Genomic DNA, 72,089 nt, shown 5'->3' on the forward strand with positions numbered 1-72,089 from the left:
GCAACAGAAATACATCATGTGTGAAAATTTCAACTGTCTAGCTATCACGGTTCATGAGATACAGCCTGGTGACAGGCAGCCAGCCGGACAGACGGACAGTGGAGTCTTAGTAATAGGGTCCCGTTTTTACCCTTTGGGGAACAATATAATTTACACACACGTGGGTATTGCAAAATTGACAAGTACTCGTAAGTAGAAACTGAGTGATAATTTTATGACAGTGCGTATACATAAGCACTATTACATCCTGATGCGAAGTCAACTTATGTAATAATACCATACCAAACGTTCAATGAGATGATAAATTATTTGCAATACAAATTCTTAATTGTTTATTGGGCTTTGATGGTTGGGACGGATCTGGGCCAAGTTACATTGTGATGTATTATGAGTTTCACGATTATTAATCCCTATGCAGCTATGAGTCTTAATAACTATTAATTTTGGAAAAGAGCTAGGGGTCGATTTTTGAATCTCGAGTTCTCGATTTCGTGTGGCACCCTTCAATACTATCTCCACACCCCTCTTTTTGCGCCGGGGCTTAAAAAGGCCATACACAGAAAATATGTCGCGGTAAATCGCTGCGACTCCGTCACAGAATAACTAATAGTTGACTCCTCCGTAATCCGTATAGGATGACTGACTCTGACCCTAGACCACCGGGCCAGGGCCGGGCCGGAGCTTCCGGCGCTTCGTTTTCTATTGGAAAGCACCACGTGATCACCGATCAGCCGTCATTTTATTTTATTTTATTTATTTGGGGCATCAACAGCAATACAAAAATTAATACAAATCATAGTGAACAGAAAACATAGCCAATAACAGATGTCCACAAAAGTCATAAAAAACGGCATGTCGGATGCCACGGCCCGGGCCGGGCCCGGTCTATCTTTGGTCTACCTTCTATTTATAGGATTAAACCACATTCAAATTAGAAATTCATTATTAAGTAGTTATTTCACGTTTTGACCTGTATTCCGAAAGTTAAGAACGGGACGGAAGTTACATTAAAAAAAATTATAATTAGATTGAATATGCCATATACGAAAACACGAATGAAATGAAAAATTGCATTTATTATTTGCTTTTAATAAATAAATAAAAAAAACTAATGACCGATACTTTTCAACAGATGAATTTTGTAGTTTCGGTATTTTGCGGTTATGACTTCCAATTGCAATCCAATACGCGGTTAGTCTTAAATTTCAACTCTATAGTCGATGCAATAAAGTCGGTATTAAGATATCACTAGCATAGTTTTTGCATCAGATCTAAAGGGGCCACTGATTACCAGTCCGCCGGCCGATATCAGCCTGTCAGTTAGAACAAATAGTTTACAATTCCGAAAGGCTGATATCGTCCGGCGAACTGGTAATCAGTAAAAAGAAAATCTGTGGGCCCCTTAAGGCGGTTCCCTGAGCCAGAAGGCGAAAAATCTCCTTATATGATCCTGTTTTTCTAAGAGGCGTTGATATTCGTAGACGTGGAAAAAATATATGTAGTTCTTGACTACATTATCTTTAATATCATAGCTTCCGATACACGAATTATGACACTTCGCTCGATACAATTAATTCCCAAAGTAACCTCTAACTCCGACTTTTAATCCAACTTTACTCGGTTATTTATTATGTGATACTATAAATAAAAAAAGAAGAAAAAACAATCTTAACTTAAATAATAATTTCATAGCTTTCGAATTTCGATATTGTAGGGTAACATTTTTAAAAATAAATAAAAATCGACAAAATTCGATCATAATTGACACTTGGCGCGCATGATCTTTCCCGTTCTTTCTTGCGAAATGTGACAGAGACAGCGGCAAACCGACGGAACGGCCTTAACATAACAAATCATGTTTACATCGAATAACAAAAGCTTCTAAGTAACCTACGAGTATTATAGGATCAAAATGTTACCTCAAACAATATAGTTATGACATTTAATTGTTTCCGAATTTCTATTGCTGCTCTCATGATGGCTATCTAGTGAGAGGCAGAGAGTTATTATTCAAGAAAGTATGGTCCATTATACATTGTTGTAATTGGAACAATAATATAGACTAGATTCTGCATTTTATTAACCTTCTAATGCACTAAAAAACTTATCTTAAAAACAAACATTATAGGTATCATTTTCGATTATATATCGATTTTGAGTTGCTACTATTTTGATCTTTCGACATATTGTTTTGAAAGGATTCTGTGGGCGGGCGTATACCGATTGTTGCCTTCAACAGGTGTATTAGCATTATCTATTATGTTTACAACTCGACTGAAATCGATTTAGAGACAGCGATTAGATAATTCGATTACAAATTGGACAAGCAATTTTTAATCGCACAGACATAGAACCAATCTGATTCTTTTGTTTCCTATACACTTTGTATTTTGTAGTAATTCGTTGTCATTGTTCTTAAGTGCAATTCAAAAATTGGCACTTAAGAACCGACATATTAGATATAGGTTAAACGGTTAATACTGCGTCGAAAGCGTTGTGCCTATATTAAAAATACCTACTGTGTGGATTCGTTTACTGTTTAACAAGCTAAAGCAAGAAAACACTTGCAAATATTGACGTAGTTTATTTGGGAAAAAGATTAGGCTAAACAATAGCCCATTTACGAGAAAGTCACTGAGGTCCATTTCGAAATCACTGCTTCCTAGACAAAAGCTTCTAAGCTAGCTAATAGCTTCTAAGCTTCAAATGTATCTTGTTTTGTCTGCCTATATTATATCGTTAAGTCAGATCTAGCCATAGTAGGCCTAAAATAGAAATAGCTTGGTGTCAATAGATTCGGCCACAATTGGAGTAAGTATTCGTTAATAATGCCTGAAATATTTACTTGTCACCCGTCAAAAGCAAAACAATTGGTAGGGTTATGATTGGGCACAGAACGTAATGCATCTGACGATTTGTTAGAAGTTAATCCTATAAACACTGTTCGGCGTTAATTTCTTGTAAATCATCAAAACAAAAAGCCTCAGCTCACGGTGTGCTTTTGTTTTATGCAGTTTACAACGATTATTGAGCAATATGATGTCAACAGGACGGTATTGAAGCTTCGAGAGCCAGGGTCGGCCCGCTGGCCTTTAGAGCGTCGCGCGCGCAAGTGTTACTTCTAAGAATTTGTTTTTTTAGACACAATAGACGAATTCTTAATTCAGTTAAGTTACCTATAAGGAATTTGATACGGTTAAATACCTACTTCGGTCTTTCAAAGCCAAAGCTTTCGAGTCTTCTCGATATGTAATTTCTTTCAATGAAGACCGTGAGATTAATAATTGGTCAATTTGAAAAAAAAAATGTACTAAGTTAAGTGGTGTAGAAGTATATTCGAATAGGTAAGTACAAAATAAAAATTAAGAAAATGGTAGTAATGAGTTTTTCGGAGCTTATGTACGAAATATCAATTGATCGCCAGTCGCTTTTCGGTGAAGGAAAACATCGTGAGGAAACCGGACTAATCCTAACAAGACCTAGTTGCCCCTCTGGGTTGGAAGGTCAGATGACAGTCGCTTGCGTAAAAACTAGTGCCTACGTCAATTCTTAGGATTAGTTGTCAAGCGGACCCCAGGCTCCCACGAGCCGTGGCAAAATGCCGGGGCAACATGCCGGGGCAACGCGAGGAAGATGATGAAGAAAATGGTAATGGTAAAAACCACATTTTAACTGAACAAAAGCATATAAAATTACCCCTACCGCGAAGTTAATTTTAACCTATCTTTGAGCCATTTCAAATAATAATATATATCAAATTCTTGGCCAAAAACACTGTTAACAGCCACTGTGGGTAGAAAGCGGCGCACACCTCTAGACATCCCTGAGTAGCTCACACCGGTGTTGCCCTTGAGCCATCCTAGATGTCGCATCTTTATTTTATTTTATTTATTTATTTATTTATTTAAATCTTGTGAGGGCAAGTCACCGTCTGCCGGATATAAAATTGCATACCGTTTTATTAGGCAGGCGTCCGGTTTTTTTATCCCATAGCTCAGTTCTTAGTCCATCGCTTTCACCCAATAACCTAGTTCATTTTAGATTCCATCAACTCCCAATAGTCCTTTACACCCTAGCGGGTGCTGCCTCTGCGACACGGACAAGGGCAGCATCCGCTCGGTGTACCCCTTACATTTAATTAAAGTGTCAAAAGGGTCTCTACGTGTTGGTTTCGGCTCCGCGTACGCCTCCCAAACGTCCGGATCACCATTGCTTCGCGATGGGAACGACATAAGAATAACCATATTTATTTTAAAGAAAAAATCGTAATTGAGTCATAATTGATATTTATTGATACATATGTATTTAATTATTTATCCATCGTCTACCTACACATCGACCATGACCAGTATTTTTTGAGAAAAGAGTACCCGATAAGTTGTCAACCGCAGAAAACATATGTTCTCGTGAATAGATAATTGACGCTAATGGTATGAGATGTTTATGTTTATTAGATGTTTAACCCTCGACCCGACGAGCTTTTGATGACTACTACAACATGAGTATTTCCATTCGCGCTACCATTGATGAATGGATCATGTAAGAAAGAGTCGGACTTCGGACCAAGCTAACTTTACAAGGCATTTGGAATGACAGTGTGAAAATGCCATCACATCAAATAATATGATCTTTATAATGTCATTTTCTCACTTTGTTCTATTCAAATCGGTGCAAAATTTAGACAGATTTTAAGAACTATATCAAAGTAAGGTAAACGTTCTAGTAATCGACATGCCAATGCCCAATAGATGACACCCTTATGTCACCTCTGTTTACGATGACAGGTTTAAAGATGACATGTACTGGGCCAGTAGGAGCACTCGACGGGCGTCTATCTTACCATAACATAATACCTGCAGTACCTATAGTTTAAATTTAGCCTTTTTGATCGTAGCGCTTCCACTAAAATAATATTATAATATATTATATTATAATCATTGGCAGTTAGTGTCAAACCAGAACGCAATCTAATCTAGCCGCTATAAACAAGTTTAGTGCAAACAGGATATATAACTCCTCAGTGAAAAAACCTCACGGTTTAGGTGAAGGTAAACCTTGTGTCAGCGGTGTAAGGATGTTGAAAACAGCAAAGCTTTGTTGCTGTATACTTAAATATACATATCTTAACCTATGTAGCCTCATTGAGTATTCAATAAAATATTGAATCGCGGAAATGAACCACAAAATGTATTTTTAATGATTTTTATAATGTAATTTCATTTACACCTAATATTACGAGTATGTCTAGTCTGTTTTCCGGGCCTTTAGGAAAATCAACGGTCTCCTTTCAGTGTTCGAGTTACCTATGGAGATTTTGGGCTTTGAACTAGGATGATATATCGAAACGGAGACGCCACGTGAGTAATTTTCTGTACAAAAGTCTGCCGATTTTTATGGGGGAGAGGAACGTCAAATGTATACGAAACGTACAGCCATGTCAGATAAACGTCAGTCCATACATTGTGTATATGACCATTGACTGACTATTTTCGACAGAGGAGAACGCCTGTTAATGGCTACTCCGTTTAGTTATATCCTCCTAGGCTTTGAAGGGTTGGTAATAGCATTTTTTTCGTGGTAACGAGGATTTCGTTTTATATTGTCATATTCGTATCTCTATAAGTACGATGGTATGAAAAGAACCTCGGTTCGAGTGTTAGAATAGAATAGAATAGAATAAAATAGTTTTTATTCGTAAACACACAGATAATAGACATACATTAAAAGAACATACTGAAAATAAAGTGTCACGAAATGGCCCCATCTCAGCATGCTGGCTGGATGTTAGAGAGGATCTACCGTACCTATATAATAACCTTCGGAAGGTTTGAAGGATATTACTGTTTTATTACTCAAATAATATTTATTTACCAATTTACATATTGTTAACACTAACAGTGGCGTGCATCAAGCATATTTAATCTAAATAACTGCTTGACCACCCGCACGTTTATTTTATGATATGATGTGTATAGTTGTCGCGAAATTCGCGAAAAGTAAATCCTTGGTAGTTTCAGGGGTTGAATAACATCAGATAGTCAAGGATCGAGATGAACTTCTTATGGGTATAAGGATATCTGGTTCCTTATCGGGAACAGTTACCGACTAAGTACAGTTAGCATCCAAAGTAGCGGATCAGAGGGTGCGTAGGCAACATGTCAATCTTTTATGCTCCGTAGTGAACGAAACGCAACTAAATATTGCTGTCGCACTAATATAGAAGAGTGATAAAGCGTTTCGTTGACGTAGCGCAAGCGATTGTCAGCTTGGCTAGGCACCCAGACTAATCTTGACAAAAAGAGATAGGTATACTCAAATCAATATAATTGTTCTACATACTATTATATTTTATATGTAAATGTATTGTGTATGTAGAACAATTATACTGTAACAGACCAGTTTATTATTAATATAGAGACGACATACCAAACAATGAAATTGTCGCAATCACAACCTGTACCACTCGACCAAAACGACGTAAGCGTCGTATAGTTCATGACGTTTAGGTCGCGTTCTATGGTTTGATGCCAAACGGCAGCAACTCATGGCGCAAAATACTGGTTCTCTGTGCCGGTTCTATACGCTAGTAATAATAGTTCAATGTAACAGACACTTGAACGCGAACTTTAGATTTATCTCTATTTAGAAAAATATTCCCGGGTGGCAAATATTTTAGGTAGTGGTGCGTTGTTTTCATTCGCTGCTAATGCTGATGATGCTGACTAAACATTACTAATGTCAAACCAGTATAAGTTAGCCTCTGCTCACGCATAGTTATTAAGCATCTGAAGGTTCCATTAAAATAAGATCAGTCGGAAACGAATGCATATATGTATATTGTGAATAATTTTACAGATCTTACGATTTACCAAACCAAGCGATGACTTAAACCAAACATACTAGAGAAAGTTATCGTTATTCGCAGTTGTAACAGTAGTGGCACAGCACGAAATCAGTAATTGGCCACCTTAAACTTACGTTACGTAAGTATTTAACGTCAACACGTACTCGTACGTGGGAGATGCTGCGACCCAAAGGGCATTCGATGCGATCCGAACTTCCGTGCCGTGCAGTCCGTGCACTTGCCATTCTTGTGTAGGTAGGTTGTTAAGGCCGTTCCATCGGTTTGCCGCTGTCACTGTCACATTTCACAAGAAAGAACGGGAAAGATAATGCATGCCAAGTGTGTTACCTTACAATATCGAAATTCGAAAGCTATGAAATTACTATTTAAGTTAAGATTGTTTTTCTTATTTTTTTGTTTATAATATCGCATAATAATTAACCGAGTAGTTGGATGAAAAGTCCGAGTTAGAGGTTAATTTGGGAATTAATTGTATCGAGCGAAGTGTCATAATTCGTGTATCGGAAGCTATGTTATTAAAGATAATATAGTCAAGAACTACATATATTTTTTCCACGTCTACTAATATCAACGCCTCTTAGAAAAACATGATCATGTAAGGAGATTTTTCGCCTTCTGGCTCAGGGCACCGCCTTAACTTGTTACGCTTGTTACGTGTTGGCGTGAGGAGCACAAATTTACTTGAATAACACTTGTAAAGAGGCAAAGCGACTTGACCTGGCGTTTTGTATCTAAACTTCGATTTTGAGTTTGGCAGCATCTAAATTGGATAAAGAAAGCCTACCAGGCCGCGTAGTCAACACGCCAATCGCTAACGCTCCGTAGCGATCGAAACGCAACTGTCACTGTCACACTAATATGGAAGGGTGATAGAGAGACACAAAGCGTTTCGTTGTCGAAGCGATAGGCACGGTGGGCGTTGGAGGGTCTGCCATTTTGTGGCCTGAATCGGAACCATAAACATGTAGATCACATGTACGTTGACACTTCACGCCAAAGCAAGTGCTGCCATCTTGTAGGGTAACTTTGGAAGCAAAAACTACACATTTACGCCTCGCGCCAAAAACCTGACGTCTCCTGTGCTGCCCCCTACAGTTTACGCACGCTCTCTATAGCGATTGTCAGTCACCTTGGCTAGGCCGGCAGGGATCTACACAGGCGCCTATTATCAGGAAGGCGGAAAATCGTGCGGAGAGTTTTGGTGCACAAAATAACGACCTCAATTGTGGTCGCGACCCTCAGCCATGAGGAACCGAGGAAGATGAGAAATTGGATAATCTTTATGTATGTCGATTCTATTCATTTATTTAAAAAGCCATTGCATAAAATAGGACAATAATAAATGGTGTATGGTATAGTATGCGGTCTATCTACTGAGCTCGTTCACTTACCTGTACTGAAAATGGCATTCTGTTAAACAAAAGCCATTATTTCTTTTGTGCCTGAGCGCGTGGCCTTTGTGCTGATCGCGTGGCTATTGTCTGGGAGCCTCAGGCACAAAAGACATAATGGCTTTTGTTTAACATAATGCCATTGTTAGTACGTAAGTGAACGAGCTCAGTAGAGATAGCGTTAACTATAACAGTAAACTGATTCGATTATCTACCTAATCATTGTAATTAAGTTAACTAACTTGAAGTAACTTATTTTTGTCACAAGTTTAGTGACAAAAATCTGACCTAAGCCTAGATGTCAAATACGAATAGCATCAGACAGAGCCTACTGACCGCGAAAATCGGAAATTTAAATTTCGTCATCTGCTAGTCTATCACTTAATAAGGTGCCTCGTTACCTGAATTTTGAAAACAAGATGCTTTGTCATAATGTTTCGGTAGTAGGTATGAGTATTATGACACAGTTGGTTACGTAATAACAATGAAATACGTAAATGAAATATGGTAATTATGTTTTTGACAATGGCGAATAAATTTTCTTATTGCGCGACTAATCATTTCCTGCGCATCAGGGTGCAAAGAAATCGATTTCAGGCTTATGATACGGGTTATATTATAGATCTGAGTTTTAATTAGAGAAGTGCAAAAACAGATACAAGGAAAACAGGTTGAAGGACATACAAATACAAATATGTTGAAATTACAGATACAATATATGTTACAAGTAAAAAACTTAAAAACTAAATCTAAAAATAAATAAAACTAATCTTAAAATAAATAACTAGAAACTATTGCCCTGCGGCATGGGCCGTAGATGCTGGCAGCATTTCCTTGCTGTATCGCAATGCTTATTCTTTGTGCGAGGAAGCTGCCAGCTCTACGATCACCGGTGGTGTCTGTTATTCTTTCAAATGTGCTACAAAAATGCTATTTACTCTATTTTTAGGCTTCTGTACCCAAAGGGTAAAAACGGGAACCTATTACTCCGCAACCTCCGTCCGACCGTCTGTCACCAGGCTGTATCTTATGAAATTTTCACAGATGATGTATTTCTGTTGCCGCTATAACAACAAATACTAAAAACAGAATAAATAAATAAAAATGCCGTTTTTGCGCGAGTCCGACTCGCACTTCGCCGGTTTTTTTGTACTTATCTAAAAGCAACGAAAACTAGTACCAGACAGACAGAGATATATATATATATATAACTAGCTTATGCCCGCGACTTCGTCTGCGTGGACTTAGTAACCGCAGCTAGAGTAACAATAGCGCCTGGAAAAAATTTCATAGCAATCTAAATTTGAGCATATTATGCACACAAATTAGCAGGCACTTCGTTAATTATCTCAATTCCACCCCGCTTTTTTCTTTCTTAAGGGATGATTTTCGGGATAAAAACTATCCTATATCCTTCTCAGGACCTCAAACTATCTCTATGCCAAATTTCATGTAAATCGGTTCAGCGGTTCAAGCGTGAAGAGGGAATACACAGACAGACAGACAGACAGACAAACAGACTTTCGCATTTATAATATTATAGTATAGTATGGAAGTATGGATGGTATGGATATATGATACGCAAATGTAAATGCTAAGTAAAATTTTAATTTAAAATGAGAACGTAACTTTTATATACCTAGTATGGGAACGGCTTTTTGGAGGCGGGTCCATGTCACAGAATAACTAATAGTACTACTTCATGTGACTTAATATCCGCAAAGCCCTCGATAGTTAACGTTAATACCATGACCATGGCAAAATTGCGTATATTGCGTCGTTTGCTCTCATCGTAACGTGTCCAGATCGGATCAATGGAAACATGTTGCCGTAGGTAAATTTTAATTAAGATCATATCTAACGTTTAATATCCACGCGTGAGAAAACAATTAAACAATCGCCATTGCCAAAGGCTGATGCGCATTATCCAAATAAAGGATTATATTCTCGTCGCGTGATTCATTAACAGTTTCATTTGCATTTGGTCATTCGCAATTCGCAATGCGTAAGTTTAATTGTTTTACGCAATGCCGTGTCGTCATTCTAATTTGCATGAATTATGAAGAATGGGACATTTTGATTGATTGGCATCTTACGATTTTTGCCTATTGGCAATTGGCATGCCTACTGCTGAACATATATGCAGTAGGTATCTCTCATTTCCATTTAGCAATTAGGTAAATTTTGACCCTGAAGTCACATTTCCTAAATCTGACAAGATTTAGGTCTAGGTCTATAGCTCACAGAGCCACTATGTTACACAAATTTATGAGTATTACCTATCCAAACGTACCTAATAATATCCAAAAAGGTTGGCGAACCCTGATCCAGTTTCTTCTTCTTCGTGTTGGGGGCTATATAAGGCTCCAAAGCCTAATCACTGCGACCATCCCTGATCTATTGTGATCGCCACCTACTACAACTCTCGATCCAAACCTGCAGGATCTATTAAATCTCGAGAGACTAACTCCTCCGGGCGCAATATGTGTCCGCCCAGGATTAAGTCACGAGTACCTACGCATTAGGCAAGGGCACTCTGTGAGTATGTGCAAGGGCGTCTCCAGTTTACTAATGTCAATGATAGTTTTCATGAGGAACGTGGAGTACATTATTTTTAACCTTCAAAACACCTGCCCCCAATTAACTTATGTATTTAAAATTATCCGTTTCAGAATCAGGCTACATGGCGCTTACGACCAATGTGAGTCCACTGTGATAATGACTCAACGAAGTGTTTGTTTATTTTTAATTTTTTGGCGAGGTTTATTGCTCCCAGAGCCAGTACTTATTCTCGTTGTGCATACCTACCTGAAGCTGTACACAGTGCATTATAGTCTGGCAAACCAAATTAGTCAGTAAATAATAACAAAACAAAACTATACCTACTAATCCCTTTCTTTTGGTGCTAGGACAGCTAGGATTGGTCTTATAAATCGATACATACTCCCCAGCGGCTCAGCTCTGGATTCATTTCTTAGTTCTATTTTTACTTTTGCATTCAAACATAGCGTGCAGCAGTGGTCATAATGAGGGCTAACGCGTATGAATTCGCCGCTAGGGGCGCTAGTGTAGATGGTGGTCTTTTCCATAGTTCGAAATGTCAAATGTCACTTGTCACTTCAATGACTGACAGCTGTTCTTTAGTCTTTTGGACCACCATCAACAGAGGCGCCAACTGGTGAGCAAAAAAACGATAGCCCTCATTGTGGTTTTCATATTAAAACTTGGATAAAACAAACGCCTTTTAAAAATCTAAGAGCAATTGCGCAACATCACTTTATGTGATTGAAAATTAGGCGTTGGATTGAAATTACTCTATAGTATTCATTTGTTTATAGAAAAAATTGTAATTCATAATTTAAGAAGTTAATTAATTGCCTATAGTTAAATAATAAAAAAAGCCCTTTATTCTTTGTAAAATAGTAAAAAAAAAAAAAAAATGTTTCCGCCCGGGATCGAACCGGGGGCCTTCTGCGTGTTAGGCAGATGTGATAACCGCTACACCACGGAAACAGATGGCAGAGATGTCGAAATATTTGATCACCATTTGAAGTCCGACCAAGCGAACTCTACATCATCTGAGATCATCTGCATGGCATTTTACACGCGCGCCGTCACGCTAGGGTTGCAGACGCTTTTTTCAAATACTTACGTGTCTTAGGTATCTAATTATAAATGTGTCGTAATAACATTACCTACATCTTTAACACAATTTAATAGTATTTACGTATCTTGTAACAATCGTAAAAATAATAACAGGAGGTGTATATGTATATATATATGTATGTACCTATATTGAGAATGTCTACTTATTTTTCCTCATCTGTCGAAAGAGGAAAACAATATTTTTTTATTTTTTTGTTGTTTCTGCATCCATCCACACTACAAGCTGTGTTCTTTGTTCGTGGCGAACACATTTCTTTGGCATAGCGCACGGTGACGTGCGTGCGTGGCTGGCTTTTGTACTGCCGGCAGGACGAGATTCGTAGGCATAAATCCGAGCTCGCGCGTTGTTCCATAGGCCTGACAGTGGGTTGATAGTAAAATCCAGAATGATGCATAAACGTATATTTACAGAAAAACATACAAAAATTATATTGATCAATGTGCAATAAAGCTCAAATCATACATACCAAAGCAGTTAATCACACAACTCTTTATATAACTTCTTAGGTTATCATAATTGGAGTCTCAGTACATGTACGGGGGCCTAGCAAAGATCACAATCATAGATAGAAAACGTCAATCGAAAATTAAGTAATGGAAAAGTCAGACATTTCATAGCATCTGTCATCCCCATACATTATTTTTTTTGTTTGTCATCTTTACTAGGCCTAAGTGTAACAATTACGTGGCCTCAATAAGTTCTAGATTTTCAAAATGTTAAAATAATGTGTGAAAATTGGCACCGAGTATCTGTATGGTGCCATTGTTTATAAGTTACTAGCGACCCGCCCCGGCTTTCGCACGGGTGCAATGCTGATTTATTATACATATAAAACTTTCTCTTGAATCACTAGCCCGAACTGGAGAAGAGTGGTCCACGACAGACCTCAATGGAAAGAGCTAGAGGAGGCCTTTGCCAAGCGGCACACTGAGCTACGGGACATACTCTAGCTCAGAATAAAAGGGCTAGATAGATAGATAGAATCACTCTATCTATTTAAAAAAACCGCATTAATCTCTGTTGCGTAGTTTTAAAGATCTAAGCAAACATAGGGTCAGACATCCATCCAGACAGCAGGAAGCGACTTTGTTTTATATTATGTAGTGATGATGTTTTAGTTTTGGGGTTTATTGGGTGTCCAACATGTGACGGTGCATTTGTGCCAAAATCTTAGCTATTTTATTAAGATTCTTATTAAAATTTGACTGCTTGTAAATATGAACTCTTTAAATGATTAGCATTTCTCTCTCTCTCTCTTTAGCCTTTTTCTACCCTTTAGGTGTAGGCCTCCTTCATTTTGCGCCATTCGTCGCGGTTCTGTGCGACTTGGAGCCACTGTTTCCCCAAAGTCTTCTTAATGTCGTCGTCCCAGCGCATCTGGGGTCTACTTTGAGGACACTCTTCCCCCCATGGTCGCCACTCGAGTAGTCGTTTGCTCCACGAAGCTATTTTATTTAGATTCTTATTAAAATTTTACTGCTTGTAAATATGAACTCTGTAAATAATTAGCATTTATTGTAGTATTATTTTAACTTAGTTTATTATAGTTAATATTTTAACTGCAATCACAGTTCAGCATAATTTCCACTCAAGTAGTTAATCTAGTTGCTTGTTCCTTAAAAAACGTGGCCATGGAATATGTATGGCCACATTTTCTAGATGACAACCAGAATCATATATACAAGCTTCAATTACAAGTGTACTTTTGATATCCTCCTCCCTTCCCATCAATTTCAAGATTATTATAATGACATTAGCATCTAATTTATAGTCTGTATCTTTAGGTAGTCAAATTAATGTAAACAATGTGTTTTTACATTTTCGGGTACTTCATTTATAAGTTAGTTCCTTCATTGTTCTGGATTTAACCTATTTCATTTTTTCATATAATGTTTTCATCTACCCTCAAAAGGCTAAATATTCAATCTCGTTTTAGGTTCTTTACTAGGGCGAAGTAATAGCAAATATTACAAAACTAAATTACTATTGATCAATCAAATCATCCCGATATATTCCTATTAACAAAATAGCACAATTACAGCAGCTTCGTTGTTATGTTGAGTAAGTAATATATTGTAGTAAAACTTCTGTAAGTTTTGGCAAATCGAGTTAAATAAATTGACTTGAAAAAATTTCTTGACCAATAAAATACCTAATTTTATTGTGGTTTGTCTACATTCTTTTAAATACCTAAAGATACAGACAATCAAGAACTACCTAGGAATGTACAATTCTTGACAACGCCACGTAGCTGTGCTTAGTATTCATGTCATAGTAGCCCACCGGCCCAGCATCACAGTCCGCGCAGCTAAGATATTTGTAGTTGTCAACTGTGTGCGTAAAACCAATATTCTCAAAAGTATACATGTTTTCTACGTGATAAAACTCGTTCACTGTTTCGTTCTGGATCTCGCCCTCCTTACGGTTGTTGTCTTGCTGCATTAGAGGCAGAGCCATCTGTAAAACAAGATGTATTACTTTTATAATATTTTTTATTTCACATAAATGTAACAATAGAAAGCTAAAACGTCAAGTGTACCTCTTGCGTGATATAATTTGCAGATTTCTTGTCTAGAATTTTAGAACTGCAAAACTTGCATTTAACATTCATTTTGTTTTTTCCGTCTTCAACGAGATCTTCCTTGTTTTCTACGTCAGCCATGTTAAGGGATTTATGTGTCGAGGTAGCAGGGCAATATCAATTGGCTTTGGTCTAAAGTTTTATGCAAATAAAATAGTTATTGTAACAATTCCCAACCGGTACCACTACCACTGTTCGACGTGAACTTGAGAGCAAATTACATGACAATGACAGTGACAGAAAAGATTGACCGGAAATTTAAAGAGATAGCTATTAAATTAACATATACAAAAACATAAATAATTTAAAATTCATATTTGATTGTTTGGATGATTTTTATTCCAATTAATTAAAAATGCAACAGTAAAAACATTTTGTGATTGGAATCGCTAAACCGAAATAATTACATTTCAACCAGGCTTTGTAAACGCTACTTATTGATGTTCACGAAGATTGTTGGGATTTTAATGGGATATTATGATTTAAATATTTTGTCACTATAAATAATATAAAAGTGAAACTTTAAATCCTAAATTATCAATATTGACACGCATGTTGTAGACATAATTTCAGCCAGGTGAATTATTACTTCTCTTTACATACCTTCTTACTACTTTCATTGTTATATTTGTAGCAATGCTCATAAACGTAATCAATTGAATACGTCGAGAAGTAAAAATTTGTAAAAAGTTAGGTTAGCAATACTAAAATAAAGAGATTCGTTTGGATTCGTTTTACTGCTTTGTATTATCAATTTCTTTGTTAACATTAAGGACAATGAGTTCTGGATTTATATCTGAATCGGAAATATTGGAGCAGAGACGACGTCGCCAAGAAGAATGGGACAAAGTACGAACTGAAGACCAACCTAAAGGTAAACTATTAGCTTACCAATAATGTTTTGATGCGACTTGTATTTGTTATTGATGGTATTCAATGCTATAGTGTTATTTCGAGTATTATACCAAACCATTCAGCTGTGCAGGTTTGTACCTAAACGGTAGACTTCATTAATCTGTTATTTGCGTGCGTAATTTCTTTATAAATGCAACAATAATGTGTGATCAATCCAGTTAAAAATATAATGATTGCTACTTTTATATGCTATTATATATTTCTATTCAGTTTTGAAAGCTAGCATCAGTATATACAAAAGACACACATTGCAACAAAATCGCACAATCGTTTTCTGATCTTAGGTTTCTTTCATTGCACTATCAACTTCTGCTATTTAAAGGTTGTCTGGAAGAGATCGCTTTTTAGCGATAATATTGTTGTTTTCTTTCTGTATTATTTTCTTCTTTTGAGCTGTGCAAGATAGAGTATTTGTATTATACAGCGCTCAACGCGTCGATAATCCAAGTAAATGTCATTACAGAGGCCCCCGAAGAGCCATATGACACCAGGCCTTTGTACCAGCGCCTTGAGGAACAGAAGATGAGGAAAGATGCTGAATATGAGGAAGCTCACAAACTAAGTATGTTACAATGTTTACCTTAAGTATAAATATACAACGAAATAAATATCATATGCAAAGGAAAACTATGCTGAGTGGTTGAGGTATCTGTCTCGTAAACGGAGGACGCTGGTTCGATTCCAGCCCTGTACTTGTACTTGTAAAAACACAAATTAAGATATTTTCATAAGAAAGTAATTTAATTTGTTCTTAGAGTATAAATATACATTTACAGTACATATGGTACTACTTTCTCGCACTAGTGCGTAAAAGAGCACTTTTCGTGCATATGTCGAAAGTTTAAAGGGCCATATGTACTGTAAAACGTTGTACGATACACGTGCGAATAGGTAAATCGCAACTCGTGTCAATTTAAAACACTCCCTGTGGTTGTGTTTTAATTTATCGCCACATGTTTCGAATTTCCTTTTTTCCACACTTGTATCGTAAATAACTATTACATATCTTCAGTTAAGTGGAACTATTTAAAATGATAATTGTTCATATCTATGACCTCAATCAATATTATGATTCATGGTTTTCTGAGGAAATCTATATTTTATTTTGTAGTTTGATTGTATACTAACTTGTAGAAGCGCGTGCGACTTTCGATTCTGAGGTCGCGGGTTTTTCGGAACCTATGTACGAAATATCATTTGATATTTACCAGTCGCTTTTCGGTAAAGGACAACGTAGTGAGGAAACCGGACTAATCCCAATAAGGTCTAGTTTACCCTTTGGGTTGAAAGGTCAGATGGCAGTTGCTTTCGTAAAAACTAGTGCCTACACCAATTCTCGGGATTAGTTGCCAAGCAGACCCAAGGCTCCTATGAGCCCGGGTATGTCCTTAAACTGCGTCCGGACCCGGTTATGTCCTTAAACTACGTCCAAAAGAGAGGTATGGGCACTGTGAATGACATCTTGCTTTGTGGGTAGGGCACAGGACAGCGGATGTCATTCCAGATCTAGAGCAGAGCCCAACTGGGGAAGTACCTCCACCTTACAGAAAACCGCAGCCAAATAACACTAGACCTTACTCATAGTGTTGTGTTCCTGCCGGTAAGTAAGGTTACCAGAGCTCAACGAGGGAGAGGAGTTTTAGGGTCGGCAACGCGCGTGTAATATCTCCGGTGTTGCAGGCGTCCATAGGCTACGGTAACTGCTTACCATCAGGCGGGCCGTATGCTTGATTGCCACCGACGTGGTATAAAAAAAAATGAGCCGTGGCAAAAGCTGGGACAATGCGAGGAAGATGATGATGGTTGTGTACTAACTTGTGATTTATGAAGTGTAAAAAGGCAACAAGGATTCTGTCCTAGTGAATTTTACATGGATATCCTGATTTAACTATCCGACGACCGGTCTGGCCTAGTGGTTAGTGACCCTGCCTGTGAAGCCGATGGTCCTGGGTTCGAATCCCGGTAAGGGTATTTATTTGTGTGATGATGAGCACAGATATTTGTTCCTGAGTCATGGACGTTTCTATGTATGTATAAGTATTATATATATCGTTGTTGAGTACCCACAACACAAGCCTTCTTGAGCTTACCGTGGGACTTAGTCAATTTGAGTAAGAATGTCCTATAATATTTATTTTAATTTTTTTTTTTTTTTTTTTTTTTTTTTTTTTAACTATGACAATTCGCCTTTCCCATTAGCGCTAAAGTTTAATAGGCTTCATAATTGGAATTTTTTCTAGTATTTTATTTTGGCGATTATGTGAGAATTACACTTTCATACATAAAGTACCATATGGCGTTGCTAAGTTCCAATACATTTAACTAGACAATAATGATGTAACTTATAACCAGAAAACATGATCCGAGGGCTGGATGACGACGAGGTGGGTTTCCTGGACCTGGTGGAGCGCAGCAAGGCCAAGGCGGCGCAGCAGATCTCCATGCAGGAGCAGAAGGAGATGCAGGAGTTCAGGTACTGCATTAATACACCAGTAGTATTTAAAAGTTCTTTTTACAAGCTTTTATTTAACTTGCAATGTACCTATTGTAAGTATGTATGTAACTATGTTTGTACGAGTCAAATCTTGCCAGTTAAATTTGACCCACTTCCTGGTTTCCAATGAAACTGAAAATTTGCATACATATGTAAGTCATGTGACAATGCAATATTATGGTACCGTCGAGCTGATCTGATGATGGAGACAGGAGGTGGCCATAGAAACTCTGTGATAACACAACGCAACCTAATTGTGATTGGAGTTTTTAGAATTGTCTCTATGAGTATTAGTTGCCTGTGGAAAAAAGTACAGTCAGCGATAAAAGCTTGTACCAAAAATGAAATTTTTGCTAAAAACGTTTTAACTCATAAAATGGCACTTTTTATATCGCTATCGAGACCATAATAGATATCAAATGAGTAATTTTTGTCAGAAACTTGTTAAACCTAAGCAACACTAGACCCTACTCATAGTGTTGTGTGTAACCCAAATAACACTAGACTCTACTCATAGTGTTATGTTCCTGCCGGTAAGTAAGGTTGCCTGAGCTCAACGAGGGAGAGGAGTGTTAACGTCGGCAACGCGCGTGTAATATCTCCGGTGTTGCAGGCGTCCATAGGCTACGGTAACTGCTTACCATCAGGCGGGCCGTATGCTTGATTGCCACCGACGTGGTATAAAAAAAAAACATATTTACAAGGACCAAAAGAGGCCATTGTCTGGGGCTCAGGGAGGACGGAAGCCAAACCTCTTTAGTTTTATATGATTCTGCAAACCTTTATAGGCCCAAGGCGCCAAATTTAAAAATGCGCTGTTGTGTTAATGGGAAGTTTGTTTTGTATCAGAGAGCGCGTGTCAACATTAGCGGAGAGCGAGGAGCTGACGAGACTGCGCGCGCAGCTCGCGCCGGCGCGCACCACTCCCGCGCACCAACAGAAGAACAAACTGCAAGGGGTATGTGCGCGTTACACTTCCACCTTACGCTACCACATCCATACTAATATTATAAATGCGAAACTGTGTCCGTCTGTCTGTCTGTCTGTTACCTCTTCACGCTTAAACCGCTGAACCGATTTAGTTGAAATTTGGTATAGAGATAGTTTGAGACCCGGGGAAAAACATAGGTAGTTTTTATCCCACAAGTCCTCCTTTGAGGGGGTGAAAAGGTAGGGTGGAAGTTTGTATGGGGAATCGATAAAAAGCAGATTGGATAAAAAATAAGCTACCCAAATTACTAACTCCACGTAGACGAAGTCGCGGGCAAAAGCTAGTAATATTATAAATGCGAAAGTGTGTATGTCTGTGCGTCTGTTACCTCTTCACGCTTAAACCGCTGAACCGATTTAGTCGAAATTTGGTATAGAGATAGTTTGAGTCTCGGGGAAGGACATAGGATACTTTTTATCCCAGAACTCATCCCTCAAGGGTGTGGAAATTTGTATGGGGAATCAATAACTGCTGAACCAATTTAGATGAAACTTGGTATAGGGATAGTTTAAGCTCTGGGGAAGGATATAGAATAATTTTTATCCCCGAAATCATCCCTTACGGGTGTAAAAAATGGGGTGGAAATTTATAGAGTGGACCAATTTGGGGGTGAAAAAAAGGATGGATTTAAAAGCAGATTTGTTTAAAAATGAAGGTACCCAAATTACTAATTCCACACAGACGAAGTCGAAGAAGTATGGGTGAAGTCGGGTTAAGAATACGAGTTAGAATTCGTTTATTGTTTACCGTATCAAACAAGATTTAAAATGCATAGTCACAATGGCTACCCTTTTCGGGTATACCATGTATCGAGGTTTAAATTTCATAGAAAATCGTTTTTCCTTTTAATTTGTGAATGGTAGTCCAACGAAATTTTTGTTGCATAGGTGGTGGTGAGGAAACGTAAGGCGAGCGAGTTGGAGGCAGAAAAAGGCGCCCCTGTGCCACCGCCGGCCAAAACTAACGCCAATGTTACAGACAGGTAACTAAATGAATCAATTAATGTGGAATGAGTTGCCTCCTGAGGTATTTCCTTTGCGCTACAACATGGTATTCTTCAAGAAAGCGGGTTTTAGGGTTCTCAAGGGTCGGCAACGCTTAAGTGGCGCCTGTGATGTTGCTTATGTCCATGGGCGACGATGACTAGCTTCCCATCAGGCGGCTCGTCTGATCGTTTGCTGGTTATTACATTAAAAAAAACCGAAATTGCAGGCGAAACTCGATCGTAGGCCCATAATAAGATCCATAAGCTCAAATCTTTGATATTTGCATTATCCTCCTAAAGAAGGCTCACGGTCCTGGTCCTACCTATAGGACTTATTAAGTTTGATGAAATTTGAATCATTTTCAATACGAAAGAAGTTGCATTTGTTTTGTTCTGCTCAATTTTCAAACAAAACATAATCAACTCTGTTTCTTACACAATAGATTTAAATTTCACTGACAAATTTTGGATTTTTCTATTGTATGGCTGGGCCATATGAGGTGACATAAATTGGAAACTTAAACTTGACTTTCACATTATGAAATCAAATCACACGCATGCATGTATAAAGCCAATATAAATATTTGTTTTCCAGTGTGCCTTCCGGCGAAGAAGCTGAATTAGGAGCGATGCGATGCGTGGGTGTCCTGCCCGGGCTGCGAAACTACGGCACGGACTCTTCCAGCGACACCGGAGACTCCAGTGATAGCGAACCAGTGAGTTTTTATCCTTTAACCTTTTTATCTGACTATGGCAGAGGTAAAAAAAAAGTTTAAAAACATAAATGTACAACTGAATTGCTAAATCTTTGTTTGTCTTTCGATGTAAAATATGAATCTGTTTATATTCTTACCTAACTGCCGGGTTAATTTTTTAGGGTTCCGTTCCCAAAGGGTAAAAAAGGGAACGTATTACTAAGACTCCACTGTCCGTCCGTCTGTCTGTCTGTCTGTCCGTCTGTCACAAGGCTGTATCTCATGAACCGTGATAGCTAGATAGTTCAAATTTTCACAGTAGATGTATTTCTGTTGTCGCCATAACAACAAATACTAAAAACAGAATAGAATAAATATTTAAGTGAGGCTTCCATACAACAAACGTGACTTTTTGCCGTTTTTGCGTAATGGTACGGAACCCTTCGTGCGCGAGTCCGACTCGCACTTGGCCGCTTTTTTACTTCATCTCAGAATTGAACCATAAATAGTTGGCTTCAAACATTATAGAATAAATCATAGACATACTTATACGGGGTGGCTAATGCATTGCCGTTGCCAGGGAGGTTTAGGGATTATACTGAGCAACTTTTAAACTATGGGACCAACCACGAAATCGCAAAAAAAAAATTACCCTCCCACAGAAAATGGACCAGCCAAAATGTATAAAACAGACAAATTTTTTTTCGCGATTTCGGGGTGGTTCAATAGTAAAAGTTGCTCAGTATAATTCCAAAACCTCCCTGGCAACAGGAATGCACTTATTTTTTGGCCACCTGTGTAACAGCTTGATTAAAAGTGTGTGATGGTTGTTTCAGGAGGACAAATGCTGCAAGCGCGACCTGCTGGGCCGGCGGCCGTCCACCGACAAGCACAAGGAGAAAAGTTAGAGGCGCATAATATTACTATTCTTACTCTGGTGAAGTGCAGTGCTGGTGCTGCTAGTAAATGGGTTGAAGGAATGTGTTCAAGCGATGAATTACGATAACAGTTTCAGCTGAAATCGACTTTAACTCAAATTCGCCGAAATATTAAACTTTGTTAATCATAAGCGAGAATTTTGTCGTTTTATAAAAAAATGCGTATAACGTTTAACTCGATCGTCATTCCTAGATGCAGGATTAAATTTAATTTATCTAACGACTAAATTAATAGGGTATTTGACTGTATTTAAAATAAATTATTTTACACCATGCATGAAATAAAGCACCAGAATATTAATAGAGAAACGTAGATAGCAGTTATTTTTAGACACAATTTCCATTTTAAAACCCATATAAAACTATAAAGAGTAGATAATTTGATTGTGACGTCACATGCTAGCGTTTCATATAAATTCCATTTTGCGGTAACTCTTGATTGTGAAAAGTTGACGTTTAACAATTCAGTTACCGAAAAACATATGGCGCAGTACAGAAAAGTATGCGGCAACGCATTAGGCGTTTATTGAAACGCCTGATGGAATGCTACATGCAAAGTTGCATGATGTTGTTATCGCTATCATAAAAAGGTATAGCGCTTATTTTTTACATGTTCATGCGACCAGCTGACGCTCTTTCCACCGCCATAGAACCGGCTGACGATTTTTGAAAATCATAATAGCATCTAATCTATCATCTGACAAAGTATCAAACGGGAGGCGATGACTAAAATCATTTTTTTATTTTAGATGTTTCGGTGTCTGCCATTCCCCAACTAACTAACGGAGTGGCAGCTGACGGCCACTAGAATTCATTGCGCATCGCTCTTAACCATTTCACGAGTTTTCGCCCGGGAGGCTATTGGCCATTGAAATCTGTTCGTAGCTCGCGGTCTTTAAGACATTACCAGTCAATTTCATTCATTTGTCTATAAAAATGCGTCGCTTTGCTAGAATTTTTCAATAATTTAAAATCACATCACTAAAAATTAGAACGGATTACGTATACAAATTCATGGGTTCAAATATTTTCAAGTAATAAGCTAATTAAGTGCTGTGTTATTATAGCTCATATGGAGGTTTTCTAATATAATGTTATACTTATTCAGTAACAGTTTACAAAATTACAATTGTAACTCGTTCAAGGCTTGTAGGGGATTTATTACAATTTAGACTGTTTAATGTAATTAAATGTATCTTATTGTAATTGTTGTTTTGTTTGTTTTAGTTATATGCTTAGTTTTATGTGATTTTACCATTTACAAAGCATTTCCATTATTATTTATCAATTTATCCCCATTTTTGTACCTATATTCTTATTCTATATTATTATTCACAAAGACGGGACTTAATCGCGTAAAATTAAGTTTTAAATTTACCTCTGACGTTTTGAGGACGGCATTGTCCCCGTGGTCTCGGAGAAGACTGGCTAAAGTTGACATCAACATCTTCTAGGCGCGCGAGTTTTTCGAACTACCCGCCCCGCACTTGGTCTTGTTTAACTTGAACGTTTTGCAAATAATAATGATAATAAGTCCCGTCGTTGTTAATAATAATGAGTAAAAATCGTGAAAGTTTAAATCGGGGTTTTTACCTATTGTATGGTAAATTAAACATTGAACTAAGTACGTCTATTTTTACCCCACTATGGCAAACGTTTTTGTTTGTTATTCTTTGGGTGCATTCCCATTTGTTCCCGCCGGTTGTATGGCGGCAGTCACGTGGGGATAAATGGGAATACACTATGTTTTGCTATACTCATTAGTGAATGTAAAATTAGCTTCCGCATTTCCGTATACAGGACCTGAATCATATAAAATATCGTTAAATGATATCAAAAGTTTTCCATGAAGTCCTAAATATTACCATGCTTAAGAGATCGGTCCAAATGAAAATTGCAAAAACCTGCAATTGTAGCAAACGTGTTAAGTTAATGTTACATTGACATCATTTTGCTACGCAATTTGAAGTCAATCCGAACTGGGCCTTAACTTTTTGCAATAATTGTAACGCGTTTTTGCAATTTTCAGATGAGGAGAATGGGCAAACATCGAATGAGGGTGATGTCGTCCAAGATAAAAACAAGGTAAATATTAAGCTACGACTTTTATAACTAGATTAGATATTTGTATTTTGGCATCATTTACTTGACGATTTTAGAATCTTACACAAACTGGTAAATTTCACTGGTAGGGATTCGTATAGAAGGTGCAAGCGTGTACTGATGGCTCAGAGTTGGTCAAACGATCCTACATATAAGTAGCTTTTCTAACACGGCATAGTCAAGATTTTTGGACAGGCTCCGCCGTGGCGAGGTGGCTTAGGGGTTCATGGCGTTAGCCACGGTAGCTAAAGACGCCGGTTCGAATCCGGCCTTCATCACTGGAGGGCTTCGTCACTTTTTCTTTAGTATATAATAATAATAAAATCATTTATTTCGACCAACTTAGGATTATAACACATTACATTGGGACTTTACATTAAATAATAAAATTTAAAATAATGACAATATGACATCTCTTTCAGTTTATTATCATTGTTGTGTTTCAATATTCTTCCAGAAAAATAAAAGGCCCAAAGACCCCAACGTGATATCGGTAGACTCTGGCAGCGAGGCGGACGACGAGGACTTCATACGATCCCTACTCTCTGTACAATACCAGGCCAATTTCAAACTAGAACCAGCCCCGGAAGAAACTTTCGACACCTACGACTGTATGAACCAAAACTTCTACTGGTCACAAGACTTCAGTACATTCTCCACCCGACAGGAACCTTACAACTTCGTACCCGGCTCTAAAATCAACTCCCAATCCCCATATGAACTATTCACATCCATATGGGACAGAAATATCATGCAGAAAATCGCGGATGAAACTAACAAGTACGCCTGGCAAACTATCACCCCTAAATGCAAGACTGAAGGCGGCATACCGAATACTTCAAGACTTTCGCGGTGGAAGGACACTACGGTTGAGGAGTTGTATCTTTTCTTCGCCGTTTTAATTTTCATGCCGTTTTGCCATAGAGAAAAGCTTGCGGATTACTGGTCGACGGGCAGATTGGAGATGTCTAACTTCAGATCGTTAATGAGCAGAAATAGGTTTCAGTTACTCCTAAGATTCTTACATTTTGTTGATAATGACACGCTACTGGCTTCTAAAGTAACTGGCAATGAAAAAAAATTGGCGAAAATTAAACCTATAATAGATTATTGTAATATGAAATTTAGCAACCTTTACGTGCCTGGACAGTATTTGAGTCTCAACGAATCGTATCCGCTGTGGAAAGGTCAGTTTAATTGGGAGAGAAGCATTAAGAACAGAGAGCAGTTCGGCTTTAAATCGCACGAGCTCTACGAGGCCAGGACGGGTTATTTGTTGAAATTCCTCATAGACACCGGTCGAGGAACCGACGAACGAGCGCACGCAAAAACCACCCTCAAACTCATGCAGCAATACTTAGACAGGGGACATTCTGTAGCAATGGATGCCACATATACACAAGTCCCTTTAACACGCTACTTAAAAACGAGACGAACTGACGTCATTGGCTTAATAAACAAAGAGAGACCGCTCATACCTGAAGTCATTAAGAATATAGACGATAAGAGATTACAGAAAGGCGAGTTACTCTCCTGGCAGAGCGGAGATATCTCCATTATATCCTGGAAAGACGCTGAACTCACCACAATAGTGTCTACATACCACAAACCAGATATGGTTTTAGTAGCCCAGAATAGCTTAAGTCACATGCTCCCACGGATCCCTTTAGCTCTCAACGACTACAACAAATGCAACGTCGACAAAGACAAAAAAATGTCCTACACCATGGAGAGGAAACGAGGTCTCAAATGGTACATCAAGATATTCCGCCGGCTATTAAACTCCAGCATTCTAAACGCATACGTACTTTATCAGTCCAACTGTAACACTTCGAAACCTATAAGCCATAGGAATTTTCGTTACGATCTCGCTGAGAATTTAGCTGTTCGCTACGGAGTTAATAAAGTAACTGCCCAACCGGTATCTAGAAGCAACGAAATTAGGTTGGATGGTAAAAACGACCACTATCCGACCCACACAGAAATGCCGAGTGGCAAAAACAGGAGGAGTAGGCGGCGATGCCACCGGTGCCAAGCGCTCGGCCGCCGTAGTCAAGTGACTGTGATGTGTGCCAAGTGCCAAGTCGGCTTGTGTATTGGCCCATGCTGGAAAGAGTACCACACGCTTAAATGTTTGAATAAAGAGAAACCTAAGAAGAAAGGGAAACTTCGCAGATAATTGGCAAGCTAAAGAAATGACTAGATTTGGAGTAAGAAATGGCTTATATTTCAAGATGTCTTGTTATGAATCCGAGTAGAAAATGAAAAATTAAAACGGGTCATTGGTGTATTTACCTACGCGGTGGTCAGTGGTGACAAACCTTTAGCAAATGACTTAGTGAGTGTTGTGTGCAATCATTAGACAATAATGCCTTGAACGATGGTAGTTTTTCACTCATATTAAAATGTTGCCTTTATAGTACGGGAGCCGGCGATGCTAAATGTATAGTCACACGAGCGTCATAGAGACCAAAGATAGATATAACTCCGTAATAGATGGATACAGTCTAAGGAAAAAACGTGCCTCGAAAATCAAGAAAATTTGATTCTCGATCAGATGGCGCCACTAGTTTTGGCCTACTCTCGTATAGAGGGCGTTGACTGTTTCGTTTGTTATTTATAATTTTAACGCATACCAGTGAAAGAACATGGGTTAAAATCATATAAAAATAATTAATGCAAATAAAAAAAACATTTATCCATATTTAAATACATTTTTACGTATTTTTATAAATCTTCATTTTTAAGTTTTAAAGTATGTCGATAGATGGCAGTGAATTTAAAGTGGTTACAAAATTGACTATGACAGTACCGCTCTATCTTATTATATCCTCATTGTAGAGACCTATGGGGATCGAAAGATTAGATCAGCGGTCGGCAACCTGCGGATGTCCGCAAACAACCTTCTGTTTAGGCGCATCGTTGCCGCTGCGTTTTGTGATCGCTTTGTTGTAACGCTAATACAACTGACTTATTATTATTAAATCAAATCAATGTTTTTCGTTTTTAGTCTGATGAAATAATAACCAAATATTTTGTAAAAACCTTATATTAAATGTCACATAAAAAAATTACAGTACTTCAATAAAATAATAAATTAAGTGTTTACTATGAAAACAAGCATGATATTTTACTTTTATGCCTACGTATTCTTAACATAAGTAAAATACTATGCTTATATATTACTTGCTCTGGCTGGACACTACTGCACAATAATGATATTTTCAATAATACATGTTTCGTCAATACCAATACAATTTAATTAAACTTAAAGGAAATTACAAATTGTGCCTTCTTAATGAAGTAAAGAGGTATAATACTGTCCTAATACTTTTATCAATAAATACTCTTCACTTTTGGTCACTAATGGTACACACTTCAAATTTGAACCTCTTCCTGATATCTGATGCAGTTAAAATTTAGAGTATTTCCGTATTATGCTAACATGGAGCTGATCTGATGATACAGTCGGAAGGTGGCCAAAGGAAGTTCTCGATGGACGAACATAAACACATGTTCACAAGTAATTTTATAACACAAAACCGATTACGAAAGAAAATTACACGAATATCGTTCAAAAAACTCGTTCTTTAACTGTTCAGATTAAAAAAAAATTAAATAAATTTTTGGGTTCAAGTTAAAGTGACGTCACAAAGCTTGTGACTCTCCCCTCCCCTTTGTCACAACGTCAAATTTTCTTGACCCCCTCCCTCCCCCTAAACGTGTGACGTAAGGGGTCCCCCTAAACGTGTGACGTAAGGGGTCCCCCTAAACGTGTAACGTAAGGGGCCCCCCTAAACGTGTGACGTAAGGGTCCCCCCTAAACGTGTAACGTAAGGGTCCCCCTAAACGTGTAACGTAAGGGTCCCCCTAAACGTGTGACGTAAGGGTCCCCCTAAACGTGTGACGTAAGGGTCCCCCTAATCGAGTGTGAGGTAGTGCACATGGTCTGGTGGGGGCTCCGCTGGCGCCTGCACGGGGCGCGCGGCGGGCTGCGGCGGCGCCCCCGCGTTCATGTCGGGAGACGGCAGGCTCGAACAGTTGGATTCCAGGTCTACAGTCTCAGGGGCCTCTTCTTGCTTCTTCTTACGCCTGTTCCTGTAATGACACGCGTGTGAAACAACAAGCGTAGTATGACATTTATTTCAGTTTACAATTTACTACACTCTATCTATTTAAAAAAATCGCATAAATATCCGTTGCGTAGTTTTAAAGATCTATGCATATAGGGACAGACATATATCCAGATCCTAACAAATATCTGTGCTCATCACACAAATAAATGCCCTTACCGGGATTCGAACCCAGGACCATCGGCTTCACAGGCAGGGTCACTACCCAGAGGCCAAACCAGTCGTCGTGTTATCGATGGCGCTATTTATCTATTACTGCAGATGCAACGGATAGTGTTTTGGCCGGATACCGTATATTCCGTGGTCGACGTTCAAGGGGCTTAAGAGTTTGCATCTGGTAATCCGATTATTACCAAACTAAAATGGAATTTGACGGGACATGTCGCTAGGCAGAGTGAAGGCCGCTTTCGGATGAAAGAAGCCCCTGGCATCCGTTGGCTCGTTGGGTGGACGACATCCGGAAGATTGCGGGTCACTTCTGAATGAGATTAGCTCAGGACCGGGATAAGTGGCGTACTGGAAGAGAGGCCTATGCTCAGCAGTGGGCGATAAAGGACTGATATAAAAAATCCGATTATTTCTGATTTACCTCTTTGGGTAGGGCTGCTTAAGGTGGAAGGTGCGGTAGTGTAGCTTCATGCTGTTGCTCTGCGTGAAACGTTTGTCGCACAGGCTGCATTGGAACGGCTTCTCACCCGTGTGTGTCTGTAAATACCAAGTCAAATTTAGAATTTGAAGAATAATCGAAACGTCAAAACACAGGCAAAATGGTGGAAACTAAAGTGGCCTTATGAACACATAGTTCCTTCTATCTTATCTCATACCTTTAAACGAACAATTCTTGTATATATCTATTTATCTATGTTTATATATTTATATATTTCGGGGATCTCGGAAACGGCTCTAAAGATTTTGACGAAATTTGCTATATTTTTTTTTTTTTTTTTTTTATTATAAACTGATCGGCGATTGGCCCTAGTCACACCTGATGGAAAGTGAAGACAGGGCCTAAGATGGAGCTCACCGGTTCAGTAACAGCCTATTCACTCTTGTTTTAAAGAGACCGAGGTCATATTGATCAGGGAATACAGATGGCGGGAGCGCATTCCATTCCATATGGGGGTTTTCGGGGGCGAAAAATTGATCTAGCTAGGGCTTATGTCTGGGAAAACGCGCATTTTTGAGTTTTTATATGTTTTCCGAGCAAAGCTCGGTCTCTCAGATATTAGTAATAAAGGAACGAGGTGGAAATATGGATGCGTCAAATATCTAGTTGAATAATTTAACTGCTACAAAATATATTAGATTATTTTAAACCGGGTCACTCACGTATTATTAAGTCGAATAGCTCGACATGTTTCGGTCCAATTTACAACTATATATATAATATTCGACTTAATAATACGTGAGTGACCCGGTTTAAAATAATCTAATATGTTTGAGTCTCACGGGAGTTTTATAGTTAAAATTGTTACAAAATATTTGCTGCTTTCATATGCATCATTCTTTAACACTAGAATTTATAGTAATGATGAGCTAAAACCCATCTAATACCATCGCTACTGGCGTGGCCTTCCAACAGAAATTCTGATAAAAAGGTCCTTATTGCACATGAAGCATAAGGATCTTTCTCTGATGGAAAGCCACAGTTATCCAAATTGAATTTACCATAAAAACTTTAGATACTATTTCAGAAATTACATCATCTTTTGTAGTAAAACATCCCAAAGTACAGACGTGTAAGTTGCATACAATACAATACAATTTACATTCTTATAAGTTATATGCAATGGGTGTAAATATGAAAGGATCTTATACACAAAAACAACACCCTCTAGAGTTTTGAATATTAGTGATATCCGAATCAAACACGCGTAGTGACACCGTGAGTGTAGTGTGTTTGGACAGACCAACGAGTGTGAACGCGACCGGACCAACAAGTGTGAATGCGACCGTTGGTAACGTTGAAAGTGAACGCAGCCGACGCGCAAGAATGAGGGTAGACAGAGCGCTGTCTACACAACTTTGACACCCACCCGCTATCTTCAGTCACCCGTGAACATGATGCATGTAACTGCGTCGAAATATCGGGAGCTCACAAATAATACAAAAGGTAATCACGGTCTATATGTATAAGTCTAGTGACAACACCCTCTAGACCAGAGATCTTCTCTTAAATTCTGTTGATACACAAAAAGATGTATTACCACTAGATGTCGCTTTAGGCCGACGCTGGAGTGGAACTGGCGGCCGCAGCTGTCGCACGGGAACACGGTGCTCCGCGTGTGCATATTCTGGTGCACCGCCACACTGCCCGGCTGAAAACAAATCATATGTTATTATCCCTTGCTTGCTGGACGAAAAAGTAAAACGGTACGAAATCGATTGTCATTGATCAAAACCAGCCACTTAAATCAATAACATTTTAATAATGATGAAATTGATAATTCAATGAATACCTATATTAGGTAATCCGTATTTTTTCACATTTAGATTTTTATTCTAGAAAGTTTCTAGACTAGTATTTTTTTATACAATTAAGTTTGACATATCTATAATAATTCAATGTTTCTAAGTACAATAATAACTGCATCAATAAATTGCTCTGATATAGAATTAAGGTAATATTTGTAAAACTTGACAATTTAAAAGTGCTTGTTGCTAGGCCTATTTGAATAAAGAATATATTGACTGACTTTAACCATTTCGTAGACATACATAATCCAGTTTAGTCAAAACAGTAGTGGGCAAAAAGTTCGTCATGAGGTCAGCACCATAGACTTAGAGCATTAACTTTTAATGAGCATTCTCGTGTACTAGCGTTCGTCGAACAATTCGCCGAATCTGCTTAAAAAACTGTGAATGCTTGAATTTTGCACGAGTGAGTGATCAAGTCGCGAAGCGTGTCCGTTTCAGTTTTGGTTAAAAAAGTCAGTCCTACTGTTCTCCACTAGAGGTCGCATTTCTCTACTGATTCGTGGTTGAAATTTTCTGTAGATCCTTTAAAGTGGCAGGTTTCTTAGTTACCGCAAGAGAAGCCCCACAGATCTCGCAGATATGGCGCTCGGTATCAGGGTAGAAGGAGGTGCGCGGGTGCTGACGTAGATGGTGCTGCATACACGCTGTTTGTGTCTCGAAGTGTTTGCCGCACTTCAAAAAAACAGTTCATTCATTAGCCACACATCATCATGCCACCGAAATGGAACGTGGCAAAAACTGGACTAGTGGAGCAGCGACCAGTTTAACAGCGGAATCAATATGCTAAAAATATTTTTCTCAAAAATGGACGGCAAAGTCGACGTTGCCCGTTAAAAAGTAGGTCGCGAAGTGCGTAGTTTATGGTCAGTCAAAAAATTAAAAAGTTAAAAACATTGTATTTATTGCGCCATTTTTGAGAAAAGCACTATATAAGACTCGGCTGGAAGGCTACTTGCTGGCTTCGGATTCAATTAAACGGACTCCCAAGGTCGTCCGTTTAAAACGAATCCTCAGCCAGCAAGTAGCTACTTCCGAACCTCGACAATAATGTACTATTACTGTGGCATTCTAACAAACAGGAAGCGCTGCTGGCCTAGCGGTAAGAGCGTGCGACTTGCAATCCGCAGGTCGCGGATGAACCCCGTCTCGTACCAATGAGTTTTTCGGAACTTATGTACGAAATATCATTTGATATTTACTAGTCGCTTTTCGGTGAAGGATAACATCGTGAGGAAACCGGACTAATCGCAACAAGGCCTAGTTTCCCCTCTGGGTTGAAAGGTTAGATGGCAGTCGCTTCCGTTAAAACTAGTGCCTACGCCAATTTTTGGGATTAGTTGCCAAGCGGACCCCAGGCTCCTATGAGCTGTGGCAAAATGCCGGGACAACGCGAAGATGATGGTTCCATTAAAAAACAAAATTTCAAGGACTATTACAGCTCGGCCACGACTGCGCGACTGCACAGATTAATAAATAGTTACTACGTAACAGATACCTCATTCCCATACTAAACTGAAAATACCTACGCTATAATAGCCTACAAAATCTTAATAATAATACCTGCTGCTCAGGACGAGAAGAAATGTACCATAAGTACGGGCACAAAGAGTCGAGACTGCCTTGCTCGCCGTGCGAGTCACGTGCCAACGCGTCATCGTAAGAATGCGCTAGGGTTGTACGGTTTGTGTGAATTATGTTATTATTGTAATAAAACGAATGTTGCGAATCAACCATATTTTTTATTAGTCAATCAAATATAAAAACAACCTGACTCAAAAAACTCCTTAATTTACGATTTACCTACTTATGTTCAAAGAAATAAATGCTGACAAAATTCATAAAGATAGATTTAAAACACTACTCACCTTTCTTCGTCTCTCGGAAATGAAAAAAACGACAAATTTTCCTTTGTTTTTTGACTTTTACCCCCCCCCCCCCCCCCATCTACTGCACAATAATTACGTGGTTTCGGCATTTCGAAGCGTAGGCGTGGGAAACAGGCGGTGTGAGCGCTCAGGCGGGCGTTCGGCGGCCCTCTGTCGGTTGTATCGTCGACGATACGCCGAGCGGTAGGCATATAGCGCGTGGCCTTGAGCGAGTGAAGGAGGCCTGGCGACTGGCGGTGGCGGCAACCAAAGGTTGGAGCGAGACACATCCATCGGACCTTTCGTTCCCACCTATGGTTGCCGCCGCCGCCACCGCCAGTCGCGCAAAGTCGTGACCGAGCCGTTAAGCTAACAGTCTTATAAACTAATACTACAGCCGGGCTAGCACATGATTGGCGCGAGAGTATCTCGCCTAGACATAGACTACCCGTCCCCCTTTAATTCATACAGTTAGTAAAAGACAGGTAGTCTATCTCGCGGCGAGATACTGTTGCGCCAATCATGTGCTCGGCCAACTGATTACATAACTATTAAATGTTGCTCTTTACCTGATGACATGTGGTAGGTTTTCGGCGTTTTCTTTTTATTTTTTTCCGACGTTTTGTGTCTGAAGCGGTAAATTGGTCATCATCCGGTTTTCTGGAACATTCATAAAGTTTTGACCGCCAAAGACGTCAACTGACACGCGCGGCTGCAGCCCAATATCAACCTTCGTGCATTCCAACCAGAGATGGGCAATATTTATTCGAATGACGAATAACGAATAACAAAATTATTCGTGAATGACGAATAAAATTGTCGGATGATTAGGTATTCTTATTTGAATAAATTATTCGTGGAATAATTTATTCGCCGAATGAAGTGCCAATTTGTCACGAATAATTTCATTGTTTATTGGAATACTTTATTCACTTCTCTCTAAAAACAAACAAGAACTAAAGCATACCTGAAAGACTGCCTTACATAAAACATCCTTTTATTCTCTGAAATCAACTTTGAAAAATTTGCTATCAAGTATTGCTAATAAAGATTATAATTTTTTGAATTATTGTTTATTCGATTCGAATGATTATTCCGATAAAAATGTATTCGAATAATGCCCATCTCTGATTCCGTCAAGGCTCACAAGTCTGTCGTCAGTTCCTAACACTACCATATGTAGGTAAATATAACCATGGTGATTTAACCATATAATTTCACTAAGCGTAGGTACTCTATAATGTTATGTAACTCACGGCAAAATACTAGAAAGTCATACATTTGTTATGCGAGTGTAAATAGTAGTAAATATTAGTCTTCAAAAAAGTTTATACTAATGTGGTTCATACCTCTTCAATTCTTTTGTTATCTGAAACAAGAAAATGGTAAGATATTATTTTAAACGAACTAACAGCCTCTCATCCTGGGTTTAAAGGCACTTCCTCTCCATTCTCTCCAGGGCCCATTAATTTTTCCATCCTGTATATTGTCTCTGAGCAACAAGCAAAACTTTAGAACAACATTAATTCGACTACACACGTGGCATAAAAACGAATCGATTAACACATCATTAACCAAAATCGGTTTAATAGTTTTGAGGCTATGCTGGAACACACTATGTAAATAAACATAGTAAACAAACCCACATACACAGATAAACTGCTAGAGTCAAACCAAGAAAAATCTGCAGAGATTTTGACAGCACACGTAGTGCAGGTGTTATTTTAAACGTCAAACCTATGAAATTCTGACGTATATATAGGACTTCCGGTTCGAGCGCCATCTTGATAGTTAGCATCGTGATTAATTACTTTGTTTTTTGCTCATTAATATTGTTTAAAGTGTAATATCGATAGCTTATTATATAGTAAACTAATGTGGTAGTGTGCAGTGAATGGAGAATTAATTTTGAAGCGCGTTTAACCACCATCTTGGAGTCAACGGCCGGTAGTCCACGTGCTTCTTGTAAAGTCTAGCTATCGATTTACAAGAGCTAACAAATCACCGTACACTGTCTTGTACAACCGTACAATTTTTGTCGTTTTTAAACCTCTTAATACCTTGATACTGGCGAAATAGTCCCACTGGGCTGAAGCCATAATTTTAAAAGAAGACGTATAAATAACACTGGCACTGCGTGTGCTGTCAAAATCTATGCAGACTTTTCTTGGTCTAACTCAAAAATCATAAATCAATCCGTACTGGGTAAAAAAAATCTGATACTTACTTTAGCCCGAAGTCGTTTGCCGAGAACTTTTCTAGGTATGGCGATCTCGTCCTGCATTTCATGCCTGCAACAATATATTCAAGTTTAGTAACAGCTGGTTTCAACAAAGAGTAGTGGGATTTCATTTCGCCGAATGATCAAGTAGCAACTCAACATAATTCGTATTATTTCCCAACCTAACGGTTGTAACCAACTGTATGTTTGGACTAAAACTTAAAAAGACGCTTTTCAAAACGAAATGTTTTAGGTAGCAGAATGACTTCGTAAGTGTAATATGAAACATAAAAAGTTTATTTTTGTAATTTAACATCGTTCTATGCAAAAGAAGGTTCTGGCGCTCGACGGCCGCAACCGCGGCGCGCTCGCTTCGGTCGTCATTGCACATTGACTCTTTCAAATGACTAGACGTTATCGTATTAAAAATATTTAGCCGAATGAATTATTTGGTGAAAGAAATGTATTCCAAATGTTGTATTGTCATCATATTAATTATCTACACAATAATTCTATCAAGTTAAACGTTGTCATAATGAAAGTTTGCCGAATGTTGGTTGCCAAAGTAAATCATCTGCGAAAAGTTGGTTGGCAAGTGAAATTCGGACAATAAAACTTCGGCGAAAAGGCAGAACACCGTATTATACTCACTCGACGCCTTCCGAGTGGAGCACGGAGTGAAACTTGTGCTCCTCGTAGGCCTTCGGCGATTCGAAGCGGATATCGCAGCGCTCGCAGTACGTCTCAACCTCCGAGTCGTCGCCGCTATCCTCGAACTGTAAAGAAAGGAAGCTTATCGAGGAATTCCGTACGACCCGCTTGTTCCTATCTCTATCGCAGGCGTATAGTTATATCGTTGTCCTGCTCGCAGTGTCTTTTACCGCATGACAGCGCGACATCATTATAATAGGGAATATTACGCGAAACTCTGCATAGGGGGCGCCACTACCACAATCCGAGGGTCTATCGCGAAACAAGAAAATCGAAAGTTCGTTATCTAACATCTCTGTCACTCTTGACATCGCTCATGGCAAAGTTTCGGATTCGTGTTTCCCGGTGGGTCCTCTGTAAACAAACCGCCTTGATGCATCAATGTCACATTTTATATTCTCTGAAAACTTGTCAAAAAACTGTTAAAGGAACAGTATGTGTAAGTTCCTCTATGGTTTACTAAAGGGGCTAGTGCTGCACTCTGGTGGCAGAACATTGCAGTAATACCCCCTATTACGCGCGTACCATTTTAAACACAATACTACTACTATGAAAGCAAAGCACTTTTTTTTTCTTCTGTATGGACTTGAGGGCGGTGTTGCCGGTAGCCAACGTCATGTAAAAGGGTAGGAAATAACGCGGAAAGGAATAAAGGAAATTCGGAATTTGGAATAACAAAAAAAGTGGTCAGGGACCCATTTCTCAAAAGCTTGTAACTTGTAATACAAGTGGAAATCCCTTTCTAACAAAAGCTGTCAAAAAGCGACATCCGCTTGTATTACAAGTTACAAGCTTTTGAGAAACGGGCCCCAGGTCAGGTATACAATAAATACAATGTGGTAAAAAATAAAATAAGCTATTTTATATTATTACGCAAGATGAAGCGAGTTAAGATATTATAAAGATCAGGATTAATAAGTAAGCAAAGCACGTTTACTCACAACGTCGTCATGTTTGTGTTTGAGCTGCGTGTGCTGGCGCAGGCCGGCCGCGCTGACAAAAGACGCGCCGCACGCTGTGCACACGTGCGCGCTGCGGTGCGCCGTGCGGAGGTGCGTGTAGTACGTTGACGCGTGTCTGTAACCACCATTACAACTTACAACCTGCTAAAACATTTCCCGCACTTCAGCTTTTTGGTAAAAAAAATCGGAGACAATCTTACACAGAAATAAAACTATGAAAACGGATTATATCGCGTATATTGAACGTATAATACATCCCGACGTTTCGAACCCTTTACAGCGTTCGAAGTCAACGGGTGACTGAGGAAAAACTACAATGTGCAAAAATACCCACATAAAAAAATAATGAACCATAGTAAACTATAAACTGTAAGGCTGGTTGTACATGCAAAATCGGTTCATAAGGCTAGTTATACAATACAACTATTTTCAAGTAGATATATCCGATAAAGCTACGCCGGCTCTAACCCTACACCTCTGACCCGAGATAAGGCCCCATTATGTTCTACGCTTAGATGCTTTAAAAACTATATTTGGTAGGTTACCTGAATTCTTCTTCACAGTGAATACACTTTCTTGTTATTCCACTGTGATATTCTTCATGCAATAGAGCTGAGTTTCTGTGAAAAAATAAAAATAAGCATTAAATGACCATTTTACACAAGCGATAATATACATGGTTGTACGTATAGATACCAAGAAAACATCCAGCAAGAACCAATATTAGTGCTCACAGAAATATATGGATGGAAGGCATTAGAAGGCATTAGTTGGAGAGACAGGATAACGAATGAGGAGGTGCTAAGAAGAGTGAGTGAAAGAAGAGCTATTCTGAACACTATTGCAAATAGACGCGGGAAAATGATTGGACACTTAATACGACACGACTACTTCTTTAAAACTATCCTGGAGGGGCGGATAGGAAGGAAGCGGGGTAGAGGAAAACCCAGACGCAGCTTTTTAGATCAAGTGAAAGAAAAAGTAGGGGTCGTGTCGTATGAAAAAGTCAAAGAGCTGGCGCGGGATAGGGAAAGCTGGAAGATACTCCACCGACAAGAGAATAACTCTTAAGTTAATGATGATGAGAAATATATATTCCTATCGGGATTCGTACCCAGGACCACCAGCTTTATAGAAAGGGTCACTTACAGGGTTTGTATTTGTATTTATTATTAAAGATGACTGTACAAAGAAAAACTCAACCTCGTATCTGCAACACTCATTTGATGACAAAAACACCCGTATTCCGAATGAAAGAAAAGCGACATTTCCACCAAATGATTGTTGCAGATATGAGGTTGAGTAAGTATACCGAAGATATGGTTGTGTCTCGCGGAAGTTTTTTCAATTTTTATCAAGGAAATTTACAGTGACATCGCTCACGTCAAGACCACAGCAGTAACGTAGGAACAGTAATGCAGCTGTACTTGTCATTCAAATGGCGGAAGTGTGACTGCCACTTAAAGATCGTCTGGCGTGGCGAAAACATGCAGCCGCGATATATGTGTTTTTTTTTGAACCTGACTTGGGCTCTTTTACACTACGGTAATTAGAGCGGTAGGACTGCGTGTGGGGATGGTAGCCTGGGGAAAATTCAGGACCCTTCCGCATCACGCGAGACGGTTTTGCTACGCTGGAATACTCCTAAAGAATTTCGCTCCAGCGCAGATCAGTTGAGCGGTCTCAACCTGATCTGAGGGTGTACAGGGAATCGAGCTAATGGGAGTTTTGTTGCTGGTCGCTACAACCTAGCCTAGCCGAGAAGACTTCAGCAAGAAACTCAGCTAGGTCCGACGACTGTCGGAGTAATGCTATCCGGTACGCGGCGGTACCGGGTTGATAAGGGACTGAATGTGTCGATGTGGTCGCGTAGTGGACGTCCCCGATATGGAAATATAAATATGTATAGTCAGAGGCAACTCACTCGAGGTTGCAGACGAAGGGGCAGCGCCGGCAACGGTACTCGGTGAAGTGCTGGCGTAAGTGCGCTCGCAGGTGGGACTCCCATTTGAACCGCATGCGGCACAGACGGCACGAGAATGACCCCAGCGACTGCAATGTGCCGTTACGTTACATATAATAGCGTCAGTAATTTCTCACATTTAATACTAAGTAAAATCCCAATCCAATAACATGAAATCATTATTTTAGTTACTGCTTAAAGGTTCGGCCACAGTGCTGTTTAAAAAACGGAGACAGTACGGAATGGCAGTGACGTGAAGCGTATCGTTTTTTTTGCGTGCCCTCCATACCGCTGCTCAAAATACGCTGACGGTGCGGAATCGCAGTCACATGCCGTGAACTTTACTTTGAGGGCATGCGATAAAATAGTGACATTATACTTTTGGCAACCTTCCGACTGCATCATCAGAGCAGCTGGAGGTTAAGTTTAGAGAGCAATCAATATTAGCCTTGCATCAAAATAGTTATTTGTTTTACAAGGGGGCAAAGTGGTTGTTTAACCCCTTGTGCTAATATTGATACCCGAGCAAGCGAAAGATTTGAACAATCAAGAGGGCCTTTACCAGTTGGTGTGTTGAAAAAGTCTTACCTCACTGTGTCTCAACTGCAGATGTCGACTCAGCATTTCCTTTTTAGAAAACCCCTTGAAGCAATCCTGACATTTGTGACTAGCTTTCAAATACTTCGGATCCTCGGCCCTCTCTCTAAACTCTTTAACCGCCTCTTCTTCGGTTAAACTACACTTTTTCCAGTTACTGGCATCCAGAAACCTTGTGCGTCTACTGCTTTTATTCTTCCAGGCGGCAAGTTCAAAGTCTTTGCTCTTTCTTCGTTGATCTATTTTCTTATTCTTTAACTTGATTACTTTTTTTTTAATATCTATGAATACAGATGTTGGACTATTTGGGCTTATATCACTCTTAACGCTATTGGCACAGATTGTGGCGTTTTCTATTTTTCTTTGGTTTTCTGGCGTATCTTCAGGTTCTATGACAGTGTATGATTGAACTTGATCCGTTACAGTCATTATTTCTAAAGGTGATTGTAAGTTTCGGGCATTGCGGTCAATTTTGTAAATGGTTTCATACGTTATCTGTAAAGTCCATGTGGTTACACAAAGAGGGATATTAAGGTGATTCCAACAACAAATAACAGTGTTACGTTTTATGGAATAGGAAACTAAAATGGCTATATAGGTAAATACTGCAAAAATTTGTCCAAAATAACAGTATTTGAGAATCCCTGCAAGCCTAAGTAGCTAAAATAAACACGTTTTGCTTTTCAAGGTTTATTGTTTTACTGGCAACAAAAGTCTTTAAGTCAGTAAAGTCACTGGATTTTTAAATACACAATAAGGATCCAAAATGAATCATAAATGCAGCATATCAATTTATTTCGTTATTCTAATCTTTCCAAAAAAAAAAAAAAATTGTAACATTCTTTGTTTTGGTTCATAATTACCGGGCCTCTCCATAAAACCTCTCTGAGAGCTTTTTGTCCACAATAACACTTCTCCTTGAATTTGTGGAATTTGTGCAGCATCGTTGCACACTCATAGCAGAAATAATGAGGTAGAACATCATTGTCATTTACCTGTTGAACGATTGAACTAAATAATATGCGATAAGGTCAGGTAGGTGGGGTAAGAGAAACATCATTCGATCGATCATCGTTAAATAAATCATAACACAGCATTTCCCAAACAATGGGTCACGAGCTATTGGTGGGTCCCGAGCGAATCATGAGTGGGCCCTGACGAATTTGTCACTTTTTGTTTGATGGGTCAGAGCCCAATCTACTTTAGGAACCACTGCCATAAAAAGAAAAACTCTTGTAGGGAATCCTCAGAGTAGGACCACGCTAATTATGATTATGATTATGAGTGATTGTGAGTTGTAGTGTAGAACTAGCCTTATGAACCGATTTTGCATGTACAACCAGCCTTAAAGTTCATTATTTTTAGTATGTGGGTATTTTTGCACTTTGTAATTTTTCCTCAGTCACCCGTTGACCATGAACGCTGTAAAGGGTTCGAAACGTCGGGATGTATTATAAATTCAATATACGCGATATAATCCGTTTTCATAGTTTTATTTCATAATTTTTAATGAGTTCAGAAGTAGTTAAAATATTGTCTGTCGAGGTAACCGAAGACAATATTATTATGAGTAAGATTATGATTAAGTTTTCATGCTAAGTGGTATGTCAAGTATGGAGATTCTGCACCCGTTAGTTTACATTCTAATGTAGGTTAGGTTAGATTAGTTTGTAATCTTACTACTCTCCGTTTATAATTTAATTAGAGATTGTAAACTGACAAGTGTTTACAATTTTACAGTGACATATACATGCATTCTTACTGACAAGTTTGGGTTAAGTTAGTGTGGTCAGTCTACAGGCTTCTCTTGCCCTAAGCAAAATAAACTATGTTCCCCTTACCCCTACCCCACCTGACTTTAGTTAACTTTAATATCAAAAGGACATGAATAAATTAAATTTTTCGCCATTTTTTAAGCTCCTAAATACACACATGTCCTTTATTGATATAGCTGTTTTCTAATTTCTATGTCAATGAAATTCACAGAAAATTGATATGTAAGAAGATCATTATTCTTTTCATAACCTAAATTTGCCAAATAAAACAATGTATATAGCACACATTGAATTAGTTCTATCAGTCGAAAGAGAAAATTTTCGAGTACAACAGATATTTGTTGAAAAATACTTACTTTTATTGCCATAACTTCCTCATAATAAGATTTGAGTTGAAATAGATCAATCTTGAACACTTTACACTCAGTTCTTAAACATATCCTACATATTTTGAGATCTGCCATATTTCAGCGGGTTAATTATGTATATTATCTACTACGAAAAATGTTTACAATTTATATAGCAATAAATATTATCAATAAAACATGTAAAACACCTCTACTTCATCTACCTGTATGCAAACAAGCGTAGTAAACACATTATTCTGAGAGTAAACACAAAACCGTTTGACAGTTGACATTGACACATTTTTTTAAAACTAATTATGGCCTGGATGCGAGTCCTTTCGATCGCGCAAATTAGTGAGCCGATTTGGAAATACCTTTGAGTATACCAAAGACCTATGTAAAGACCGCTCCCACTACGCGGCGTGAAGCCGCGAACGCGAGTGTGGAGTCGATTTCGCTGTTAGTGGAGGGCTCTGAGGGCTAACGCGTATGAATTCGCCGCTTTAAGACTTTTGGACCACCATCAACAGAGGCGCCAACTGGTAAGCAAAAAAACGATAGCCCTCAATCTGCTTCGAGGCATGATCCATCGTATGAAAAGTAGTCCGCCGCCGTATACAATAATTGATATTTATTGAGATAAAATTTTACAGCATTACAGCCATTTTTAACCGACTCCAAAAAAGGAGGAGGTAATCAATTCGTCCGTATTTTTTTTTGTATGTATGTAACCTCATAACTCCGTCATTGGTGAACCGATTTGGAAAATTGTTTTTTGTTTGAATGTGTATAGTCCCAAGTTGGTCCCGTTTTTGTCAAAACCCAGTTCTGATGATGGGATCCATTAGGAATCCAAGGAACTCCTCAAATCTTATAGGCATACATACATCGGTTTTAGTATTATCATCAACAAACCAAGCACTTTCATCAAAAACAGTACCATTTGATGAAGTGGAACTATTGATGATGACCAGAACGGGCCTCTTTAACAACGCATATTTTAATTTTGGCGATTTAAGTCGTCTTCGTTATATTTGTTAAGCACAAGTAAGTTCTGAAGGAACATTTGTGTTAAGGTCTAGTTCTGATGATGGGTTCCATGAGGTCCAACTCCTCAAATCTTGATAACTTAGATCCAGACCTTGAAACTTACCCGAAGTGCAAAAATGTTTATTGACAGTTTGGCCAGACAGATGAAGAAACACTAAAAAGGAAAAATAAAATTAATCTTTAAAAAAAAAGTAAAACCGACTTCAAACGGGAAAAAATAAAATAATATCTCGTTTTATATGCGTTAGCAAACTAATACGTTTGAAGTCGATGCCAAGCTAAATAGTTACAATACTGGACTGGTTCTTTTGTTCTTATCAAACTATACCAGGGTTAGCATTCGCGGTTTGATGGCAACTTGACGCTTTTAAGATTTGGCTTGGCACCGACTTCAAACGTATCAGTTTGCTAACGCATATAAAACGAGATAATATTTTATTTTCTCCCGTTTGAAGTCGGTTTTACTTTTTTTTAAAGATTAATTTTATTTGATTACAGCTAAGGGGCGACAATGACCTGTAAAATTAAGTAATAATAAGGCTATACATAGGTAATAAATAAAATTATACTGACCCATATAGTGGAAAGATGTGCTGACTATGGATGAGGTCTTGGTGGCTCAGTTGGCAGAGCGCTGGAGTATCGGTACAGAGCCCGTGAGTTCAAGTCTCACCCAAGGCAGTAATTAAATTTATTCTAAGCGTAATAGCATCATTCGCAGACGTTTCTGCTTGTTAAAAAAACCGGCCAAGTGCGAGTCGGACTCGCGCACCGAGGGTTTCGTACTTTTTAGTATTTGTTGTTATAGCGGCAACAGAAATACATCATCTGTTAAAATTTCAACTGTCTAGCTATCACGGTTCCTGGTGACAGACAGACAGACGGACAGCGGAGTCTTAGTAATAGGGTCCCGTTTTTACCCTTTGGGTACGGAACCCTAAAAATGACTACCCTATTGTTAAATTTGAATCGAACTGTTCTCTAATTTGTTTGGAGCCACCGACCGTGACCGGGCACCTCTAGCTGCTGTTTGCCGCGCGTTGCTTGGAAACCACTAGTCGATACCATTCGATACTTGCAGGTTTTAACGCGTAATTTCTGATCGTGGCCCTCATTAACTGTAATAATCTTGTTGAATATCGAAGGTCTCAGGTGAGTCCCTAAGTAAACTTTTAGGTGATTATAAGGCTCTCTGTTTAAAGTACTTAGACTGCCTTCGGTCGGAGCATCATTGTACCTATAGTTAATCGCAAGTTTTTTTTCCAACGCAAAATATGAAGTTAATACAACTCCTTCGTTAATTACGAGAAAAACGTTTGAAAAACTTTAACCCCAAGTGCGAGTCGGACTCGCGCGCGAAGGGTTCCGTACCATTACGCAAAAAACGGCAAAAAAATCACGTTTGTTTTATGGGAGGAGTAATATTTATTTTATGCTGTTTTTAGGGGTCTGTACCCAAAGGGTAAAAACGGGACCCGAAACTAAGACTCCGTTGTCTGTCTGTCCGTCTGTCACCAGGCTGGATCACATAAACCGTGATTGCTATGTTGCCGCTATAACAACAAATACTAAAAACAGAATAAACTAAATATTTAAGTGGGGCTCCCATACAACAAACTGTTGTTTTGCCGTTTTTTGCGCAATGGTTGCGTCTGTATCTGTCCGTCTGTCACAGCCTATTTTCTCCAAAACAACGGGACCAATTAAGTTTGTGACCCAAAGACAGACATGTAAAGTAAACAAATGAATTTTAAACACGGGACCCCCTTTTGGAATAAGAAAAAAATATAAGTGTGAAACTATCGTGTTATATATCAAATAAAAGAGCACATTGCTAGAATCTCAAGTATATTTTACAAGAGAAACAGTACTCTGATCACAAACTTTGCACAAACTATGCAGTAAAGACTGCATTCATAAGTGCCTATAAGCTTCACACTTATTGTACATAAATGATCTTCCTGATATAACTGAATATGACTGCATACTTTTTGCTGACGATGTATCTATTGTTATCCCATTCTCTGACATAAATAAATATAATAATGACATTAACCACACTATCTCTGCAATTGTAACATGGATGCACAATAACAACTTAAATGTAAATATAAGGAAAACAACATACTTACAATTCATAAATCACAATGCTAAAAAACTGCCACTTAGGGTATCTTTAGATAATGAACCTATAGAAGAAGCATGTCAAACAATATTTCTGGGCATTATTTTAGACGACAAGTGCTCTTGGGTAAGTCACATCGATAAAGTGTGTGGCAAGATAAACTCTTTTGTATATGCTTTGTGGAGACTGGTAAAAACTTGTAGCAAGAAGGCAGCCATACAAGCGTACCATGGCTATGTTTGCTCTCTACTTAGATATGCCATCATCCTATGGGGAAACTCGTGCCATGCAAATCGAGCGCTGATAGCTCAAAAGCAATGCATCAGAGCAATTTGCGATGTTGATATTATGACATCTTGCAGACCATTGTACAAAGATCTTGAGCTAATGACAGTACCTTGTATGTACATATACGAAATATGTATGTTTGTTAAAATGAACCCAGAACTTTTCAAGACGTTTCAAAATGTATGTAATTTTAATACAAGGTACCCTGATAGGCTAGCAATACCTTGCAAATGAACAGCTTTGTATAGCAGAAACACTTTTTGTATGAGCATAAAAATTTATAATAGACTGGATAATGACATCAAGCAGTTGCCTTTGAAAATGTTTAAAGTAAAACTAAAAGCATGGCTCGTACAAAAAACCTTCTATTCCGCTGAGGAATACATGACATCTTTTGAGTGAGGTAGGTGCATGATAATTATAATATAGGCCTTGACTATGATTGTTTAAACTTAGCTTTAGTTGTAAGTTTAGTTTTTTGCATGCCAGATGCTGGTGAAATATGTGATACTTATGTATAATATTGTCTGACCCACCTTTTGTACCATATTTCATGCAAAATAAAGTTATTTTCTTTTCTTTTCTTTCTTTTCTTGACGAACCACTTGCCATGAAGACTTGCGTGGTTCGACTCTGAGGATTCTCTACAAGTTTTCCTCTTGCCCCGGTGTTACTTTTACCCCATATGACCTTAACGGGCTTAATGCCTCATTCTGTAGGGATTTTCAGTAATTTCAAGTATATATAAATAATTGCAACTTCATCAATTTCAGACGCAAATATGGGTCTAATGGATAAAGTGTCGAGCTGGTTGGGCAGCCGGCCGCGCGTATCGGCGCCGGTGCTGGTGCTGGGGCTGGACCGCGCCGGCAAGACCTCGCTGCTGAAGGCACTGCGCCCCCCGGACCCCGCGGGCGGTGCGCCCGCTCCCGCCCCGGCTGCCGGGCTTACTCCGCAGATTGAGCAATTTCAGAGTATGTTCATGATTTCTATGTATCTTATCTTATCTTATTATTTCGAGGGCCCTTGCCCTTTGGAACTTTCTGTGCAATCGCCCCCTCAAGAGCAACCTATTCCTTAATCAAAAGCTTTTCAGACCAACTCCATCTGTCGGACGATGGAGCTCAGAGGCAGCGCTTTGAATTGTTTCGGTTCTAGATAGCCTTCATGATTCCTATCAAGTTTAAAGGTGGTATAAAGAAACACAAATATTTTTTGGCCTTTTTCTATCACGCTTCTGGGAACGAGATAGGGGAGATCTTTATCCTCTTAATATCTCAGGCGTCAAAATCATGCCAGTGCATTGTCTCGTTATAACTTTCTCGTGACTATGTTGAATATTAAATTTATTGCCATATTTGAGGTGACATTTTTTATTTAGGTACCTAATCATCGCAAAAAGATCACTCAAAACAAAACAAAACATTTCTGGTCTGGTCTTGTCAGGTCGCTACCTGGTCTTGAGAGTCGGCGTCTATTCCACTCTATGGCTGCTGCTTGACGCAACGGTGGCGCAACTGTACGACACCATTTTCCTTAGCGCTAACTAGACGCCAATGCTAAAAAGACGCTAGTGTCTCTAACTAGCCCTGCTGATATTTGCAGGTGGAGGAGTGTCGTTCAGTGCATGGGACGTGTCGGGCGCGGCGCGTGCACGCGCGCTATGGGAGCGCCACTACAGGCGCGCGCAGGCGCTTATCTTTGTCGTTGACGCCGCTGATCATCTGAGACTTGGTAATACTTTCAGCATATAATAAATGGTGACGGCTAATGAGACGAAATATATCGGAACACATCCTTACATATCTGTTAACAATATTTGTAAAATTGTAACGCTTTTTAGGGTACCTTACTTCAATCGACAGCCGCCCAAGAAGGATAAAAATTCGTCCTGGCGTACTTGGACACGCGACGCGCGTGTCCTGATCATAAGATGATGATGCTGGCATTCCTCAACCAAAAAAATCGACCCATGCCGCTGTAAGCCGAGCGGTTTTAGGCATCTGCCGCGATTGGAGAGGGCGCTGGTTCGATTCCAGCCTCGGGCACTGGAGGCCTTGGTCACGTTTTATTTCGTATTTGACTTAGGTCTTAAATCGTTCCAGTGGTCGCACGAGAAGAGCTAGAGCTAGTGCTCGCGCACCCAGACATGAGCGCGCGGCGCGTGCCGCTGCTCGTGCTGGCCAACAAGTCGGACGCGGTGGGCGCGCTGCCGCCGGACCGGCTGGCGGTCGCGCTGTGCCTGGAGCGCGTGCTGGACCGGCCCTGGCACGTGTGTGCAACCAGCGCGCGCGACGCCACCACGCTGCACGACGGCATTGCGTGGCTTGCCAGACAGGTGAAATTCTAAATACAACCCCTTTTTTTAGCCAAATACAGGCAGGGTTATGATTTTACCAGCTGTATGTATGTGCGTAATGTTTGTTTCATTTGTTCTACTGAGCCAACTTTTGTAAATGAGATGTCAACCGATTCGTTTCTATGACGCGGGCAGGTAGGCTACATTTCAAACCGACTTCAAAACTTAAAAGAGGAGGTTTTTGACGGAAAAATCAGTAGTTGGTTTAATGTTTTTAGACGCATTGCCTAATATTAAAATCGTCCCAAAAAATAATAAGTGAATGATTGTTAAAAGGACTCTACTTTCCTTGGCGATAAAAGCTTGAAAGTATATAGGTAAGCAGGATTACTGTCGTGGCAGCATGGTTCCATTTTTATGGCCTGTCACCATGCCTGTCACTTTCGCACTTACTTACTTGTTAAAACGTAACAGGCATGGTGACAGGTGATAAAAATGCGACCGTGCTACGGTCGCTGTACTGAAAATTATACCGAAGATCCCTCCCTCCCTCCCGAAGATCCCCCAAGATATACATATACAAATATTATATTTTTGTATAAGTTTTACTGTCTCCATGTCATTGCTTACGTCGAAATAAAATATGAATGTAATATAGGACAGACACGAAGGGAGGCTGAAATATTCGCGGCCTAGGCTACAAAAAAAAAACTATGCTACTTTGTTCCCCGCAGTTTAAATATTGCCGCCATTAAAAAATAGTTATTTGTGCAACAAGAGAGGAAAGTTGGTGTTTCTTACGAGTGTTGATTTTGGAAAGCGAAAGATCCTATAATTGAATCACGAGCGAAGCGAGTGATTCTAAGTTAGAATCTTGAGCGTAGCGAGAGACTCGAAAACCCGAGATTTAAAATAACTGCTCTCGTGTGACACATAATTTTTCACCTCATTAGTGAGAACATATTAAAGGTTAAAATGTATTTCGAATTACACAGAATAATACAGAGAAACAAAAAAAAAAACGAATTTGTAATAGAAGTATGAAGTGGCAGTTTATGGTCAAACTAAATTAAAAAGCTACTTTGTATCACTCCCTGGAGTGAGGAAAGTCGCACTTTCCTACGAAAGTAGGCCTGTTCGAGCTGCTGAGGTGAAAAAGTATAATGTTCTGTTTCAGGTGCGTGAGCTGCACACGCCTGCGCGGGATCACTGAGCGACAAGTGGTCTTCGGCTCTGCAGTAACTCGTAACTCGTAATTTGCAGTGGAACCACAAAACAATACAGAGCATTGCAGAGGCTTCAAAAGTGACATTCAGATTACGACGGCAACAGTGTAACAGCTGTAGCGTTAATTGGACCAATGCTTAAGGTTACATATGGATTACTTATGTTGGCGATTAGGTTTGTGTTTCTATGAATCTGTGATATTTGCACTTACACTTTTCTTTCACTTATATCAACGCTTTATTCTGAATGATAATTCTAGTTAGTAAGTTTTTTGCGTGGTATTGACTATTTTATGTGTAGGTAACATGTACATCTACTGTCTTAAATATGAAATATATTGCAGTTATATTAAAATGTACAAGAACAAGTGTCACGTTATTTTATTTTAAAACACTGACAAATAAAGACAGTCGCAAGAAAATTTAAATGCGAAAATTACTTATTTCGGAGAATAAGATATAATAGGTCTGTCTGAGAATTTCTACGCAGTAACGGTTGGAAAATATTGTCTTAATAACAAAACCATGTTTAATGAAAGGATTTTAATTTGCAAAAGAAAATCAACATTTCATAGTTTAGGAGGCAGATTGTCAAAGTTTCATACAACTATAAAACATAGTCTTCTTAATCTGGGCAAACTAAGGTTACAAAAATATAGTTGTATCGGTTGTAAATGGATAGCCATTTAATTCTTCCTTTCATGTTGGTATCGGTGGCATATATTCAACTTCAGAGCACTTATAATATGAGATAGTACTCGTATGGCAAGGCTGTAACATTTTATTGCTACTAAATATTTACGGTCTGATTACTATCATATACGACTACTACAATAAAATTGTCTCTCAATGAAAACTAGCTAAAGTTAGACTAATATCTCGTAGTCGTAACACGTAACGTAAACAACTATACCGATACCTTCCTCAAGCTACCTCAAGATCCCTTGAAAATAAGAACCATTTGTATGGAAAGTAGAGCTTTGCGCCCTTTGTGCGGCGGGCGCGGCAGTAGCGAGCCGGTCGGCCGAGCGACTACGCGACGTTGACGCTCGCGACCGCCCAGCGCGACTGAACTTCGACGCAAAGAAACTTTCGACCGCAGCTCTGTTACGCGGTGAACTTAATACTGTGATGTGATTTACTCTATGTGTTGTATATTGTAAAACCGACACATACAAATTTGTACAATGAGTGGTGATGATTGGGTTTTAATGATATTCTAACCTGAAGTTTATCCATTAACAGAGCGCAAACAGTGAAGTGAACTTGAAAATGGTAGGTGACCCTGCTTAGGTATTTATAGTTTTAGGTGGTCCTTAGGATCGTTTACTAGTATTATTCATAACCTTACTAATATTATAAATGCAAAAGTAACTCTCGCGATTCATTGAGGTTGTGTGTCTGTCTGTTAATTTTGAATACACAGTTGCTTCATATGCAAATATTTGCGGACAAAATATTGGATTTTCTTTGTTTACATATTTATATTTCCTTCACAGAAGGGTAACATTGTAATGGTTTTTTGACCGAGCAACGGGAGTCCTTTTCAGCTTGGGCCAAAATGTTTTCGTCTGTCTGTCCGGATGTTCTCTAGAGCATTTCTCAACCGTTCTTGTGAAATAGAGGCGGAGCTATGGGGGTTTCCGGGGTCCACAACTCATAGGTCACAGAGCCCACTAGTAGTATGTGTTTTTAGGCTTACGAGTGTCCTATTATTAGGTTCTGGGTCAAAAACGTCCAGATAAACGAGCAAATTTTCTATGGACATCCATTGAAGTGTTTTGCGCCATGAGGTGATGTTGTTTTGACAACAAACTATAGAAGCCGAGCGTGTATCTCGCGATCTAAACGCGTAAGTGCCATGAATTTTACGGCGCTTACGTTTTGGTCGCGTGGTACAGGTTGCGATTGTGACAATTTCATTGTTTGGTATGACTTCTTTATAGTAATAATGAAAGTTAATAATTTGGATACATTTTATCAAGGCTTTTATCATTTATAAATACCACAAGAACGGTAACAGTATATAAATTACACTTTTTACTTTAAACCCGGCCAAGTGCGAGTCGGACTCGCGCACTAAGGGTTCCGTGCCATTATGCAAAAAACTGCAAAAAATCACGTTTGTTGTATGGGAACCCAACTTAAATATTTATTTTATTCTGTTTTTAGTATTTGTTGTTATAGCGCCAACTGAAATACATCAAATTTCAACTGTTTAGCTATCACGTTTCATGAGATACAGCCTGGTGACAGACAGACAGACAGACAGACAGACAGACAGACGGACAGTGGAGTCTTAGTAATGGGTCCCGTTTTTACCCTCTGGGTACGGAACCCTAAAAACTAGAAGGTTTTAACATGCCTCTGAGTGTCTTTAGGCTTTAAAGTCCATTTATTTTATGATGTCTAACATAACAAAACCTTAATACATTCACTGCCAGCGACCAGTTAAGCGGCTTCTCTGTCTGTAGCCGCTTTTCGCTACAAAGCGGCTACGAACATAGCGCGTAGTTCGTGCCAGCAGCGTATGCGTTAAACATAGTAAAATAAGTTTACTAGCCCCTCTTATTTCTAGGTCGCATGACTACATTCAGCGTTAATCACGACAAATTGTCATTATGTATATATTAAGCATTTTCGCTATATACCGGGAAACTATGCTATCGACTACGACCTGTAGCCGTACCACGAGTCACTGACAGTGTTAACACTGACATATTCTCTAACGCCTCCTTACATTCTATGCATCTCGCTCGTCAGTATGACATATTAGTGCATACTGCTACTAGTGTATTAAAGCTTTAGGTACACGAATGTTTTTAGGGTTCCGTACCCAAAGGGTAAAAACGGGACCCTATTACTAAAACTCCACTGTCCGTCTGTCTGTCTGTCTGTCCGTCTGTCTGTCTGTCACCAGGCTGTATCTCTTAAACCGTGATAGCTAGACAGTTGAAATTTTCACAGATGATGTTTTTCTGTTGCCGCTACAAAAACCACTACTAAAAAGTACGGAACCCTCGGTGGGCGAGTCCGATTCGCAGTTGTCCGGTTATTTTTCTACCCGTCGATTGTAATGGTTGAATTAAGATTTCGTATACCGAACTGTAATTGGGTACTTTTCATGTATGGGCTCCCAACTCAGCTATAATATTCATTTCGAAACCGTTTAGTCAACTCAAATCTGTTTGTGAAATAAACTATTCTATTCTATAACTATAATAAATGTGAACATTCACGTGGCGCCGCGGTCCACTGGAAAAGACACCAACGTGCGACTAATATTTCATCAGTAATAAATATTTTTTCCCCTCACTAGCTCGGAAAGTTGTCTTTTATCCTTTAAAACAAGCGGGGAAAAACGCAATTTATCCACTAGTGGGGAAAGTAATTTGACTTTGGTTGGAGCGTGTTTAAATAGCTTGACAGATAGCAAAACGTAAATTTATCATTAAACAAATGGTTTGAGAATCTAATAAAAATACCAAATTTAGCTTTATTTAATGATTTTATGTCATAAACCTTAAAGTTCCATAAGAAACGTTTGTTTTTTAATATTGATGTTAAATATAATTCTGAACGCACAAGTTGAGTCGATGCAATTTCAAAACGCATCATTGACATTTCATACGTCAGAAATGTCAACAGTGTCAACAAAATTTTTACTTAAAAACTTCTCACGTAAAAATACAGAATTTCCAGAGTTTTTTGTTATAATATCGTAAAAAAATTAGTGATTTCAGTGATGAAGATGATCTAACGCCTGTGGATGTTGCACTTTCCTCGCTATAGTGAGGTGAAAAGTTTTGTGTTACACACGGGTGCAAATGTATTTTACTTCTCGTGTGTTGAAACACTTGCTACGCTCAGGATTCTATTTTAGAACCACTCGCTTCGCTCGTGGTTCAACTATAGAATCCTTTCGCTTGCTCGTGTTTCAATTCCACACTCGCGGGTAAAATACAACTTTGCATGCACCCTTGTATAACAAATAACTATTTAAATTTGATGTCTTTTGTACTACTGAAGATACTTACCTAAATATCTTTAATTATCTAGGTTTTATAGTAGAAAAAGTATTATTTTAGATGACTCTTAGAAAAAGTTTTGTATACAATAGTGATATAAGTAATCAAGCTTTTCAATCTCGTACCATCAATAGGTACCTTCTTAAATTAAATAGTGATAAGTTTCCTTTAACTACATAGTTTCGCAATTTCGGAAATATACATAGCAGGCAACGTTAGAAGCTTATTTTTAGTAAATACGAGTAGCTCTTTACACGAATCTGTAGTATTCATGCCGCAAATCGCTCCCAAACATTTTTTCTGTGCTATGAAGACTCTATTAACATTACCCGAATTCCCCCATAATAAAATTCCATACCGAATCTAAGAACACACGTATGCATGATACACAGTAATTGCAGTTTTCACTGACGTGGTTCTCCTAATTGTTCTTTTTTTAATTTATTGAATAAGGAAACAAATTACAGTCTCGAAATTAATACAAGACCCATCGTAGGCGAAACCTTAAGGAGGTTTGTGTGCCGATAGGGAGTTCAAGAATCACATCATCATTTTTTCATGATTGGAATCATTTCCGATTCGCGGATATTTTCGAAAATCAATAAAATTTCGATCATATGAATCATAATATCAGTTAATTTTCGGCCATTTTACTAGTTTAACAAAGTACATTGTAAGTGTTTACATTGTGAGATAACAGTGCGTGTGTGTGTAAGAGTGTGTAGGTATAACTTTATAAAGTTTCCAACAGTACCTACGTAACGTAAGCCTAACTGTATTAAATCGTGACTCACATTCCCTAGAGTGGACGTGACAAATACTTTGTCGCTTACTGTATATGGCCCTTAAACTTGGAGGTCAACTCAAACTTATAGTGCGACATAAAATAGTTGAAAATAAATGAGGGCGCCACTCTACGTAACGGTCACATTTTTGACGTAAAATGCTTAAACATGGCAACAATTTAGTATGAATTTTTTTAGGTTTCATTTTATTCAATTTCTACCATTTTTTCTATGAAGATTAAAATAAATATTTAAGTGGGGCTCCCGTACAACAAACGTGATTTTTTTTTTCGTTTTTTGCGTAATGGCCCTTGGTGCGCTAGCCCGACTCGCACTTGGCCGATTCTTTTTTATACAGGTAGCACGCGCAGTTTTACTTAACAATAGGCAAAGCCGGCAAAGGGTAAGTTCGGGGCCCGTTTGAAATCGAAAGACTGTACACACGGTGTTTTCATCGTGTAAAGGATGTGTAAATTTTAAATTAAGGGTTACAACAGCTGCCAGCGCATGTTTATCGGAAATTGGGTGGTTAAAGGATTCAAAATATCGAATTTTCTCTGCCACATCTCTGTATCTACTACCTATTTCAAGGTACCTATTTCACGATAAGAAAAACATCCCTCGAATTGGCACTGTTGGCAGTTATGATTTCATGTAATGAAGTAACTAGAGGCATTACCTATTGACCTCGCGAATTCACATTTGGAAAATATTAAAATTGAATCGAGTTTTTTTTATAAAGTCATTGAATATGCTCACAAAATTGCACAAGTAGTTTATCGATAGTTATGCAACCTCTACAGAAGAAAAGCCGAATTTCTGGACATCTGCGCAAATAAAAGCATTTTATCCGAGATGAAATGGAGAAAACAAATAAGCAGAAAAACAAAAATCTGAGATTCCATATTAACGTTTTTGAAATAATTTTCCTTATCAACATAAGATGAGCAACACAAAAATGATCGCACTTTTAGCTCCCGCTGCGTTTCCTCGCCATTAGCTCTCGCAAAACAAGTCAAGGAAATGCTTCTTATGTGCTATATATCTCATTTGTAGAGTTGTAGTGGATATCTAAACCCATTAATAATTATTTAATGAAACTTCCGACGCTTACAAATTATACATAGCTCCTATATCCACTTTCAGTCTTTAGCGTACCAGTTTTATGGCAAAATAACATTTAAAAAACCGGCCAAGTGCGAGTCGGCGCCGCGCACGAAGGGTTCCGTACCATTACGCAAACACGGCAAAAAAATCACGTTTGTTGTATGGGAGCCCCACTTAAATATTTATTTTATTCTGTTTTAGTATTTGTTATTATAGCGGCATCAGAAATACAATATCTGTGAAAATTTCAACCGTCTAGCTATCACGGTTCACGAGATACAGCCTGGTGACAGACGGACAGACGGACAGGCAGACAGACAGACAGACGGACAGCGGAGTCTTAGTAATAGGGTCCCGTTTTTACCCTTTGGGTACGGAACCCTAAAAAATATCACATCCTACATTTCATAAACTGTATTTGCAGATGTCAATCACAATGAAAAGCACATCAGTCACTTTCAGTCTTCATTATACCAGTTTTATAACAAAATAACATTTAAAACATATCACATTCTAAATTTCATCCCATACATTCAATTGTAAATCAGGTAGCTGGTACTTAATCGCAATATTTGAACGCAGACTGATATCAGATTAGGTTTAAAGTGAATAAAGAATTGTAAGAACACGACGGCTAATTGATTTGCCAATATTCCTCAGTAAGTACCTAACCGATGGTATCTAACGTTTGATATTCAACTACTGGGTACGGAATAGAACGCATTGATGTGGAAAACAACACAGAGCAGCGGTGCTATGAGTGCCCCCGCAGCGCTGTTCGGGAGCGCTGATGCAAAATCACTGTGTGGTGCAAGCAACCATCTATTTTGCATCATGTAAATAATACTTTATTGTTTAGTGGTATTGAAAATATTTTAGCAGTTAGCCTTTTTACGTGTATTCATAACTTTTTGTATTTATGCCTAGGCGCAAAATTTGCTGCGCTTGCACGTTTGGGGTCTTTGAAAAAATAACAACTAACAATATTTTATGACATTGACGAGAAATATCTTGCAAATTGCTTATCAATTAGGTGTAATTCGTAAATGACTGCGGGGTTATTGGCCATCGACTAAACGATAGCCGACATCGGCATGGCATTTGGCGGCTAAAAATCAATGACCTTTAAATTCTGGCGTCCACTAAACTCGCCGAGGCGAATCGAATCGAATTGCAATAATTCGCCTCCTATATTTTCTAATGCAACTGCGTCCATTGACGGGCGCACCGCGGCTTTTCGCCAATGGACGCAGTTGCATTAGAAATTATAGGAGGCGAATTATTGCGATTCGATTCGATTCGCCTCGGTTAGTCTAGTGGACGCCAGCCTTTATTAATAATAGACGCGTGACGTTCATAGTTGACAAAACTAAAATGCAGGCAATATTTAGTAGAGGTCGTCTTCCGGTTCGAGCGCCATCTTGATAGTTCGCATCGTGATTAATTACTTTGTTTTATGCTCATTAATATTGTTTAAAGTGTAATATCGATAGCTTATTATACAGTAAACTAATGTGGTAGTGTGCAGTAAATGGAGAATTAATTTTGAAGCGCGTTGAACCACCATCTTGGAGTCAACGGCCGGTAGTCCACGTGCTTCTTGTAAAGTCTAGCTATCGATTTACAAGAGCTAACAAATCACCGTACACTGTCTTGTACAACCGTACAATTTTTGTCGTTTTCAAACCTCTTAATACCTTGATACTGGCGAAATAGTCCCACTGGGCTGAAGCCATAATTTTAAAAGAAGAAGAAGAAGAAGAATATTTAGTAGATGATTTTGACAATCTTGACACATTGGCGTCAGCCACTCAATATAGGTTCCGGAACCTATATTTCATGGCTCACGATCGAGCGCCTGGTACCATATCTACCTCCCTTTACTTAAATCCATGCTACAAATAGTCCTAATGGCTCTAATGCTCTTATCGGTTAATCTGCGTGGTTCATTCATAATTGAAGCTAGCGTTGAGTGTGTCCTGACTGACTACTAACTATAAGCAGTGGATCTCTCACTCGCTCGCCTGTCGTGAGCAGAATGCCTGGCGTAGGGCTTAGTTGCCCGCAATACAGAACCGAAGTAGAAGTGTACGTTAGCCATAACAAGGCCTTTCATTACCAGACCCACCATAGATCATCTCGAGGCCGCGACTCGTGGCCCAGCGGCAGATTGTACATAAATATTAATTGTCAGAATGAATCGCTTACCAAGTTTGTAGTTGAGCTGATTTATTTCATTAACATTTCGAACTGAAATAAATGGATGCTTGTGTTTCAACTGCCTAAATTACGGTTTAGTTACGAGTATTGTTAAACAGCACGTAGCTCGTGATTGTTACACGCGCTTATTCCATTGTGTTCGGACTTGGTTCGGACGTACCGTTGACAAGTGTCATTTTGCAGTTAAAACTATGGATCGTATAGTATATAGCATGGAGACTATATAAAGGAGCCAAATCTCTATGTATGAAAAGTGTCCATCAAAAAACAGTAATTAGGCGGCGCCACTATACACCGAAATACTACCAAAAACAACCTACGTAATTTGGTCGGGTTATTTGTTGGTTCATGTTATACTCATGTCCCAGAGCCTAACTAGCGCCACCGGAGAGATTAGGAACTATTATTTAAAGCTGAAAGCGGTCACTTTTGCAACAATTCTGCCATAAGAGATTGGCATCCTTTCTATACCATCCATAGTATATAGGTATAGTCTTCATGTCTAATATGATTAAATTTTATTATTTTACCTTTTTTCCTACGTTTCCACAGCTACCACTAGCTATCGCTACCGCTATCGCTATCGTCTGAGAATATACTAATAAGGTTATTACAAAAAAGGTGCATCACCTCTTTAGTAAATGATCGAAACATACAAAACTTTGTGGATGATAATGACATTTTACGTCTAAACACGAAACTGTCACTCGGCAATGAAAATTATAATTTCAAGTTCCCCGTGATCCTTCCCGTATCTGATCCGATTGTTCGGCGTCTTGTTGAGTGCAGACACATCGAGCTTAAGCACGCTGGAACACAAACGTTACTCAATAATCTACGTCAGAACTTTTGAATTATCGGCGTCAGAAATTTAGTCCGTAACATTATACATCGCTGTATAAGATGCAAAAGATTTAAAGAAAAACGATGCCAAGCACCCACTGATGTTTTACCAAAAGAACGAATTCGATTAAAGGAACGAATGGAAGCGAGCATGGCATTTCAACATTCGGGCGCCGATCTATCTGGACTTTTGACTTTACGCTCTGGTGCTAAGGCGTGGATCGTCCTATTTACCTGTGCTAATTACCGTGCTGTGCACCTATAAGTTGTGGAGTCGCTGTCATCTAGTGAGTATTTAATGGCACTACGGAAATTTGTAGCGCGGCTAGGACGGGTAGAAACGATATTCAGTGATATCGCTACAAATTTTCGCGGCCTGAACAATGCGTTTAGTTCCATAGATTGGGACGAAATACAGCGGTTTTCCTCAATTACGCGGATTAAGTGGAACTTTTTGCCTCTGGCTGCTCCTTGGTGGGGAGGGTTCTATGAAAGACTAATAGGATTCCTGAAACAAATCCTTCGTCGAGTCTTAGGAAAGGCATCCATCTCTCTTATGGAACTGCAAACGGTGCTGTGAAGCGGTCATAAACAGCAGACCACTTACATACACTCTACTACAGGTGGTCAAAGGGATTTGCAACCGTTGACCCCGTCAATGTTTATTCAGCCGTTGCTGTCAAATCATTCAACCGACTTTAATGAAGTCGACAGAGTAGCTGTCAACGTCAGGCAACGATATTGCCAGGATTTGCGTGAACATTTGCGTAAACGTTTCAGGGATGAGTACATAAGTTCACTCGCACAAAAGCGTTAGCGGAATGGACCTGTAAAACTTCAGCCTGGAGACGTCGTTTTGGTGGAGACTGAAGATAAACGTGTGTCATGGCCACTGGCCATTGTTGAAGAGGTTTACCTTGGTGCTGATGGTGTGAATAGAGTAGTTCGAGTTAGAACTGCAGCCGGAACAAAGGTAAGACCTGTTCAACGCATTTTTCTTCTGGATTTTTACTCGCATGACACTCTTATTTTAGGGTAGTTGATCTTTTAGCTTCGATCGGCCGTATGTAAAATTTCGTCATCATCATCATCGCACGTTAATACGTTTCACAAATTTCCCATCATTGGGTACATACCTTACACACTAACATATGTACAATAAACATTTTATAAGTTAAAAAATCATTTCGGCGACACAGTTTTCTGTTGCGGTGTAGGATTCCGGAGATTCCCACGGAACCGCCGAAACACCACACCCGTCGGTCAGAAACCGCGCTCGCGATGGTTTCCAGCAGCGGATGCGAACCACGATCATGTTACAATAAAATTTATGGGTTATGATTTATGAGTTAGTAGGTAATTATATGGATTCGACAAGTAAGTCCGGCATCGGCAAATACATCAGTATTTTTTATTGTAACATGTTCGTGGTTCGCATCCGCTGTTGGAAACCATCGCGAGCGCGGTTTCTGGCCGACGGGTCTTGTCTTGTCTGATGACAATCATCAGATTATCATCATAGCAAACATTTAGTGCAAGTGGGCCTAAGTAAATAACTGTGTGAAAGTTAATCGCCCTATAACGCCAAAGCTAAATAAATAAGGTCAATAAAGTGAAATTAGGCACGCAAACAAGCTTTGTATCAGTATCCTTACGTCATCACAATAGGGGTTATAATGGCCTAAACATGTTCCGATAATTGTGTTAGTACCAGCTGGCTGTGAGGTCAGAGGTGGTATCGTTGGCAAACAGTTTGGTTAAAATTATACATAATTGTGGAAAATCTAAGCCATATACACATAGCAACATAGCAACCTTTAGGCTTATTCCGATAATGATTTATTGTTATCAAACGGCGGTTATGTCGGTAATGGATTTGTCAGCTTTCAACAGTGACATTTCTGTAAAGTATTTTTTAGGGTTCCGTACCCAAAGGGTAAAAACGGGACCCTATTACTAAGACTCCACTTTCCGTCTGTCTGTCAGCAGGCTGTATCTCATGAATCGTGATAGCAAGATAGTTGAAATTTTCACAGATGATGTATTTCTGTTGCCGCTATAACAACAAATACTAAAAACAGAATAAAATAAATATTGAAGTGGGGCTCCCATACAACAAACGTGATTTTTTTTGCCGTTTTTTGCGTAATGGCACGGAACCCTTCGTGCGCGAGTTCGACTTGCACTTGTCCGGTTTTTTGACTATTGTTGTACCTGTCATCGTGGTGAAATAGGAGCCAGAAATCAGAAATTGGTCTAATAGACCCTCCAGCGGCCTTCACCGCTACGCGACGGCCGTAGCCTAGCGCTACCACGGATTTCTCGGCATGTAGCGAAAATACTTCTTAGAGGCAGAACGCCAGCGTGTCGTTATACATGCGTATTTTGATTTTAATAACAGGTAATGAATTAGATCCATATCTACTCCAGATCGAATTCTTAACCTATTAACCTGGACTACAGGTTTTCTCAACCGATGCTCGTGAAATTTTGTGAGTAGGTTCCATAATATTTTTTTCAAAATGGCAACACGCATTCGCAGGGTTGCTCAGCTCACAAAATCACTAGTTATTTATAACAGAGATTGCTCAAAACAAAAATAATCTATTATTATTCTATTAAAGGCTTAGCCTTTTATGACTAAACTAGCGACCCGCCCCGGCTTCGCACGGGTGCAATGCTGATGTATTATACATATAAACCTTCCTCTTGAATCACTCTATCTATTAAAAAAACCGCATCAAAATCCGTCGCGTAGTTTTAAAAATCTAAGCATACATACGGACAGACAGCAGGAAGCGACTTTGTTTTATACTATGTAGTGATTTATGTCAACATTGAAGACGTGATATTATAAACGCCTACTATTACAACTCTTAAGTAGTGTTATCAAACCTAATAATTTATTGTTCCATAGACATGTACCTAACACACAATTTTAGAAGGTCACACATGTCCCGTTACTGTAAATTAAACATTGTTTCCATAAGCCTGTGTTTACTACAACGCAATTTCAGCTTATTTTATAGTTAAATGCAAATGAAACTGACTGTGGGTAAAGAATAATAATAAGTTTTAAGTCCGAGTAGTAAGGTAGTATTTTCACTATCGAAAAGCGTTCCTGAAGCCCGCGGGTGCGATGATGCTAGGCACAAGAATATAGCAGAACCACAATTCACGATACATTTTGTTTTAAACTTTGAACGCGTACCTAGTGTAGAAAATTTAAAAATCCCCGAGAAAACCATAGCAGCAACCTTTCTTAATTTTATGTTATTTGTTATGTCAGAATAAGAAACACTACATATTCTTCTGCGTAGTCTGAAATAAGCCATGTCTCATAACGGAGTCTACATGTTCGTTAGACTAGAGCTTTCCGGAGACGCAGATCTTAATGGCATGCCTAAGACGCGGCCTAATGAATCCTCCATTTCAACGTCATTGGAATATGTGTCTTGTGATTGGGACGTAAGATGCAATTTCGTGTGGCAGCGACTGGAGTGTTACCGGGCACAATGGGTGTCACTATGCCCGACGGAATATTAATAAAAGTTATTGGGGTTGAAGAAAAAGTGTGCTAATATATTTTTGACGTCTACTGATAATGGTTTACCTATAAGTAGGTATTTATGGTTAACATGCTTAAACAGACTATTCTGATTTAAGATATCTCTAGATAGATATTCTGATTTAAGATATCTCTAGATATAAGATTTAAGAGATCTATTTTAAGATAGAAAGATGTTGATAAAATTGGTCTGGTATAGCTTATAGCTAAAATTAAGAAATATCATATTGACATGAACTGGGCTAGATTGGTTAGCTCAACTCAAATCCAAGCAAGGCGGGACAACTTGCAAACCAGTTTGCGAGAGACCAATTATTCGCTATTGTTCTTAAGCCACGCAATTAGTCGAGAAAGAGACGGGAATCGGGAACAGAGGGCCTACTGCGAACACCGAAGTTCGCAAATTGCGGGCATCTTTCTCTTTTATTCCATTAAATGACAGAGAGAGATACCCGCTATTTCCAAACTTCGGTGTCCGCGGTAGACCCCTCGGATCCGCAGCGTGCAGCGAATACAGATTTAACTCAGCCGAGGCTTATGTTTTTCGCGACTTTCGCGAATAATTAATTTTATTTTTTATTTTATTTATTTAAAGTTTACCAACAATTGTTGACATCGATACATTAATAATGTACTAAGCTAAAACATGTAAGGAGTAAGTTACTTACAGGTAAACACCGCATGCAGGTAAATAAGGAATGAATTTTATCAACTCACTGATAAAGTGAACGATTGCGACCAGAAGCTAAAGCTTGGTGCCTAAATATTAATTAGTGTTTTAATAATTTTGAAATGATATTGTCTTCGGTTACCGCGATAGTTACTCATGAAATAACGATTTTCCAGCTTTAAAGTTTATAGTCTATGACGGTTCATTTTTTTTATGCGGGTATTTTTGCACTTTGTAGTTTTTCCTCAGTCACCCGTTGACCACGAACGCTGTAAAGGGTTCGAAACGTCGGGATGTATTATAGATTCAATATACGCGATATAATCCGTTTTCACAGCTTTATTTCATAATTTTTAATGAGTTCAGAAGTAGTTAAAATATTTCAAATACTTGTTGACCGAGCGAAAGCGAAGGTCTCCGTTTCAGCTTAGGAAAATTGCTTTCGTATGTCCGGATGTTCTCCTCTCACAGGTCGTATTTCTCAACCGATTCTAGTGAAATTTTGTATGCAGGTTTCGCGAATTTATTTTGTTACCTTTCCGACGATGTTTTAATATGTGTTGATGTGTTCAATGAAAAGAATATTTGTTTTGGCGATTCGTTTTCTTTTTAATTGACACAAAGGACTTACGCGCCATTAGGACATGTGGCGCTTAAGACCATTGTGAGTTCACTGTTAATAATGACTGAATAAAGTAAGTTATTTTTAAATTTTTATGCTTATCGCGAGGTCTGCAGCTCAGAGCCACTAGTTTAACTTTATAATCTAACATTTAAATTCACATTTCTCTAGCATAGTGCAAGTTTAAATTGGCGTTGAAGGAGTCGTATCCAATTTGCAGGCATATGTTTGCTCGAACGATCTACGGATCGTGGGGCTATTACCCGTGAGATAACCTCATCTCCTCTAGTGCATCTGCTATGCCAATTGGGACGTTGTTGTCTGTTATATGATATACAATATCATCTATTTACGTATCCCATATTTCTATGAGCAGTCATGTTTATGATGTCACTGTCCCAGTGATTAAACGACACAACGAACAATTATATCATATTACGAGCCTTATATTGACGTGTAACAATTAATGTTGGAGATAGAGGAAGAAAAACCTAATGTTGTGGAAATATTTTTAAACTAACCTTGTAAGACATGTGAATATTTACTTTCTTCCATTCTGATCATCTGCCAAGATCCAATGACTATGCACAAACAAATCTCAAGAACAAATACACATAATACTTTATTTATAATGCCAATCTACATAAGAAATATTACATACAAAAATGTGACCCTGTTCAAAAATAGGTGTTATAGAATATTTATTTGCATTTCTTACTTTTTAACTTATATAGACTGACAACAGCCCGGTGCGACATTGCAGTAATTGCTATTCACTCGCCGCACGAATAAAACTCAATTTAGAGTATTCCAAGCTAACAGCCCGCCTTTCTATGTTCTAATCAACACTCTCACCAAATACTCCTACACCTCAGATATTCCAATTTGAGCCTTGATGTCTCAGCATTAAGGCTTCAAGGAACGAAAATATGTCTGGACGGTTGGAAATTTTTGTCTCGTCCGCACGCTGCGGCTGGATTGGCGAAATTGGTGTTTGAATCGCATTAGAATGTCGCTACCCTTTGTTGTGAGCCTCTGGAGCTCTATATTTTAACTTGGATCTTTTACAAATAGGGTGAATGGAAATGAATTAGATTTGCATTTATTTGAAACTCAAATAATGGAGGTATTTGATAATTGAGTTTGTTACTTGTCTCTTCTTCTTCCTGCCCTTATCCCACGTTATGTGGGGTCGGCACAACATGTTTTTCTCTTCCATTCTCCTCTATCTTTCGTCACCTCAGCACTCACTCCTTTCTTTCTCATATCCTCTTTCACACAATCCATCCATCACTTTTTGGGTCTACCATACGCTCTCCATCCATCAACATTCATCCCTAACATTCTTTTGCCTATATTGCATTTATCCCTCCTCATCACATGCCCATGCCACGCTAGCCTACTACTTCTTATCTTCTCCGTTACTGGTGCTACTTTCAAACTTCCCCTAATATACTCATTCTTAATCCGATCCTTTCTCTCCCCACATCCATCTCAACATTCTCATTTCCGCTGCGTGCACTCTTCTTTCATCCGTCAATTTCGTCGCCCAGCATTCTGATCCATACATTACAACAGGTCTCACGATCGTCCTGTAAATTTTCCCCTTAAGTTTAAGAGGCATTCGTGGATCGCAAGTTGTTCCAGAGACCTGTCGCCATTTCATCCATCCCGCATTTATTCTATTTTTCACGTCACGGTCGATGCGTCCGTCACTCTGGATCAATGACCCAAGGTACCGGAAGTCGGAGCAGACTGGTAGGGATACACCATCTAAAGCAAAATGGGAAAAACTGGATAGACCACCGAAATCGCAGAACATGTGCTCCGTTTTGGTTCTGCTTATTTTCAGTCCCACACTTTCCAGCTTTTCTTGCCATTTTACCAGCCTGCTCTGGACCTTAAGTGCATTATCTCCGACAAGAACAATGTCATCGGCAAACAGCATACACCAGGGTGCCTCCTCCTGTATGTTCGATGTCAGAGCATCCATTAGTTAAGCGCGCTAGCCGAAGCGGTCGGACGTGTCGTTGTGCATAAGTTGGTCTACGGTTCGCAATTTGTGTTAATTAGTCTCCAAAAAAATGTCAACAAAGTGTAACGGTTGTGGTGAACCTATATTTACGATACAGTTTATGGAGTGTTCAAATCAAAAGTGTAATAAAATGTATGATTTGAAATGTCTCGCTATTCAGCCGGAGAACTTTGACAATTTCACCGAAGACTACAAGGATTCATGGGTCTGCCCGGAGTGTTCGTGTTTAAAGCCGAAAGGCGATAATTCCAACACTCCCATCCGGAACCCTGGAGCTTTGAACCAGACATATATCACCAGCGCATTTGTAAATACACAGCGCGGTAGTCGTCCGACATCACGAACAGCAAGTCCAATGCCAGTTCAAAATAATGATACTGAGCTACTTACAGAACTACGGGACCTTCGGCAAGAAATAGTGGTGCGTCTGGAGGAACAGGATAATCAATTTAAACAGCTTGAATCACTTTTTATCGACACTAAAAACGAATTACTAAATCAAATGAAAGTACTCGAAGAAAAAATCTCAAACATGAGTAGGCTGCAGACAGTAACACAGTGTGTGGAACAACAGTATCCAGGACCACCGTTAGACACTGCCAATAAGGATAACAATAATGCATTATCATTCGCCGACGCGGTAACTCGCAACAAAAAACAAGGTAGGCGGCGTAAGATCTCCCCGGCAACAGCGGCACCGGACAGCGGCGATAAGTGTGTGGCCACGAAATCAGCGGTTGAACCGCTCATCGTGTGTAACAGCGTGGATACTCTGTTGGATGGGGTGGAGTCTCAGCCTACTAATATTGAGTCAAAGGATACCAGTGGCGATAATAAGTCAAAGAAGGCAGTTAGTAGGAAAAAGACTTTTATGACGGGCGAAAACACATCATCTGGAATTCGGGCCTCGGAACGCAAGAAACATTTACATGTATGGAGGTTAGCGCTCGACACAACATTGGAACAAGTCGAGACACTTGTAATGAATGAGTGTGGATCAGGAATAAGTGTTAAAGTTCAGAAAATCAAACACAAACATGAAAGGGACTACGCTTCATTTATTATAGGAGTGCCGGAAAATATGTTCCAAGTTATAAATCAACCGACGGTATGGCCCCACGGATCCCAGTTTAGTGAATGGTTGTGGTTTCGCGGATCAAAGTATGAAACGGAAGGAAAGTAGATCGCTTGATTTTTTTTACCAAAATGTGAGAGGGTTAAGGACAAAAACATCAAATTTTCTATGTTTTTTGGAATCTTCCTCGTTTGATTTCTATGCGATAACGGAAACTGGCTGCAACGATTCGATTTACGACGCCGAAATAATTCCACCTACTTTTCATGTTGTGCGGTGTGACCGTACCGATGGCCGCAAGCAAGGCGGGGTACTTTTCGTGGCCACACCACGATATGAACTACGAGAAGTTAAAAATGATGTTAACTTAAGTAATTATCAGTTTGAAATGGTGTGTGTAACCGTTCATTTGCGATGTAATTTTATGTTTGCTTGCTGTGTGGTTTATATTCCTCCTCAAGCGGATGAGAACGAATATTTTACTATGTTTAGACTCATAGAAAATATATGTAAAAAATATAAGGGTAATCTCATCGTACTCGGTGATTTTAACTTGTACTCTTGTAACAGTAATGTTGCATCATATTATGAATATTTATTGGCTTTTTGTGAGTTCGAACAGAGTAATCAGATACCTAATTGCAACGACAGACAACTCGATCTCGTGCTCGTGGGCGCGGGCGTGCGCGGCGCCGTGCGCGTGCGCGCGGCCGGCGACGACGAGTGTATGCAGCCCGTGGACGCGTACCACCCGCCGCTTGTCGCCGGCATCGCCGCGCCCGCGCCTGCTGCCGGGGCCGGCGCCCGCGCGCCAGAGTCCGACTCAGGTTTGGACTCTAATTTAGACTGGCTTTGCAATAGCTGGAATTTTTATAAGGCTAATTTCCCTATGCTATATCATTCGTTGGCAAACTTAGAATGGAGTAATTTATATATTATCGACGACCCTAATGAAGTAGTGGATTATTTCTATAACAAGATTAATAAAGTTATGGATGAATGTGTTCCTATCAAAAAGCGAAAGCATGTAAATTCTAGGTATTCTTACCCAGAGTGGTACACGGCTGAGCTCATTCGCGACATTAAACGTAAACACACATTGCATAAACAATATAAAATGAGTAAAACCGATTACAATTATGAGTTATTTTCAAAGTGTAGGGCTGCTGTAAAGAATGCAATAAAAGCAGCACATGAAGCTTACATGGACCGCGTTCAGAAACATTTAGCAAGGGAACCTAAAGCTTTTTGGGATTTTATAAGAAGTAAGAGGGGGAACGTAATAAAAAGAAAGCTGGTAGTGAACGGACGCCAACTATCGGATCAGTAATGTGCTAGGGAATTTGCCACTTTCTTTGAATCAGTTTACAATCCAAACCCGGCTCGGTTGGAAGTTGAGGCGGCGGACGCCTCCTCAACGGCGAGCAGCGCGAGGGTGCACGTCGCGAGCCTGGAGCTGGCGGAGGTGCAGCGGGCCCTGGCAGCGCTCCAACCCAAGCGGTCCGCGGGTCCAGATGGTATCCCACCTTACATTTTTAAGGACTGTCGTATTGTTCTGGCTGAGCCTTTGCATTATATTTTTAATACTTGCCTTCAATCTAAAATGTTTCCTGACAGGTGGAAGTTAACCAGGGTGGTACCTGTACCGAAAGGTCGCGGCGGACCGAATACCAGCGATTACCGACCGATAGCAGTATTGTGTACGGTCGCTAAGGTATTTGAGTCTGCGATTTACCAATCGGTTCAGGCCCAAGCTAGCTGCATAATGTCTGATGCGCAATATGGCTTCCGGAAGGCGCGCAGTACCACAGGTAACCTATTGCATCTCATGGTCAATATAGTGCCGGCAGTGGATGCAGGAGACCAGGTGGATGTGGCATACTTCGACTTCCGGAAGGCATTCGATACCGTCGACCATGATGTTTTACTCGTGAAATTGGCAAGCGCGGGTTTCACTCCACATACTCTTACTTTCCTTGCCAGCTATATAAGTAACAGGCGCCAGTATGTGGACTGTGCTGGTCACGTGTCAGAACCATATTTCACGAGGTCTGGCGTAAGTCAGGGGAGCAATTTGGGCCCCTTAGAGTTCATTTTAATGATAAATGACCTTCCTGACGTTGTTAAAGATTCCATTTGTCTACTCTTTGCTGATGACCTCAAGCTTGTCCGCAGAGTTAATGACAGCTCTGATTGTATTAAATTACAAGAGGACATACACCGAGTGGTCAAATGGAGTCAAACGTATAGGTTAAATTTTAACGTGTCAAAGTGCGCCATTGTCTCATTCACCAGATCTCGGAATCCACTTTGCTACCAATATGTGTTAGGAAAGTCACCGATGCAGCGCGTCGGCGAAGTGAAGGACTTAGGGGTGCTGCTGAAGTCCGATCTCACCTTTCGAGACCATATTGTTTCAGTATGTAAGAAGGCTTTCCGAAATCTGGGGTTTGTAATGAGGCAGGCTCATGGGTTTACTAATATTAACGCGATACGTGTCTTGTACGAGGCAATAGTCAGGAGTCACTTGGAGGGTAATGCGGCAATCTGGAGTCCACACGAGTCAAAATATAGGTTAATGTTGGAACGCATCCAAAATAAATTTATTAGATTTATATATTTAAAATTATACGGAGTATACCCTTTTTATCCGTTAAAGTATCCTACGTTGTTCGTGTTAGGAATGGTAGGATACAATAAACTAGAAGTTAGAAGGGAGCTGGGGCTAGCTTCATATATATTTAAGTTGGTGCGGGGCAAGTTGTGCAACCCTGGAGTCCTGGCAGAGGTGCGTTTGAACGTACCAGATCGGTATGTGTGGCGGCGGCGGCGGCCGAGCCTGCTGGCCGAGCCGCTCGCTCGAACGCAACTCCTTCGCCAGGCCCCCTTTACGCGCGCAATTCGGACCCTTAATAGAGTAGCGATCGAGTTAGATTTGTTCTCTTGTTCTTTGAACGAACTCACAAGGGCTACGCTTTACGTATTGTGCTACTGTAATCTGTAAGCTAATGTATTGTACCTATTTTTTGTGTCAATTTCCATACTGTCGAATTAGGATTTCCTGTAATTGATGGTTGTGTGTATGTAAATAAATAATAATAAAAATAACCAGGAGGAACAAATATGGACTTAAAGCCGATCCCTGGTGTAAACCTACCGCCACATTGAACTTGTCGGTTACTCCAGCTTCAGACCTGACGTGAGTACTGGCTCTATCATACATCGCCTGAACAAGCCGCACATACTTCTCTGGCATTCCTTTCTCTTGTTTTTTTTTATTTGTTACTTGTAATGGCGTAATATATTTCTTTCCTCTTTTGATTTCAGTTTACAGCCTTCAAATACCCATATTTATGTACATGAATCTAAAATAATGATCTTTTTTTTCTTTATTTACATACAAGATATATACAGTGGTACTACGTAAACGAAATGAATACCTAGCTTAAATCTAAATAAAAAAGGCCCTTGCGGCATTGGTACCAAGGATAATAATGACATAATGATCTAAAATAATTAAGGGGCCCACTGACTATCAGTCCGCCGGACGATATCGGCCTGTCAGTTAGAACAAAAATTTGACAGTTCCGAACAACTGACAGGCCGATATCGTCCGGCGGACTGATAGTCAGTGGGCCCCTTTAGTATCTATTGAGGTTATCATTGTTCATAAGAATCACAGGTCTATGTTTTGTTTTAAACGTTACTTCTTACGATGTTGAGCTTTAATTAGACATCCTATGAGTTCAAACTAGAATTTGTATAGCCTTGGAAGAGAATCCGTAGTATCACGGCGTATTACGTATAATGGTTCGCATACCATCCATCAGTTGATGAGAGGTGCAAACGATGGAAAAAATGCGGTGCAGCAGAAAATGGGCTTATTGTGTGGGGGAGGGTTAGAACGGTACCTTTGTCATTATCACGTTGGTTTGGTTTGAAAATCGTGACTTGAAAATTTTGTATGTAGATTATAATTATGTGTATTACTTTTTGTTGAAAATTTATTGCAGGCTAGATTGAAAGGTTTAGTTGCAGTTTTATTAAAAGGATTTGTATGATAAATAAGCGATGATCGCTAGAATTAGTGTGAGACCAACTTTATCAAGGTGTGAAATACATGATAAGCATGAATTTAAATCAAAATCATATGATTTGTCGCCAAGGGTCACTTCATATAATATCTCATTTTCATTGCACTTAAGTGTAGTTTGCAGTTACAGCTATAGGCTGGTGGACACGCTAACTATAGTTTGAAACATCTGGTCATCCGGAATGAATAACGACCGGCGCTTTAACTAGGACTGAATATCTAACAGATGCTACTGCAAATGCTTTGAAACTAATATTCCGCTTCAGTCATTTCACATTCAGATAATGCACAATAAGAGCGTTTTCAGTGTCCGAGCCGATATCGGATGTAGGATCCTACATATGCGTAGTCAGGCTGCGTGTCACACTACAACAAGCATTATGCCTACACATACGCACACAAACAAATATTATCGGTCCGACAGCTAACGGGGGACTCCGACATAGAAGAATTTATGGGAAGCGCCTTTCCGATATCGGATGTCGGAAGCGCATATGACAAATATAGCTGCGGGAGAGTGCCATTGGCATTAAGTCCGCCTTTTTTGCGTTATTTATCGTTTTTTAGTAATAATGATTTACTAAAATAATGCATAAATAAATACAGAGAAAAACATATATCTTACATTTTACTTCCTTCCGACATCCGATATCGGTTCGGACAATGTGAAAACGCTCTAAGATAAACTTAAAATAAACTGTTAAACATCTTGATTGTGTCAATGTTAAAAAAAATTACTTACGACCGCTGTTGCTATGCTCAGTCAATAACGATTCAGACTATGAAATTGGGTCCACTTATTAAAGAGTTCCTTCAGCCATCCATCCTCCTGTGTCCAGGGGGCTGAGTACGCAAGATTTATGGTAAAATAGCATATATATCTTTAAGTTTGTCATCAAACTGAAAGCTACTCATAGTAAGGGACTATGAGTAGCTTACGCGTCCTTTGAAATTGGTTTAACCGACCCGCATTTGTTCCTCGATACGGCGCAAACTTTATCGGGATAAACTTTTCCAGCTTATTCGCACCATTTTAAACCTTAACTTAATGCGACTACATATTACGATGAAGTCGTAAATATTACGTCTGTTTTGCGACAGGCTGTAGACTGTGCGTCAGTGGAACACGGCTCCTATTTTGAAGACATAAGGATCTCGTGATGGAAGAGGCGAAACACCTGTGGCGTGTTTGCATAGGACGGGTCGCGGTCAGCGCTGTATTCTTTAGGTTTGTTTTTCATATCTGAAAGTAAATTGACCGGGTTTGATGAGTATCATACTCATCAAACCCGGTCTAGGTTTAATCAAGTAAAGTGCGAAGCTAAGTTGGTCTTGTGAAAACGCTGTACGAATTCAGCATTATTCAGTTCATTCGATTGGTAAATACTTAAATAGGTATGCACTGTTTACCCCAAAAACCACATACGATTCTGTAAATACCCGATAGGCTGCCTGTATGACTGTGGAGCGTCGCAGCTATCAATAGTTTTAAGTGCTTATCAGTTCAAATAATATGACATTTTGAGCCTACTTTCACGTATACATTACGGCGTTCGCTATTATTATTTTCAGTTGACCCAAGACGCATTTCACACTTACACAACATTGTTAATTCTTATAATTTGGTATATTTGTGTTGTTGGCGACAAACAGGATATGGATAAATATTATCCTGCTAGATAACTGTCCAACAGCGCAAAGGCGGGCAATATAAATCCCCCCCAACCCCTTCAGCTTTCCTCCCAACGTTGTTTAGAGCTCCAATAGGCTCGGAGTAAATGGCGCGGTTCGCGTTCGGTAGCAGTCCGTGGAAAAGGTTCGTTATTACTTAGGTTAATAATATCAGGGTTGTATCTCTGTTCTGTTTGCGCCGGGGCTAAATAATTCAGCGCAAATTAAAGTAGTAAACTCATAGCTTTACATAGCTTAGCTTTGAGAAGAATGACGTCTGATAATTTTATCACCAACAGCTGAAATAATGACTACCCTTGTCAAAATTGAAAGGATAAAGAAGACGAGAATTGTGACTTCATTTCAATTTCATACTGAGCGCTGAGAGAAATTGATCATAAACCCTTTGACCCCCAAAGGCGTGGTATTCAAAAGGTTAGCGTTAACCATAATTATTAGAGATTTCTAGGTCAAGTCAAACTAGGTCGCCCTATACTCGATTTGTCCGACTTACGCAAGCAAATACAATAGGCTGAGACAAGTTGTTTACGCGCAATATTCCTGCGTGAATTAACCATGAGCCGGCTCAGGAGCCAATGTAATTATAGCGTGTCCCAGGTCCCAGGACATTATGCTGTCCTGCGGAAAACATTAAAATTAATTGGTGCCCGAGTGATTCCCTGAAATTAGTTAATTTGTCTGTTTTTGTACACTACGGTGCAACTGCACTGCGGCGGAGTATCTGTAGGTATCTGTATCTGTCGTTTGTTTTGGCTGTACACGAATTCAGAAATCAAGTTTTCAATCAGGTTTCCACTTAAGGGGTTTGATCAAATTATTTTTCTACACACCAGCTGGTAAAGGCTCTCTTGATTGTTCAAAAACTGATAAGAAAGTTGCATTTTATGGTAGGTGAGTCAAAGTAATCAAATGCAAATTTTGAGTTGTCTTCTTATGTTTGCTGGTAGAATTAACTTTTAAATGACGACTTTGAATGATAAATATTTAATAAAATTCATTTTGAACCGATTTGTTTTGATTTTGTTTGATATTTTACAGTTTGTATTTTCCTTGCGTTGATGTGGTGACAAATTTTGTGTTTCACTCGGTGGGAAAATTTGTTTTTGTGCCTGGAAACCCTCGCAACGCTCAAGATTCCATTTTCGAACTCGCTACGCTCGTGGCTTTATTTTGGATTTGTGCAACAAGAGAGGAGTTGGTTTTTCTTGCGAGTGTTGATTTTGAGTCCCGAGCAAGCGAAAGAGTCTATAATTTAATCACGAGCGAAGCAAGTGATTCTAAGTTAGCGTAGCGAGGGACTCAAAACCACGAGATGTAAAATAAATTTGCTCTCGTGTGACACATACAACTTTTCACCTCAGCAGTGAGAACATATTTAAGGTTAAAAAAATTAAACATCAAGTAAAGTTAACCACCTTTATTTACATTTATGAATGAAAGGCATCATTATTATGACGAAAGCTTCTAGAAATATCAATTCACTCCAGGGAGTGACGAAAGTCGTCACTGTTTTTTCGCAGGGAAGTAAGCTTGTTCGAGCTGCTGAAGTGAAAATAACTATTGCGTCCCTATGCGTTTGTACATATATATGTAAGCGTGGTGCAAAGTTTAGGATTTTTGCCATAATAGACCCAATGTTATGAAACTATGTAAACGGATTATATCGCGTATATTGAATTTATAATA

The 72,089-nt window shown here is 39.2% G+C and overlaps 5 protein-coding genes and 1 non-coding gene across 6 annotated transcripts in view; 2 read left to right on the forward strand and 4 right to left on the reverse strand.

The window, feature by feature from the left end:
- Positions 1–11,696: 11,696 nt before the first annotated feature.
- Positions 11,697–11,769, reverse strand: Trnav-aac (transfer RNA valine (anticodon AAC)). Its single transcript has one exon. It is a non-coding gene; the product is annotated as a tRNA-Val (tRNA).
- A 575-nt stretch (positions 11,770–12,344) lies between these two features.
- LOC134751196 (guanine nucleotide exchange factor MSS4 homolog) lies at positions 12,345–14,708 on the reverse strand. The gene is made up of 2 exons (XM_063686574.1): positions 14,463–14,708; positions 12,345–14,380 (listed from the first exon to the last, which is right to left on the reverse strand). The coding sequence occupies exons 1-2, from the start codon at positions 14,583–14,585 to the stop codon at positions 14,141–14,143; spliced, it is 363 nt and encodes a 120-aa protein (XP_063542644.1). The 5' UTR covers positions 14,586–14,708; the 3' UTR covers positions 12,345–14,140.
- A 459-nt stretch (positions 14,709–15,167) lies between these two features.
- LOC134751094 (piggyBac transposable element-derived protein 4) lies at positions 15,168–26,147 on the forward strand. Its single transcript, XM_063686439.1, has 9 exons — positions 15,168–15,378; positions 15,883–15,981; positions 17,772–17,892; positions 18,763–18,871; positions 19,792–19,886; positions 20,485–20,605; positions 21,421–21,487; positions 23,552–23,607; positions 24,083–26,147. The coding sequence occupies exons 1-9, from the start codon at positions 15,282–15,284 to the stop codon at positions 25,802–25,804; spliced, it is 2,487 nt and encodes an 828-aa protein (XP_063542509.1). The 5' UTR covers positions 15,168–15,281; the 3' UTR covers positions 25,805–26,147.
- A 1,357-nt stretch (positions 26,148–27,504) lies between these two features.
- Positions 27,505–40,910, reverse strand: LOC134751095 (zinc finger protein 878-like). The gene is made up of 14 exons (XM_063686440.1): positions 40,687–40,910; positions 39,419–39,550; positions 38,547–39,050; positions 37,920–38,047; positions 36,541–36,615; positions 35,975–36,110; positions 34,974–35,098; positions 34,329–34,392; positions 33,451–33,470; positions 32,671–32,761; positions 30,786–30,908; positions 29,966–30,076; positions 28,348–28,463; positions 27,505–27,723 (listed from the first exon to the last, which is right to left on the reverse strand). Exons 1-14 carry the CDS (start codon positions 40,792–40,794, stop codon positions 27,546–27,548), a joined length of 1,911 nt encoding a protein of 636 aa, XP_063542510.1. The 5' UTR covers positions 40,795–40,910; the 3' UTR covers positions 27,505–27,545.
- A 1,897-nt stretch (positions 40,911–42,807) lies between these two features.
- On the forward strand, positions 42,808–47,756 carry LOC134750914 (ADP-ribosylation factor-like protein 6). Its single transcript, XM_063686156.1, has 5 exons — positions 42,808–42,879; positions 44,914–45,114; positions 45,746–45,874; positions 46,246–46,478; positions 47,617–47,756. The coding sequence occupies exons 2-5, from the start codon at positions 44,922–44,924 to the stop codon at positions 47,650–47,652; spliced, it is 591 nt and encodes a 196-aa protein (XP_063542226.1). The 5' UTR covers positions 42,808–42,879; positions 44,914–44,921; the 3' UTR covers positions 47,653–47,756.
- A 22,088-nt stretch (positions 47,757–69,844) lies between these two features.
- LOC134751242 (uncharacterized) overlaps positions 69,845–72,089 on the reverse strand; it is a 13,709-nt gene continuing 11,464 nt past the window's right edge. Inside the window, exon 3 of the mRNA XM_063686625.1 lies at positions 69,845–69,954. Coding sequence (XP_063542695.1) covers positions 69,845–69,954 — 110 coding nt within the window. The remainder of the gene's footprint in view (positions 69,955–72,089) is intronic.

Source organism: Cydia strobilella, chromosome 21, assembly GCF_947568885.1.
Source record: "Cydia strobilella chromosome 21, ilCydStro3.1, whole genome shotgun sequence".
Taxonomy (NCBI): domain Eukaryota; kingdom Metazoa; phylum Arthropoda; class Insecta; order Lepidoptera; family Tortricidae; genus Cydia; species Cydia strobilella.

Bases quoted from the DNA above. Each gene is read 5' to 3' on its own strand.
- LOC134751196 (XM_063686574.1), bottom strand. From the start codon at position 14,585: ATGGCTGACGTAGAAAACAAGGAAGATCTCGTTGAAGACGGAAAAAAC. The intron at 14,381-14,462 runs GTACACTTGACG...CTTGTTTTACAG, and splicing joins CAAATTATATCACGCAAGAG to ATGGCTCTGCCTCTAATGCA.
- LOC134751094 (XM_063686439.1), top strand. From the start codon at position 15,282: ATGAGTTCTGGATTTATATCTGAATCGGAAATATTGGAGCAGAGACGA. The intron at 15,982-17,771 runs GTATGTTACAAT...ACTTATAACCAG, and splicing joins TGAGGAAGCTCACAAACTAA to AAAACATGATCCGAGGGCTG. The intron at 20,606-21,420 runs GTGAGTTTTTAT...TGGTTGTTTCAG, and splicing joins ACTCCAGTGATAGCGAACCA to GAGGACAAATGCTGCAAGCG.
- LOC134751095 (XM_063686440.1), bottom strand. From the start codon at position 40,794: ATGGCAGATCTCAAAATATGTAGGATATGTTTAAGAACTGAGTGTAAA. The intron at 36,616-37,919 runs GTGAGTTGCCTC...ATTTTTTCACAG, and splicing joins CCCTTCGTCTGCAACCTCGA to AAACTCAGCTCTATTGCATG. The intron at 34,393-34,973 runs GTGAGTATAATA...ATATTGTTGCAG, and splicing joins CTCCACTCGGAAGGCGTCGA to GCATGAAATGCAGGACGAGA.
- LOC134750914 (XM_063686156.1), top strand. From the start codon at position 44,922: ATGGGTCTAATGGATAAAGTGTCGAGCTGGTTGGGCAGCCGGCCGCGC. The intron at 45,115-45,745 runs GTATGTTCATGA...TGATATTTGCAG, and splicing joins GCAGATTGAGCAATTTCAGA to GTGGAGGAGTGTCGTTCAGT. The intron at 46,479-47,616 runs GTGAAATTCTAA...GTTCTGTTTCAG, and splicing joins TTGCGTGGCTTGCCAGACAG to GTGCGTGAGCTGCACACGCC.